General features: G+C 35.3%; 6 protein-coding genes across 6 annotated transcripts; all 6 read right to left on the minus strand.

Annotated features, from left to right (window-relative positions):
* Positions 1 to 3,230: 3,230 nt before the first annotated feature.
* LOC116860408 (olfactory receptor 8K3-like) lies at positions 3,231 to 4,172 on the minus strand. The gene has a single exon (XM_032846463.1). It carries the CDS (start codon positions 4,170 to 4,172, stop codon positions 3,231 to 3,233), a length of 942 nt encoding a protein of 313 aa, XP_032702354.1.
* A 9,687-nt stretch (positions 4,173 to 13,859) lies between these two features.
* LOC116860422 (olfactory receptor 8K3-like) lies at positions 13,860 to 14,801 on the minus strand. The gene is given in 1 exon segment (XM_032846475.1): positions 13,860 to 14,801. A coding segment is annotated over 1 exon segment (942 nt).
* Positions 14,802 to 20,419: 5,618 nt separating this feature from the next.
* LOC116860494 (olfactory receptor 8K3-like) lies at positions 20,420 to 22,713 on the minus strand. Its single transcript, XM_032846548.1, has 2 exons — positions 21,791 to 22,713; positions 20,420 to 20,471 (listed from the first exon to the last, which is right to left on the minus strand). Exons 1-2 carry the CDS (start codon positions 22,711 to 22,713, stop codon positions 20,420 to 20,422), a joined length of 975 nt encoding a protein of 324 aa, XP_032702439.1.
* Positions 22,714 to 30,216: 7,503 nt separating this feature from the next.
* Positions 30,217 to 31,178, minus strand: LOC116860417 (olfactory receptor 8K3-like). The gene has a single exon (XM_032846470.1). The coding sequence runs from the start codon at positions 31,156 to 31,158 to the stop codon at positions 30,217 to 30,219; it is 942 nt and encodes a 313-aa protein (XP_032702361.1). The 5' UTR covers positions 31,159 to 31,178.
* Positions 31,179 to 39,557: 8,379 nt separating this feature from the next.
* Positions 39,558 to 40,505, minus strand: LOC116860412 (olfactory receptor 8J2). The gene has a single exon (XM_032846467.1). The coding sequence runs from the start codon at positions 40,503 to 40,505 to the stop codon at positions 39,558 to 39,560; it is 948 nt and encodes a 315-aa protein (XP_032702358.1).
* A 17,964-nt stretch (positions 40,506 to 58,469) lies between these two features.
* LOC116860421 (olfactory receptor 8K3-like) lies at positions 58,470 to 59,411 on the minus strand. The gene has a single exon (XM_032846474.1). It carries the CDS (start codon positions 59,409 to 59,411, stop codon positions 58,470 to 58,472), a length of 942 nt encoding a protein of 313 aa, XP_032702365.1.
* Positions 59,412 to 67,294: the final 7,883 nt, after the last annotated feature.

The raw sequence follows: 67,294 nt of genomic DNA on the forward strand, positions 1-67,294 counted from the left end.
GATTCCTTTTGCTAAAACTCTTTTTACAATTGTTGAGTAAGTGATCATGACTAATACTGCTCTGTTCTTTTCTTGTCTTAGGATGCTTTTGCTTTTGATATCAGGGGAAAGTGCTCCTCAAAGAAAATTGAGCTTCATTTCAATTTTATAGAAGAAAATATATAATTGGTTACTTCATTTTCCCTAAGCACTTAGAATTCCCCAATTAAGACTCCCAGGCATGATTTTAGATTAGTGAGTGTTATTTTTCATATGTATTTCCATATTGAGATCCATTTCATCTTGGATTTTTTTAATACAGTATTTCTTAGTGTCCATATACATAAAAATGTACTATGTACCCTTCTTAGTTTCCTAAACTAAAGCATAGGGTTTTTTTTTAAAGATTTTATATATTTATTTGACAGAGAGCCAGACAGCAAGAGAGGGAACACAAGCAGGGGCAGTGGGAGAGGAAGAAGTAGGCTTCGCGCTGGGCAGGGAGTCTGACACGGGGCTAGATCCCAGGACCCTGAAATCATGACCTGAGCCAAAGGTAGACACTTAATTACTGAACCACCCAGGAACCGCAAAACTTGGGCTTTTTTTAATAGACACCCTTGGTATCTTCAATTTTTTTGTACTTTCTGTATTTTAAATTTTGTTAATCTTTCTGAGTCATCATGGCATAATATATAAAATTCTAATATTCTTCGTAATTTCACACAAAAATTTCAGTTATGTGCTAATTCTTTATTTTTTGAATTTTTCCATTTTATGGAAAAATATTAAACCTTCTGAAATAACTTAATATTGAAATAGAGGCTAACTTTTAAAATAAAATCTATTATCAAAATTTGCAAATTTCAGTATATATTGTTTTCTTTCTGGTTTACCATTTGAGGGATGCTGAAAGGTTCAACAAGATTTATTTTAGAAGTGGGATAGTGGGTTTTGTTGAGTTATTTTATGTTTTCAAATCCAGATTTTGGAGACTTTTATTTTCTTTTATTACAAAAGTCATAGTTATTCACTGAAGATAATTTGGGGAAATATATAACTAAAATATTAGTTTAGACCTTTTCAAATATCTTAGCAGCCACCAAAAACTTGTGTTTGCTCCTAGAAAGCAAAATATTTTCTTACATTGATACTCACAAACTTCATACTCAGTATATATTTCTCTCAATAATGAAAAAAATTATATAAATGCGTTAGTAAGAGTTATCTTCACATAAAAATATACATATAGTGGGTTTTCATTCTAATGAATAAGTTTTATTCAAATTTTACTGATTACACGGAAAATTATATTCCATAATGGAGGACAGATGAAATAGCCTAGTATCTCTGTGATGTAATGATGACAAAATGTGCTAAAAATAAGAAATAAAGTAAAAATTTTGAAGGGTTAGGAGGACGTTTTCCAGAAGCTATAACATATACTTATGGAAATTGTTTCATATCTTACTAAACTTTCACTAGAAATATAGTATAGATCAAATTGTGGGATTATCTCCTTTTGCTTCCTAACAAGGGATTATCAAATCAATGCAGTAAAACAATGGACCCTAATAAAAATATTTTACACATTTATATGAACCAATTTTGAGGAAAATCATCCCCTGAAAAAAGCAACAAACTTAATTCAACGTAGAGTAGACCTCTTATGAAAACTAATTTTAAATATGTATTCTTATTTTTCAGAGAGAAGAACGTGTAACAATCCCATTAGACAAAAATAAATAGTTAGAAATCAAGATCCCAATACAAAGTAAAATCAAACATCGAAAATTGGAAGCTTCTATGGGATACCTCAAGAAATTTATCTTTTATTTCTCCAACTTTATTGAGGTATAAATGACATATAGCAACTGTAAGGTATATGATGTGTTGATTTGATACACTTATGTACTACAATATGATTACAATTTAGCATTAGCTAATGTCTCCATCATGTTACATAAGTGCCATCTTTTTTTTTTTTTTTTTTTTTTTTTTTTTGTGGTGAGGACATTTAAGATTTACTGTCTTAGGAACTTTAAAGTATATAATGGAGTACTATTAACTCTAATCAAGAAAATTTATGTTTTTAAAGGTTTTATTTATTTATTTGACAGAGAGATCACAAATAGGCAGAGAGGCAGGCAGAGACAGAAAGGGGGGAAGCAGGGTCCTCTCTGAACAGAGAGCACCATGCAAGGCTCGATCCCAGGACCCTGAGATCATGACTTGAGCCGAAGGCAGAGGCTTTAACCCTCTGAGCCACCCAGGCGCCCTAAGAAAATTTTTCTTAATTTGTATATCCACTGGTATAAAGAAATGGGCTGATTAAGACAAATGACATGTCACACTGATATTGTGAGTAACTGAGTTGCTAATTATGTTGAGTTAATAGATTTCCTAGGGCTCCTAAGCAAATGCATTGATGAGGAGAGCAGAACCCTGAGATCCCCCACATGGTACTGGAGGCTTTGAGCAAATTCACATGACTGAAGACTTCCAATCATCCTGCTACACTGAATCACCTTGAAACCACAATAAGTGTGATTTCAACACATGCCATAAAAAGAGTATAAAGACAGGTGGTTGGGTGGCTCAGTCACTAAATATCTGCCTTCAGCTCAGGTCATGATCCCATGGTCCTGGGATCAAGTCCCCCATGGGGCCCCTTGCTCAACACGGAGTCTGCTTCTTCTTCTCCTTTTCTCTTACCCTCCCCCCAATTCGTGAGCACATTCTCTCTATCTCTCTCTCTTAAATAAATAAATAAATAAATACATTTAAAAAAAAAAAAGATTGTAAAGGCTAAAAGAGAATGAACTTACACAAACACACATGCCTATGCATAGTCACTCACACAGACACTAGGAGATTTAGTCTATTAATTGAGAATAACACCAGAATCATCTGATCTCCCTTTTAGTGCCTTCCATTCTTCCTCACCTGCCATGGCATGCCCACTCTTTTACCTGCTCTTATGGTCTATGATGTCTTGACCAATTCAACTGTACTATAAATTGTACCTAATTATTATATTTATAATTTATCTCTTCCCCTCAAGTAAAGCAAGTATTTTTCCTGTTCTGTTTACTAATATATTTGTAGCACATAGAATTGTGACTGGCACTTAGAAGAGAACCTCTTCATGTTTGTTGAACTCATTTCTGTTTATTATTACTTATAGAGACATATAGAACAAATTTTGAACCTCATAATCTAATTTAAGGAGACTGTATCATATATATACTTTAAGAAAAAAGATTGCAGAGTTTTTTCCACATTGTTTGTCTTGCATATTTTACATCCTTGTTCCTCAAGCTATAGATCAAAGGATTCAGCATGGGGATAATGAGAGTGTAAAATATTGATGCCACTTTATCAGTGTCAAAGGAATGACTGGACTCAGGTTGCACATACATAAATATCAAAGTCCCATAGAACACTGTGGCCACTGTAAGGTGGGACCCACAGGTGGAAAACGCCTTGTGCCTACCCTCAGCTGAGTTCATCCTGATGATGGCTACCAGGATCAGCAGGTAAGACACAAGAACTATCAGAAGGGAGAAAATCAAATTAAAGCCTGCTAAGATCAGAATAATCAATTCAATTTCATGTGTATTTGAGCAGAGCAAAGATAACAAGGGGAGACTGTCACAGTAGAAATGACTGATGACATTGTAGCCACAGAAGAATGAACTAAAAATCTTGATGGTGACTAGAAGAGACACAAATGTGCTGTAGAGGTAGGGGACTGCCACCAGTATGTTACATACCCTTTGGGACATGATGACAGGGTAGAGCAGAGGGTTACAGATGGCCACGTAGCGGTCATAGGACATTGCTGACAGAATGAACAGCTCACTAATGATGAATACAAGAAAGAAAGCTAGTTGTACAGCACAAAAACAGTAAGAGATTGTATTTTGATCCACAACAAAATTTACTAACATTTTTGGACCCACAGCTGTTGAATAACCAAGATCTGTAAAAGCCAGGTGTTTGAGGAAGAAGTACATGGGTGTTTGGAGCCTGGAGTCCACCTGGGTGAGGATGATCATGCCCAGGTTGCCCACCACTGAGATCAAATAGATGATGAGGAACAGCCCAAATAATGGAAACTGCAGGTCAGGACGGTGTGTGATTCCCATGAGAATAAATTCATTCAGCACTGTCCTATTGTGTTTTTCCATCCAGGTTTATTGGAACATCTTTTCTGGATAAAGAAATTATCATAGTCAATAGATTTCATGCATTAACTCCTGGGGGATGTTTTAGTATGGCAAAGTAGAACAAAAAATATCCATCCAAACTTTCCAATTTAAGATATTGGAAAACAAACCCATTCCCCCACAAAGACTACTATCTTATGTGGAGAAAGAAAGAGAAATGGAAATAATGGGCAGTTCTCAACCGGACCCATTTTACTCCACGAAGAATATTTTCCAATGTCTAGAGATGTTTTGGCTGTCACAACTGGGAGCTGGGATACTCCTGACTTCTAATGGTTAAATACCTGTTAAGCGAGCACAAGCTGCTATATATCTTATTATATCCAATATTTAGGCCGTAACAATATCCAGCCAGGAATAAACAGTAAGAGAGTTAAGACACTCTGATGATATAGTTAGATAATTGATAGAGAGATGATACATGATAGTTAAATAGATAGCTGATAGATTGATCAATATGGATATTAAAACAAAAATAATAAAGTTAAAACTTTAAGGATTAGAAACATCGGTTATCATTTTTCTATTCTTTAAATATTCTATCATTTATATGGCACAACCGCAAAATAGCATTTATAAAATACATCATTCATATGACCTTATACATATGTCAATTATGGAATAAAAGTTTAAAGCCACAAACTACCCAGATGCATAAAACTCACTTCTCAAAACGTAGTCTTAGGAAAGATATGCCAACAGGTGAAACTGGTTAGAAAGTTGGCATACTTGACAGGTATTTGACAGATGTATGAATAAAAAAAGCATAAAAGACCACAGTGGGAATTATTTTTATGGTGAAGCATACCAGGATATACAGTTTCTGCTGTATTTAATTTATAATATATACAAAGGGTTAACTTGAGCAAAACGTGTAGTTTATGTGAAACTCTTTATTCTCATATATAAAACTGACATTTCCTTCAAGAGTTTTTGGGTAGGATAAACGAAGTTTTAATAATTCAATGCATCGATGTTACCTGGAAATAGTTCTCAAAAATCAAGTACCTTGTGGACTTTTGTTTGTTTGTTTGCTTGCTTGTTTGTTTTTTAATCGTGACGGTAACTTAATAGAAATGCTTCTGTTCTCTTTACTTACATACCTGTACTTCCTCTGGACTGTGACTTAAGTTCTTTGTCAGGGCTCTAGTGTGAGTAAGTGAGGAACTGTTTAAGCAGAATGTAACATAAACAGCTCGTCCCAGTCCCTACCTCACTCCATATCACATGACTAAATTTGAACAATCATGTTGTTATACTTTGGAGTACTTATCGTCCACATTTCTTATCTATTTTAATAATGTTTTAATGTAAGTTATTTTGATATAAATTTGCTTAAAATATTATTCTTGCTCTTGTGGTATTTTCATTAAAATAGAGATACACTCACTTGTACGTAACAGTTCAGATGCACGTTATTGAGCAAGAAACTAAGGAACATGGTGGTTTTGGGAGGGAAAAAAAGGCTACTGGCAGAGGTTTCACATAATGAAGGTTCATCAAAATTCCCTTTGAATTAAAAGATATCATACTTTAAAGAAAGAAAAAATTGAAAGTCACTGTGATACACAATATGATAGGAAGAAAATAAAATACACTGAAGATGAGGTATGTGTGGACCCCTGGATGTGATTGAAATCCTTCTGTACATTAAGTCTGCAGGAACCCGTCCAAGCTATGAAATAGTACGTAATGGAGATAAACAAGCATATAATCATATTGAATGTATCTAAATATACTAAAAACCCACAGTTAAGAAATTATGCCAGAGTGAGAGATGGATGGCATGTTAAGTTAAGAGAATTACTTTTGGTTTGAAAAATTGTGAGGGTGGGGTCAACTGGTTGGCTTAGTCAGTTAAGCATCTGTTTTTGGCTCAGGTCATGATCTCAGGGTCCTGGGATGGAGCTCCACATCATGCTCCCTGCTCAGCAGGGAGTCTGCTTCTCCTTCTCCCTCTTCCTCCGCCTCTCCCATGGCTTGTGCTCTCTCTTTCTCTTGCTCACTCTCTTTCTCAAATAAATAAATAAAATCTTTAAAGAAAGAATATCTCAGAGATATTTAAAAAATAAATAAAAAATTGTGGGAATCAATTTTTTTTAACAAAAAACGAAATGGTACTGCCTGCAATTAAATTCCAATCAGAAGTCTCTGAGTGAGCTATATATAAGCAGACAGAAGCATACAATTCCACAACATTAAATGTGAAGCTAAGTACATGTAATTTCCACTTAAACTCAGTTGTAAACTTGCTTATAAGTTTGTGACCCCTTGATATTCTATACTGCTCTGATGCACACACCCTTCTTACACTAGAATATGATAATGTGTTCCAGTACATAATAATGTTGGAGAAATATTTAGTAAATGCAATCAAAAAGCAATATAAATCTTGGGTTTTGCTTGTTTCTTTCTGCTTTATTTTGTTTTCCTTTGCAATCATGGGAGACCAAGGGGAAAAAAAAAAGTTTTGAAATAAGGATTACTAGTAATCCTTTTATTTTTAAAATTAAATTTTTACATTTTTAAATGCTCCAGAGAAAGAGAGTGAGAGTCGGGGAGGGTCAGAGAGAGAGGAAGAGAGACACTTTGTAAACTGGGAGTGGAGCCCTATGTGGGGCTTGATCCCACTACTCTGAAATAATGACCTGAGCTAAAATCAGAGTCAGAATCTTAGACTGAGCCATCCTGTGCCACTAAATAGCATTTTAAGTACCAATTTTTCTATGAGGCGAAGATAAAAGCATTTCCTCTCACCAGCTTTGGAACACTATGAAAAGAATCACATTGCTTTTCTGTAGTTTACTATCTCTGTTGAATATTTGATATTTATTTTTCTAAGGATATATTCTCTGAGATAATTATGCCTGCTTTCTCTTAGAGCCCACTGGAAAATAAGGAAAATTGTGAATATTGTTCCATTACCACAGAACTTGATACTTAAGTGCCTTCTAATATTCAAATAATGCTTGCACACCTCAGTGTGAGGCAGAAACCCATTTTGTCCTTATCAAGATATCAGGTGATAGTTATATTTATACATTTATTTAAATAGTCATCAAATATGAAATTCTTTTGAGAGAATCATAAAAAGTGTCTGGAGATAGTAAATAAGAATTTGGAATGACATAAAAATGAGAGAAAATACCTGTCATTTTTTAATTTTGTCAATTAAAAAAATTTCACTTTCTTCAGCTGTGCAAACTTTGCTCTCAGTTTTGGCTTCCATTTGAGATAAAACTATTCATATTTAAATAAGTATTTTATAACAGTATGAAAATGGAGTTTCATTTAGCCTCTCATCCCATGTGAAAACATTAAAAAAATTAAATGAAGGAAAAAGGAAGTAAGTTCTATACCCTCTCAGGCACTATGGCTACTGGAAAGGTAAGCAAACTAAATCAGAAATGGTCACATTTTGCTAGGGCTTTGCCATGGAGTTCAAGTGGAACTTTATCAGCATCACTGAAACATTGTGGTACTTGATAACATCAGGTACCACTCAAATAGTCTGTCGTTTTTACCTGTAATGAAGCTGCTGTCCTGACTCCCATATGTGTTTCTTAACATGGCATATAGAGATCAATTTATGTATTTTCTTCACCTTTTGAGACTCTCCCTCAGGAGATGAGAACAATTTGTTTATTATTGTTAAAGCATATGAGAGCATTAAAAAAATTGCCTGGAGGTTGTCCATGCATAAGCAGGGCCAATTTGTACTCACCAGTGAATAAATTATCTATCAATCTACTTACCTGTCATCTATCACCTATTTATCTATCCATCTATCAATGGTTTAAGTATTTATTTATTATTTATTTCTCTCCTATTTTTCACTCTAACTTAATTTTTCCTTTGCACCTCACAGGACTCTGTATTCAAACGTCCTATATTTAGACCAGGCTAATTGAGAGTCCCCATTTCCACACTGGTCTCCTCAAATGGGTGACACAGTGAAGAAACGATAAATTCTGTTCCATAACATTATTTTAAAATTGTAAATGGAACAAAAATTATACATTATGCAAATGTGATGTGCTGTTTCTTCGATTTTCATTTTTGTTTGCAGTGTTCTTCCCCCTCCCCAAACGGAAATTAGCTAGGCATCCTTCTCATTGCAGAGTGAGTTGTCATCACTGACTCGTTACTACTGCTGCTTTGATTTTACCTTTTCTCCTTAATTTCACATTGCAGCAATTTATTTATTTCCTTCTGTCCAACCCCACTCCAGGTTTTCTTTTCCATCATGAAACATGCTCTGTCGTACTTCATATATGCCTAGATTATCAATTTGTCCATCCAAAAAGTATAATATGTTCCCTATATGTGTAACTATGTGCATATGTTATTTTTCTATAAATTTCATTGCTGCATTTAAGTCACTTTTACTACTTGCTGTGTATAGATGAGAAGATACATTTTGCTTCTTTATGTATTATAATCCATGATATGTATCTAATGAATTTCACTTAACTTTTTATCCATAGTTTGTTTCCAAATCTCACCTATCATCAGCTTTACAGTGTAGTGCCTCAATGAACACCCTTGAGTTTGTTCCCTTAAAATTTTTATGAAAAAATAAATAAATTAAAATTGTATATGTGCATTCTTAATAAGAGAGAGGAGATATATTCATAATTTTCCAAAATATTTCAGATGTATTATCCCAATACCATCTCGTATTAATAACTTCAAGAGGTATGTCTGGGTAGTTTAGTCAGTTAAGCATCCAACTTTGGATCTCAGCTCAGGTCTTGATCTCAGGGTTGTGAGTTCAAGCCCTGTGTTGGGCTTCATGCTGGGCATGGAGTTAAATAAACAAACAAACAAGCAAATAAATAAACAAAAACAAGACTTATCCTGAATCTTCCTCTTCAAGTTAGGTGCATAAATTACACCTTCTTGTTAACTGTGCATGTATAATGTTATAAGTATCTTTCATACAATTTATTATACTTCTTTCCTTTTCTTTCCAAGTTACCTAACAGACATCTCATTTAAGTCTTACTGTTCTGTTTTTACTGTCACTTTTCCTTTGTTTTTGGATATTGAGATATTATATGGCACAAAAATGAGATTTTTAAAAAATTTTTAAGATTTTTATTTATTTATTTGACAGATCACAAGTAAGCAGAGAGGTAGGCAGAGAGAGGGGGTAATGGGGAAGCAGGCTCCCTGCTGAGCAGAGAGCCCTATATGGAGCTTGATCCCAGAACCCTGCAATCATGACCTGAGCCAAAGGCAGAGGTTTAACCTACTGAGCCACCCAGGTGCCCCAGATGTGATGTCTTGACATATGTGTATACCTATGCAACTTTAAAAGCTGTCAAGATAACAAACATATCCATCACTCCAAAAGTTTCTTAGTGTTCATATATGTTAACTCCATTCTACCTTTCCTGCCTCTTACCTGACTGAGACAACTTGAATCCGTCATTTCCAAAATATTTTTATATTCAAATAATTATAAAGTAATAGACTCAATGAAAACAGTATAAAGTAATCTTACCCAATAATAACATCTTGCACCACTTGGAGTATGAGTATGAGTATGAGTATGAGTGTGAGTATGAGTGTGAGTATGAGTACACAACCAGGAAACTGACAATGCTATCACACACATACTTTGTTCAGATTTCACCAGTTTGGGGTTATTCTTTCACGTATTCGTGTACATTCACTGCTCTGCACTTTATCACAGGTTTACATTGTAACAACCACTGTAGTCAAATTGCAGAGCTATTCCATCTCCACGAAGGTCCCTTTTGTTACCCCGTTAAAGCCACACCATCTCCCCACCTCTTGGGCTACTGTTCCTAACCATTGGCAGCTGCTAAAATTTTGTCACTTGAGCAATGTTTTATGACTAATACACAAGTTATAATCTTTTGGGATAGTCTTTTTTTACTTAACTTCATTCTTTTGAGTTCCATCCCTGCTTTTTGTGTGTATATACCATTTGTTCTTTAAGGTTGCTGAAAAGTATTTAATGGTATTGACAGTACTATATGTTAAACCATTTAGTCATTGAAAGACATTTGGGTTCCTTCCAGTTTTCAACTATTATGAAAAAGGATTTTATAAACATACTCTTAAGATGATTGTGTGAACATGCATTTTGATTCCTTCGGAATCATTTCCAAGAATGGTTGTTTTAATTTTGACGAAGTGTAATTTATCATATGTAGTTGTGTACACTCTGCTTTTGATGTGTTGTCTACAAACTCTTGGCCAGTCCCCAGGTCCTTTAGAGATTTATCCCTGTACTTTTGTCTAAGCATTTCATAGTTTTGCATTAAAGTTATTATCTGTTTTGTGGTATGACTTGTATAAGATTTAGGTCAACACTATTTGCTTTTGTCTGAGGACATGCAAAGATTCCAGAATGATTTTTTAAATGATTTTTTTTAACTTTTTAAAAAGTTACTATTTCTTCTACTGAATTAGCTTTGTACCTTCATGAAAAATTAGTTGTACTTTGTGTAAAAATCTATCTCTGGGTTCTCTATTCTGTTCCTTTGCTTTATATGTCCTTTTTTCCACCAGTGCCACACAGTTTTGATTATTACTGCTACATGGCAAGTCTTAACATGGGATAGAGCATTTCCCTCCATGATACTCTACATTTTTACACATATTTTAACTACGCTAAGTCCCTGGTCTTTTATAACCATTTTAGCATAAAGTCATCTGTAGCTATAAAATATCTTGCTGGGATTTTGTTTCAGTTTATATTATATATAAATCAGTTTGGGAAGAATTGGTATCTTTAGTACGTTGAGCTTCTAGTTTATGAACTCAGTATGTCCTGCAATTTATTCAGATCTTTGATTTCTTTAATCAGCATACTTCTCAGCATACAGACCCTGCACATGTTTTCTGAGTTGTAAGTATTTCATTATACTGGGGTGATTATAAGTGGTTTTGTTAAATTTTGGTTTCTAGAAAATATTTGTGCATTGCTCTTGTATCCCATCATCTTGCTGAACTCACATTTATAGGGGGATTCCTGGAGGCTCTGTATTAGCCAACATGTCATTTGCTCTAAGGACGGTCTTAATTCTTCCTTTCCAAGCTGTGTGCCTTTTAAGCCATTTCCTTGTACTCTCTGGGATTTCGCTTTTGATCAGTTCTGTATAACTACAGATGAGTTTGGATTTTAGATTTCTTTTCTGTTTTTCTTTTTGTAAATTATGTAAGATTCTTTACTCTTGTAAGTCCAGTGTCCTTTACTCTGCATAATAATTTTGAGAGTCATCCATATTTTTGTGCATATGAATAATTTATTACTTTTTATAGCAGAGCGGTACTCATTTGTTTGGATATTCCATAATATATTTATTCAATTTTCAAGTGGAGGAACATTTGAATTATTTCCAGTGTCTGACTATTATAGATAGATAAGGCTTCTGTGGACATTCATATACACATACCTGCAATGCAATGTGCTGTCTTTTCTCTTGGGTAAATACATGACAGTGGAATGCTTAAATATTTAGATGCTTGTTTAATTTTTAAGACGGTGAACCTTAAACCAGATGGTTTTTAAATCTTTATACCATTTTAAGTTTCCACCAACAATATATGAAAGTTTTAGTTCCTCCACTTACTCACCAACTAGATATTATACTTGGTATATAGTGTTATCTCACTGACGTTTAAATTGAAATTCATTAATGATGGTAATGTTGAACAACTTTTTATGTTAGTAGCAGCTCCTAATTTCAAATTATTATATTCTATGAAAAATGCAATATTTTATGATGTGGACTGTGTATCTACTTAATAATGAAATAGAGACCAATTTTAACTGAATGAAGTATATTATCAAAATTTATAAATCTTAATACACTTTTTTTCTCTTTTTTGGCTTACATCTGAGAGCTAATCAAAGACACTTCAATATATATTTTAAGAGTGCGATATTGTGATCCTTTAATTTATGGTTTGTTTTTTCAAATTTATATATTATTAATATTTCTCTGTAACTCTGTCCAACATATATAATCTAAGTAATACATATTTCCTTATATTTATGTATGCATATCTCATACTTAGGTATATAATTCTTCTTAAAAATTAAAAAATAAACCATAAAAACACTCTTAATATTTATCCTTACATCCACATGTCCTGTGTGTATATATATATGTTCTTATGAATTATTTTTATTTGAATTTTGTTGACTTCACAGATAATTTTTTTCCATGATGATGGACTCAGAAAACAATCCAGTCTCTCCATGATGTAAATATGTCTATTCAATGTTAAAAACATGATAAAAATAAACAAATATAAAGGGATTTGGGGAGGATTATGTAGGAAGTGTGTCCAAAATCCACATTAAGTATATAAATTGCTATGTATCATATCATATGTTCACTGTCCAAATTATATCCTCTTCTCCTTTTGTTTTTTTCAGGCAGGATCATCAAATCAATGTAGTCAAACAATACATCCTAATAAAAATATAGCACACACTCATTTGAACCAAAATGCAGAAAATTGACTATTTCAAAGATGCAACACCCTTATTTATGACAGAGTAGACCTTATGTGAGCATACAAAAACAAATAGAGTACGACTTTTTAAAAAAGATATTTATTTATTTATTTATTTGAGAGAGATCCTGCAGGTGGCAGGGGAAGGGGGGAGGGCAGGGGAACAGGGGAGCTGCTGAGGGTTAGGGAGCAGAATGGGAGCCACAGACTCTCTACTGAGCAGGGAGCAAGACAGGGGGAGATCCTAGCACGGTGGGCTCATGACCATAACCTGAGCCAAAGGCAGACACTTAACCAACTGAGCCACCCAGGCGCCCCTAGAACATGACTTTTACAGAAAAGTTATCCTTGTTTTTCAGAGAGATAAGAAAGAGTAATTCCATTGGACAAAGTAAGTGTTTAAGAATCAAGATCAAGTTGGTAGGAAAATAGAAAAATCTTGGTAGTATATATGGCAGACTGCATGAAATTTAATTCAATTGCTGTATCAAAATGGACAGATTTGGACAAAATTAGATGCTGTGCTGATCTTTTAGATTGTTGAAGTGCCAAGTCTGTGTAGTTGAGAGGCTCTCTAGGGCTCCTATGTGAGAATAATGGCACTCATGAGGAAAGACCAGGTCATAAAGACCCCCTGGGGAATGGAGATAACTTGAGTAAATTCAGACGGCTGATGACTTCAAGCGAGTGTAATACACTGAACCTCCTTAAAATAATAGTCAAGTGTATTTTAGACACCCTACAGAAGTCTACATAGGCTAAACTCAAAGAATGTACTTAGAGAAAAACACTACATACATATCATACGTAGACACTGGAAAGTTTATTTGATAGTTGTTAACAACATGAGTCATTTTAACTCTTTTCCTGTACTAGGTATCCTTCTTTACTCCCACACAGCATACCCACATTCCTTGCTTGGTGTTATAGACTATAGACTCCTTATGCATCCTACTTTCCCATCCCTGAGAAAGGGAAAATATATATTTATATTTTTATTCAAAATGTGAATAAAGAATTAGAGTACATGGAAGTCAATCTTTAGATATATTTTGAAGTCATTTATCCTTACATTTCCCTCTGAACATATAGAAATGCTTAATGCAGATAGTCTATTTCATAGGAACCATATGGTGTACAATAAACTTAAGAAAAGGTATTGCATAACTTTTTCCATATCCTATGTAAAGCACACTTTACATCTTTGTTCCTCAAGCTATAGATCAAAGGATTCAGCATAGGGATAATGAGGGTATAAAATACGGATGCCACGTTATCAGTGTCAAAGGAATGACTGGACTCGGGTTACACATACATAAATAACAAAGTCCCATAGAACACTGTGGCCACTGTCAGGTGGGACCCACAGGTGGAAAATGCCTTGTGCCTACCCTCAGCTGAGTTCATCCTGATGATGGCTACCAGGATCAGCAGATAAGACACAAGAACTATTAAAAGAGATGAAATCAAATCCAAAACTGAGAAAATCAAAATCATCAATTCAATTTCATGTGTATTCGAGCAAAGCAAAGTTAACAAGGGGAGACTGTCACAGTAGAAATGATTGACAATATTGTAACCACAGAATAATGAACTAAAATTCTTGCCAGTGATTAGAAGAGACACAAATGTGCTGTAGAGGTAGGGGACTGCCACCAGCACGTAACACACCCTTTGGGATATGACGACAGGGTAGAGCAGAGGGTTACAGATAGCCACGTAGCGGTCATAGGACATTGCTGACAGAATGAACAGCTCACTGATGATGAATATAATGTAGAAAGCTCCTTGTGTGGCACAAAAATAATAAGAAATTGTGTTTTCTTCCACAATAAAACTTACTAATATTTTAGGTCCTACAGTTGATGAATAACCAAGATCAGTAAAAGCCAGGTGTTTGAGAAAGAAGTACATGGGTGTTTGGAGCCTGGAGTCCACCTTGATGAGGATAATCATGCCCAGGTTGCCCACCACTGAGATCAAATAAATGATGAAGAACAGCCCAAATAATGGAAACTGCAGGTCAGGACGTTGTGTGATTCCCAGGAGAATAAATTCATTCAGCACTGTCCGATTGTGTTTTTCCATCCAGGTTTATTGGAAAACCTATTCTGAATAGATAATCAGCATAGTAAATAGCTTTTATGTTATATCATCTGGTAGTGGTTTTTTTGTTGTTGTTTTTCTTTGTTGTTTTGTTTTGTTTTGATTTGTTTTGTTTTTATCTGGTAGTGTTTTATCCTGAATACAAGTGAAATAGCAGTATCAGAAGTCTATGAGTGAGCTGTAAGTAAGCAACAGAAAAATACAGCCTTGTGTAACATTAAATTATAAACACGTTTCTAGAAAATCCACATTTACCTCACATAAAACATTGCTGATAAGATTGTGAGCTTCTGAGAAACTATCCTATAACCCAGTACACATGCTCTTTTGTCAGAAATCCTGAACTACTGTTAGGAAAAACTGTTTTAAATGAACAGAAAAAGAAATGATGTAAATGTTGAGATACAATGATGACAAGTGAAAGAACAAAGTAACATTGTTGGTGAAAGAAAAAAAAAGTAACATCGTTAGTGCTGATTTTGTGTGAGATGAGGAAAGAGAAAAGGACTTTCTCTCACTAGTTTGAGACAACTAGGGAAAGCAGCAAATTGCTTTTTTGGTAGTTTATTTTCTATTTCAATGATCAGACCATTGTTTTTTTTTAAGTTACACTCTTTGAGAAAATTATCTGTGCTTTCTGTCAGATTCCACTGGAAATTGAACACACTGTACCTTGTACCATCACCATAAAACAAGGCACTTAAAAGTCTAATGACCTTCAAATATTGCTCTTCATATCTCAGTGTGAGGCAGAATTTCTCTTTTTTGCTTATTATGAATTATGAAGAAAATCACCTTTATAAATAAGTTGATTTTAATAACACAATATTTTTGAGAATAAAATTTTTTGAGAATAAGAATATAGTCATTAAATGACAGGATTTAGGCATCAAATGACCACTTGAATAGCTACAGTTTCATAATTTTGCCATAGTTTTTCTTTTTTTTTTTCTTTTTTTAAATTGCTAATTCTTTAGTTAGGTTTTATGGTCACTCAGTTTGACCTGTATTACTTATATGATCTAGTATTTATAGGACACATACATTTACATAAGCAATATGTCCCTGACATTTCAAAAATGGCTATTAGCACTTGTGAAAATACTTGAACAAGTGAGGTGAAGAGACAGGAATGCACTCTTGCTCTGTCAAGCAGTATCAATAATAGGATGCAGAAGTGAATCAGAAATCCTATATTTTGACATGGATTAAAAGTGTCATGGATTAAAAGCTCACCGAAACTATTTGGATATTGGTATAACACAGCACCACCTGAAATACTCTGTTTACCTGTGATGGAACCTCTGTCTTGGCTTCCCCATGTGCTTCATAATATGGTGATGTGAGATCAATTTATGGATTCTTTGTTGCCCTCTGAGACTCTCCCTGAAGATATGCCAAGCAATTTCTTGATATCCCTAAAGCATTTGAAAGCTTAACAGCATTCAAGGAGGGTATTTGTTAATTGTCTAGAACAATTTGTATTCACCAATGAATTAGAATTTTTTGTTAGTTTGTGTACTACATTCATACATCTTATTCTTAACTCTTTCTCTCCCCACCCCCGCTTTGATGGATATTTTTATGTGTGCACTTGGCTAGGCTAGGGTGGCCAGTTGTTTAGTTAAAAAATTCATCCAGACGTTGTTATAAAGATATTTTTTACTTGTAATTAAAATTCAAATTAATAGACTTTGAGTATAGCCTTGTACCTTCCGAAATGTAGGTGGACCACATCCAATCAGTTGAAAGTCTTACAGAGGAAAAGTTGGGGTCCTCCAAAGACAAATTATGCTCCTGACTGATATATAGAAAATCTACCTTAGTTTTCCCTCTTTGTACTCAAGACTGCAGTGTCAACTCTTGCAATGCTAGGCTACTCCACAGATTTTGCCTTGCCATTCCCAACAAGCATATTTGTTAATTTCTCAAAATCTCTCCCCCCCCAAACCTATATTACCATATATTTTATATAATTATATATGTATTAACACATTATGTAAAACATTTTACATATATAAAATATCATATATATATTATATATCATATATACATATAATATATATGATATATGATATGATATATCATATATACATATAATATATAATATATATTTTCTCCTCCCTTTGGTTTTATTCCTCTGAAGTATTTTTACCAAAACAAACAACAAACATATAGGGAAATGCATTAATCTGTGTTATTCATACACCACGCTTGCCAGTATTCCTTCAGTTCTACAATGGTCTCTTTAGATGGATGACACGATGGACTCCTCAGATAACACAGGGAGTCATTTTTAAACACTATCTTACCACATTATTTGAATGATTAAATGAGGGGTACCTGGTGTTTCAGTGAGTTAAGCATCCAACTCATGGTCTTGGATCAGATCATGATTTCAGTGTCTTGAGATTGAGTCACCCATGGCCTGGTGCCCAGTGCATGTTCTGCTTGTCCCTCTCCCTCTGCTCCTCCCACCCACCACCCTCTTAAATAAATAAATAAAATCTTAAAAAAGTAAAGAATTAAGTGAACTAAAAGTAATAAGATATTGTGTATATAAGTAATAAGATATTGTGTTGTGTCCTTTACTTTTGTCTGTCTTTCTTTCTCTCTCTCTCTCTATTTCTTTCTTTCTTTGACTAAAGAGAGTGAAATTAGTTACTCTTACTTCTCATTCTTTTTTCACAGTAAATTCTCCTCATCTGTTTAGGTCTTGTCTTTCATTTTATTTGTCTGTATTAGAGTTTAGTATTTCTTGTTTTTCCATCATGCCTAATACCCATTCCAATTATTTTTTCTCTCCCTTGTCACCTGCTCTACTGTACTTAACATATATCTTATAAGATCAATATATTCTGGAAAAATATGATGTTTTATATGCATATGTTTTGCTATGTTATTTTGCTATCAATTGTGTTGTTGCATTTTAAGCCACATTACCTATTTGTGATGTTTTCATGTTGTAATTCTTTTTCCTCCTTTCTTCATTACATTGGATGATATATTACAAATTTTATGGATCTACTCTTGGTATTTGCTTGTCTCCAACCTCAGTTATCAGCAATACTATTCCAACACGGAGTTCTGTGAAAAACCTTGACTTGCCATGTCAATGTGTTCCAGACAAAATCATCTGTTGTATACATTTCACATATCTGTCTCTGGCTGTGTGTGTATGTGTGCATGTGTGTGTTGATATTCATGTAGATCCACCTACATGTATGCATATGACTGCACATAAACACCCACAACACAGGAAGATCGCTAGGGAAGAGAAAACAATTCATTTAATTTTGTTAACTATTCCAGATTGGTTGTACCAGTACTGATATCCTCTTGCACCAGCATATAGATGAGGTTCTTGGGTCGTCACATCTATGACAGGTTCCTGAATTATGTTCTCTGCTGTTAATGGGACAATATTTTATTAAAAAGATTTAATCAATTAATTAATTAATTTAGGGGGGATGAGGGAACAGGGAAAGGGGCAGAGGAGAGGAAGAGAGAATCTCAATTAGATGTCATGCTTAGTGTAGAACCTGAATCAGGGATTGATTCCATGGCCCTGAGATCATGATCTCAACCAAAATCAAGAGCTGGTCACTTAACCAAGAGCCACCCCAGCACCCTCTTAATTGTATAATAGTTAAAATATGTTTATGTTACTGACTTTGCCCTTGGTTTTTGTTTGATCTCCTGGCATGGTTAGAAATGAAGTAAAACAACTTACATAGGTATCATTGAAAATAGGAAACTGCACATATATGAAGTATAATATTTGGTAAGTTTTGACATATGTATGTATATATGTATCTCTCTATGTAATATTTCCATTCCATCTCATCTACCCTGTAATGTCTCAGACAGGCTTGGGCTTAATTTAGCTTTCTACTATTTTGAAATAGTTATAGATTATAAAAAGATGGAGCAAAGGAGCCCAGAGTTCCTGCATCTCACTTAGTTTCTACTAGGAGTAACAACTTGCATCAGTATTGTACAATACAGATTCTACCACAGAAATTATGAAATTAATATTGGCACAATACTCTATTTTGGGTCACCATCTCATTTTTGTGTTTGCAAAGAATTATATATACATATATATGCATATATGCAATTTTAATCAGATGTAGAGGGTTATAATCAGCATAACCATCAACATACAGGCTTATTCCATCACTATATGGGTCACCTATGATTCCTTTATACCTAATTGCTCTTCCCTTCCCTCATTCCCTTCTCCTTAACCCCTGTTAACCACTAATCCGGTTTTCATCACTATACATTTCTGGGTGCAAAATTCTCAGCTGACAATTATTTGTTTCAATATTTTAATGATGTTGCTCCACTGTCTTCTCACCTGCAGTGCTTCTGACGATAAATCTGTTATTCTTTGTTCTTCTTTCTATAAAGTGTCTAGTGTCTTTGCTTTTTGATGGCTTAATATTTTATTTATCATTGGCTTTGAGATATTTAATGATGAGTTGCCTTCAGGTCTGTATGTTCCTTTTATCTGGGGTTTCTTAATCTTCTTGAATCTGAGGTCTTTTAACTTTCATCATGTTTGATTACTTTACACCTGTATTTTCTTCAAATAATTCTAATGACATTCTTCTTTGGGAAACCTGTCGTATGCATACTTGGTTAGTTGAAACTGTCTCACAAATTGTTATTATTCTTTTTATGTTTTCGGTTCTTTTCACTCCCTTTGTCTCACTTTGATATTTTATTGCTATATCTATAGACTGACTAATCTTTACTTCTGTAATGTCCAATCTACTGTACCTACAATCCCTTTTATCTTTTACCTTGAACATGGTATTTTTTTCTCTCTAATATTTGAAATCCTTTTTTTAAATACCTTCCATGTCTTTAGTTATCTTTTTGAAAATATGATATACAATTATAATAACCATTTTTGTCCTTGTTTGATATTTTGAACATGTGCAAATTCTTGAACAGTTTCCATTGATTGGTTATTCTATTCATTATAGATCATGTCTTCCTGCTTCCTTGTATGCCTGATAATTATAGAATGTATTTCACACATTGTGAATTTTTCTTGATGGATACTGGATACATTTGTATTTTAGTAATAATCCCTCAGTTTTGTTCTAGGCTACAGTTATTTTGAAATAGTTTAATCCTTTTGGATATTGCTTTTATAATTTCTTAGGTGGGACCAGAGCAGTGTAGAAATGTAGGGCTAATTATTCCTCTTACTGAAGGAAGACCTTCTTGAGTACTTTACCTAAAGCCCCACAAACTATGAGGTTTTCTACTACTTGTATACAATACATTCTCACAATTTCTACCTCTGTTTGAGTTTCAGATACTGTTGCCTTTCATCATCTTAGATGATTATTTCTTTCACCTGGATGGTTTCCTCTTGCATGTGCTGATCACTAATCTGTCCAATAATCCAGGAGGATTCTCTGCAGAGATCCAGTGTTTTTTCTTTGCACAGGTTTTCTAGTGCTGGCACTCTATCTTACAAAATTCAACTGCCATTGACTTCTTGGACTCTCAACTTTGTTTCTTCAGCTCATCAGGAAGGTGGCGCAATCATGGGATTCATCTCATTTGTTCCTTATCTGTCAGGGAAACTGGCATTTGTTGCTTGATGTCAATGTTGTGACCACTCGTTTCATATTTCTTGTCTCTGTTTTTGTTTGGTTTGGTGCTTTTTTTTTTTCCCTTATCTTAATGGGAAGTTAAGTCCATCTTAATTGAAAGCAGAAAACAGTATTCAGCATATCTTAAGATGAGTCTTGGAACTAGTCTTTCCATTCTTTTCAAATCATTAATTTCTCTTTTTATGCTTCTTATACCCTACATAAATGTGAAGAAATATTGAGATTTCCTTAAAAATGTGTTAAGAATGTAATCACTTCTATCCTCCAACTCTACTTATCCTGGATTAAACCTCTATTCTCTCTCAGATGTAACATGATCAATCCCCTCAGTGTCTTCAATTTCCTATCTCAGAGTTTTCCATCCATTATTTGCACAGCAGTGATAGCTGTCCCCTTATCAAAGATAGACCAAACCACTCCTTAGCTCAAAATCCTCCAAAGGCTTTTTTATCATTTGGAATAAAAGGCAAGTTTTACAATGGCCTATATAAGTCCTACAAGATCACATTCTATAAGTTCATCATATCTCTTTTATTTCTAGTCACATTTATGTTCCCACCACCTTTGACTCTGGTGTTCCTCAGCACATTAGTCATTGGAACTGCTGCAATGTTTGGTCCCCATGGAACAAGCTTCTGATAGGTAGTCAGAGTCTATCCACTTAGCTCCTCAAGTGTTTGTTTCAATGCTATCTTTGCAGAATGCTCCCTGATAACCTTAATTAAAGGGTGACCCCCATCCTGGCTACTGGCTCTATCCCATTTTCATATAGCTCAATCCAATCCATCCCACTGTACAGACCACTTCTCATGCTGCCTATTTTCTGTAAGCCCCATAAAGAGAGGGATTTTTGTTATTAAACTTCACAGTATATGTTTATTTCCTTGATTAATTAATTTATATAGTATCTATCAGGTATCTTCTTTGTGTGTGACTTTTACTATGCTAGACTATTATAGATAAGGTTGTAAAAAGAATATATGGAGTCTCTGGTTTTATAAAAATAAGTGTTTAGTGGAAGAGACAGACAAATAGGGTAGTGCCAGAACGCGTAGGAATAGTACTTGACCTGGAACTGAAACTAAATTAGTTTACTATCTGAAGGATGAGAAAGAAGATGCAATATGTTGGTGATTATCCTCATTTGAATTTTGAAAATAATATATATTTTTCTTTATTTCTATGCTTATCACACATTGATTCTTGCTCACCCCCCAGAAACAACAGAGTAAGACTACAGCAAGGTTAACTACACTATACATTGACTAATACATAATTTACTGTTAGTGTGCCCTACATTGAATTTTAAGTAGAACATTTGCAAACATTCTGCAGGTCCTATATAGGGCATTTTTCACCTCTTTGTTCCTCAAGCTGTAGATCATGGGATTCAGCATGGGTATAACCAAAGTATAAAACAAAGAGGCTATTTTATCAGTATCAAATGAATTACTGGATTTGGGCTGCACATACATAAAAAACAGAGTACCATAAAATATGACTATCACTGTCAGATGGGATCCACAGGTGGAGAAAGCCTTGTGCCTGCCCTCTGCAGAGTTCATCCTGAGCATGGCAACAAGGATCAGCATGTAGGACACAAGGACTATCAGAAGAGATGACACCAAATTAAAAGCCGAAAAGATCAAAATTATCAGTCTAATTTCATGTGTGTCTGAGCAGAGCAAATCTATCAATGGTAGACTATCACAGTAGAAATGCCTGATGATATTATAGCCACCAAATGATGAAAGGAAAATTTTTATAATGGTCAGCAAAGACAGAAGAATGCTGTATAGATAGGGGATTGTCACCAGCAACTGACATAATCTATGTGACATGATGACTGTGTAGAGCAGAGGGTTGCAGATGGCCACATAACGGTCATAGGCCATTGCTGACAAAATGAAAATTTCACTAGTAATAAATATACTAAAGAAGGTGAGTTGGGTAGCACACCAGGTATAAAAGATGGTAGGCTGATCTACAGCAAAGTTTGCTAGCAGTTTGGGTCCCACAGCTGTTGAATAACTCAGATCAGTGAAAGCCAGGTGTCGGAGGAAGAAGTACATGGGTGTTTGTAACCTGGAGGCTATCTTGGTGAGTATGATCAAGCTCAGGTTACCCACCACTGAGACGAGGTAAAATGTGAGGGACAGTCCAAGCAGTGGAGCCTGCAGCTCAGGGGGTCCTGTGATTCCCATTAGAATGAATTCTTTCCATATTGTTAGATTGTGCTTCTCTGTACAGGCCATTTGGGAAACCTGTACTGGGAAGAAATATACAAATAATTGCTAACTTTCAGGACATATGATTGAGATGACCATTGTAGTAAGTGATTAAAGGCTGAAATCTTGCAATGATGGCCTGTTGCTTTATATTGGCTGTCTAACACCTGGCAGCTCAAGTCTCTCTCTACCAGCTCAGCTAATATCTTTACAGCTTTCTTAGACACCAAAAGCACAAACAACAAAAGCAAAAATAGATAAATGGACATAATCAAAATTTTAAGAAAACAAACTTTTGTGCATCAGAGAACACTATCAAAGGATGAAAAGATGACCCACACAGTGGAGGAGGTTGCCAATCATTTATCCAATAGAGCTCTGTTATATAGAATATATAAAGATTCTCCAATTCAACAGAAAAAACAAACAAACAAACAGTGCAAATTAGAGAACAGGCTAAAGATTTGAACAGACATTTCTCACAGAAGATAAACAAATGGTCAATAAACTCATGAAGAAAGATTTAACACCCTTAGTCATTAGAAAAATGTAATTCAAAACCACAATGAATGAGATACCACCATACACCCCATAGGATTTTTTTTAAAGGATTTTATTTATTTATTTGAGCGAGAGAGTGAATAAGAGAGAGAGAACACTACTCCACGGGGAAAGCCAGAGGGAGAAGCAGACTCCTCGCTGAGCAGAAAGCCTGATGCTGGACTCCACCCCAGGTCCCTAGTATCATGAACTGAGGTGAAGGCAGATGCTTAACCAACTGGGCCACCAGGCACCCCTAGGATGGATATTTAAAAAAAAAAAAAAAAAAAAAAAAGGAAAATTATAAATGCTGACAAGGTGTGGAGAGATTAGAACCTCTATGTATCTTGTTGGCAATATGAAATGGTACAACCACTATGAAAATGATTTCATGGTGACTCTAAGTTAACCATAGAATTGCCATTATAACCTGTAAAATCCACTTTTAGATCTAAAGAGTACAAACTTGCTGCCTCACAGTAAATGTCTAGGTTTCACCAAAAATTATAATAAAGATGTTTACAATCTTGTATTCACCCAGAAACTTCAGTTACCAGAGCAGATTATCAAAGAGATTACTAAAACATTGAGGGGGTATTAGACATTAAAGAGGTACTGGAGTCACTGGTCTGAGTTAGTTACAGAGACAAGTGCATTCCATTCACCTCTGAGGAGGAATCTCTTTGTTTTCCCATGTATTTCTAACACAACCCCGGGAGAAGGATTTATGTGTATCTTTCCTCCTTTGAGGCTCTCCCTGAGGAGAAAGAATATGAGTTAATTAAGCCTGAAGGTTAATGAAGCTGTGATATATCTGCTAATTATACAGGACATCTTTATATCTCCCTACAAATAAAGTTCTCTTAGATACCTTTCCACATGGTGTCTCCTGATTAAGTCTTTCTACTCTAACGGAGAGATCTGGAATCCAAACATTGTATCTATAGGAAAGATATTTTCATTTTTCTCCCAACCCGTAATTGTCTCTTGTTAATACAATGGCTTTTTAGGATTTCATGGATGAGAACATAATGGAGGAATGTTTGAATCATGCTTATTGCATCCTTCTAAAAATTCACAAGGTAAAATAATATATGTATGTGTAGCCATTTTCCCCTTATTTGTGGTGTTTTAAATTTATTATTGAGTATATTTGCATATTGACAAATGTATTTATCATAAATAAATTTTACAAAGGTAATGTAAGGACCTTTTTAGAAACTGTCCCTGCTCCCCTTGCCCCAGGGGATTTACTTGGAGACAAGTCCCAGAAACCAGCTTCAGGTAACAAAACCCAGATACAAAGGTGGGTCAGGCCAGGTGGAGACATCAGTGGGGGGATGCATACCGTCTCCCTGGTTACCAAGGAGTATGGGCCCCGCCCTTTGGGCGCCAATCTCAATCAAGGTGTAATAGGCTGGTTCAAATGTCTACTAGGGTAAATTGTAACTCAATTGGTCACCTATCATCACTGTGGAGTTTCCTGTGTGTGTTACAATCTCATTGGCCACCTGTGCGTGGCCAGGCCCGACCGCATAGCCTTTGCCGTTAAAAGCTAGAGTGTGAAACAGAGAAGGGTCGCCCTCTTGTAAGAGATGCAGCCCCAAACATTAGGTTAGATTCTTGATGCTTGGTGTGAAATAAAGCTTTGCTTGACCTTCGCTTTGTATCAGTCTCGCTCCTTTAATCACGGACCCATTAACAGGTAACACTTTGTGTAATTAGAATCTAGATTATACAGTAATGACAATAACAAAAATGGAATAAAACATTATCAGGACCCCAGAAGACCTTTCATTCTCCTTTCTACAATCAACTGTTCCCCTTATACACACACACACACACACACACACACACACACACGGATAATCATTATTCTGTTTTTTAACAATATAAATTATATTCACTTATTTTTGTTACTTCATATAAAAGAAATCTTACACTTACTATTTTTTTGTGACTTTTTTTCAATTAATATGCTGTTATGGTCATTGCAGAATGCTCATTTTCATGTGTGTATACAACTCTTTTTTATGAATATATCACAAATTAGTTGTCCATTATCTTATTATTCAATATTAGAACTGGTTTCAACTTTTAGGCTTTACAACTAATGATATTATAAACATTCTACTTCAACTGATGTTTTGATGAACATAAAGCCTTCTTTTTTCACATCTTGGATCCTTATGAAATAATATAAAATGGATTTTATCATGTATTTAGAGAATGATTAGAGAATAATTTATAGATTATAAAAAATATCCCAATAAACATACAAGTTTCCTAACAATGGTAATTAAAAATGGCTACTCCCACACCCTTTGTGTCTACAGCAAGATTGACTTAATCTTGAACATAATTCTATTTCTGTGTATCTCTTACCCTGAAAACCTGAGCCATAGGCTATGATGAGGGAGCAGGAGGCTGGCTGAAGACAAAGCAAAAGCTGGCACCTTGCACCCCCTCTCCACCCACTCCCCTCGGTAATGTGTGTGACATTCCTCAGGCACCCGTGACTGCCATAAACAAGAAACAAATAGTTAACTTGCAGAGATCACAATCCTGCAAGACAGGAGTCTCCCTTGGTTTACAAATGTCCTAGAGATCTACAAACAAAGAAGTTGACTTATCAATAGCACAATTTCCAGAGGCAAATAACTCAGTTCCTCAAGCCCTAAATAAAGTTAAATTTCTTCTAAACCCAAATCTCACTAACAAAGACACTTGATAGCAGAAATGTGAATGACTTGCCAAAAGACAACATTGATCAAGCCTGAAGGCCTCCAGTATCTTGGCACCTTGTAGGCCCTCTTTAGCATATGAAAGTTCCATTGAAACCTTCCTTCCCCCTCCCCTTCCCCCATCCACAAGGTACGTAACTTGCCGTTCCCTCACAACCCGGGGCAGCAGCTCTTCCTGCCCACGGGTCCTGTCCCCGTTCTTTAGTAAACCACCATTTTGCACCAAAGATGTCTCAATAATTCCTTCTTGGTCATCGGCTCTGGACCTCAGCCCACTGAACCTCACCTAGGTTCTAGAACTTCATCAGGCTATGCATTTTTAACATTAGTAAGTACTACCAAATGAGTTTCTGGAGTGGTTATAACAGTATGCATTCTTAGTAGCTGTGCAAATTATTATAATTGTTAAATATTTTATTAAGATTTGGTATGTTCCATCATTTTCTTTCTAGCCTTATAGATGATGTGTATGGGTAACTATGTGGTTTAATTTGCATTATCCTTGTACTGAATGAAATAAAAAACCTTTCATTTGTTTCAGAAGTATTTATATATTTACTTGGAAAAGTACTTGTTCATGTCTTTTGTCATCATTGTACTGTATATCATGTCAACTATTCATTGATTTGTAAGTTATTTTTCAATAAGAAAAAGTGAATCTGGACACCTACCCAGACCTTATCAGAATCATTTCTATTTGATTTAAAGTCCTAAAGATCTACAAAGAAGTTACCTTATCAATAGCACAATTTCCAGAGGCAAATAACTCAGTTCCTCAAGCCCCAATGTCACCCTCCCCTCCATAAACAAAACTGAAAGAGCCTGTGGTAGAAGGAAATATAAATAAAATTAAATCTCTTCTGAACCTAAATCTCATTAACAAAGATGCTTGATAGCAGGATTGTGACATCCCACCAGGAATCTCCCAACTATCTTGATGTTAATGGCTTGCCAAAAGACAACATTGATCAAGCCACAAGACCTCCGGTATCCCTGTACCTTGTTAGCCCTCTTTAGCATATGAAAACTCTATGGAAACCCCCCTCTTCCCTCACCATCCCCCAACCGCAGGATCCATAACCTGCCATCCCTCACAACCCGTGGCAGCTCTTCCTGCCCACGGGTCCTGTCCCCATGCTTTAATAAATCACCATTTTGCACCAAAAAAAAAAAAAAAAAAAATCTAAATGTGAAATGCAAATTAACAGTTTAGGCGAAAACATAATGGGACATCTTTGTGGTAGTAGAATATGTATACATTTTTAACAAAACACATAAAACAATAATTGTATAACATTAAAATGATTCAATGAACTATTTTAAGAATTCTGTTCATCAAAATTAATAATATGAAAGGGAAACTTTCATAGTAGGAGAGAATACTTTATCAGTCCTATATGATCAGATATGCATAAATGAAAAAGAACTCAAGAAAAATATAAAAATAACTCTTCCTCCAGAGCAGGAGGGGGGAGGCAAAGAAGATGAATGAATATAATATTCAGTGAAAGACACCATAGTCTCCAAAAATTACACCAGCCCATACAAATAACAATGAAACTAAGCTGAGTTATTATGGGCACTTTACATAAGTTACACATTTTGTTTCAGAATATATAATACCATTAAGGTGTCCTGCTTATAAGCAAGAATGCAGGTCTGATTTCACAACTGAAAACCTATAACATAAATGGGGAGACTGTGTCTCCTAGTCTCGGGGACAATTTCAGAGGTAAAATTTCAAATATTTCAGTATACATTAAAAGTTTTATGTAGATTTTTAAGTGTAGTAATATGTGTCCAATATTATAACATCATACGGAATATTGTCACTGCCCTAAAAAATTTGTCCTCAACTTATTTGTCCTTTCCCTGCCCTGGTATACAGGATTTTTATAGATATCATTTATATTACTGTTTTCTTTTATTCTGGTCACTGAGGTAGTTTATTGGAAGTAGGTGTTGAATTTTAATATAAATCTATTTTATGTTTTCTTTTAACTAGTAAGGATGTTAATTTATGTTAGAGGTTTTCATTTTTTCTGTTGGCATTTGTATGTCTCCTCTTCTGGTCCTCCTTCTCTTCTTTCTAGCTCTTCTTCTTGCTCTGCTGTGGAGAATATATTTTTTGAAGATGTCATCACGCATTCACCCATTCCACCCTTGATAAGCACTTAACACATATGATGACTACATCTGCCACAAACATTCTATTACTTATTTTCCAGTGGACGAAATTACACAGGAAGGGAATTGCTGCATCATAGAGCATACACACACCAAACTTCAGTAATTATCCCCTTATTTTTCTAAAGTATTTATAGTAACGTACTCTCCCTGAAACAAGTACAAGAATTATAGTTTTCCACACCCTTATCAACACTTTGAATTATTATCCAAATTTTGAATTTTAGCTACCCTGCTGAATGTGTAATGATATCACAGTATATACATTTACTTCACTTACATTTAATGAATAATTTTTTTGAACACATTTATACATTTTTGGCAGATTTGATACCCTCTTTTGTGAAGTGTTCCTTCAGGTGTCCTGCCCCTCCGCCTAACTTATTCATTCCCTCCCAATAGGTTGACTGTGTTGATCATCTTCATTCTAGAAGTCAGACAATTTGTTGTTTTATTTTGTTTTGTTTTACAGATTACTTTGGAAGGGTGTGTGTACTTCACATGTGGTCCCTCTGGATTTTTTCTCTTTCTTACAATATTTTTTTATTAATACAAATTTTCATTGTAGAGGGTACTATTTCTTTATTAGTATTATTATTTTTTGTACCCTGTCTAAGGAATCTTTGTTGATCCCAAGTCATGAAAATGTTATTTTACTTTGCTTTACCAAAAGTTTGTTTTCAGCTTTCACATTTCCATTCATAGCACATCTCAATTATGGTTTGCATGTAGTGGATAAAAGACCAAGATTCATGTTCTACATAGGAACCTAATTGAATGCAGTCAATTTATTGAGAAGCCTGATTTTCCCCACTACATTGTAGTAGGGCTTTTATTTTAAAACAAGTGGAATTACACACATGAGTCTATTTTGGACTTTATTATTATATTCTTGATCTCTCTGTAAATATGTGCACCAATGGCATTTTTTAAAAATAGTCGCACTTCATTAAAGGAATTGTTATCTGTTATTGGAAGTCATCTGAAATCTTTCTTCTTCTGAGATATTACCCTGGATATTCTAGATTCTTTGCATTTCCACATAACTTTTGATATCAGCTTAACACTGAAAAATACTATTGGAATTTTGATTGTTACTGCATTAAATCTACAGGAAAATTTATGGAGAACTGGCCTCATCACAACATTTATATCTTCTAACCAATGACATGGTATATATATAAACATTTATCTCTCCTTCAGTAACTCAGTAATGTTTGTTATAGTGTCTAGCAATGAAATCATGCAAGTTGTTCATTAGATTGTTCCCTAAGTATTCTATAGATTTTATCTAGCATAAATGATAGTTTAAAATTTCAACTTTACCTATTTTTGCTGGTGGATAGCAAAATAATTCATCTTTAATATGTTGATATTATATCCACTAATCTTGCAAAATCCACTTATTATTTCTAATGTTTCAGTGAGAAGTCATTTGAACTTTTAATGTACATATTTATGACACATGAAAATAATCAATCTTTATTCTGCTTTCCCATGCTTACACATGTTTACATATCATAATGTAACAAATCTAAAATGCCACCCATCAAAGTAGATACAGTTAAAGTGTCAACAGGGATACAGCTAAGGACAGACAGTGTTGACTACAAATTGATGTATATATGCCCAGCACACGCACACAGAAAAAAAAAAAAAACAATAAGTGCCATCTTATGTCAGTATGCCAGTGTGGTGGGCACTGGTCTTAAAGTGGTGTTTAGTCCACAAAATATATTTTAAAAAGACACCAGAAAGGCTTAAAAAATTATTTAATGGCAGATGTGTTAAAAGAGACTTCCCTTAAACCCTTAAATTGTAACATAAGTATTGGCAATTTGAGAATAGAAGTCTGGACTCCAGTTGCTCATGGTAATACTTAAGGACAAATAAAAATTGATACCAGAAGGATGAACACTACTGGAATAACTGTAAATTGAAAAATGAAAAACATTCTGATTTCCATTATTTTTATACATTACACTTCTTAAAGGCCTATGTCATATAATAAACAGCAGTCTGTAACATGATTTATTGTATACAGAGTCTATATTGAGTCCTACATAGGCAGTCTATGCAGACTTTTCCATATTCTACGCAGGGCACCTTTCACCTCTTTGTTCCTCAGGCTGTAGATCATGGGATTCAGCATAGGTATAATCAAAGTGTAGAATGCAGAAGCAATTTTATCAGTATCGAAGGAATGACTGGATTTGGGCTGCACGTACATGAAGAAGAGTGTCGCATATAATACAATGACCACTGTCAGGTGGGATCCACAGGTGGAGAAGGCCTTGTGCCTGCCCTCTGCAGAGTACATCCTGAGGATGGCCATTAGGATCAGGATGTAGGACACAAGCACTATCACAAGGGAGGAAACCAAATTGAATGCTGAAAAGATCAGTATTATCAACTCAATATCACGTGAGCTTGAGCACAACAAAGTTAACAAGGGAAGACAATCACAGTAAAAATGTCTAATGACATTATGGCCACAGAAGGATGATGTGAAAATCTTTTCGGTGACTATCACAGAAAGAAAAGCACTGTAGACATAAGGGATGATTACCAGCACCCAGCACACCCTTTGTGACACAGCAATTGTGTAGAGCAGAGGGTTACAGATGGCCACATAGCGGTCATAGGCCATTGCGGACAGAATGAAAAGCTCACTGATGATGAACAAGATGAAGACAGACAGCTGTGTAGCACACCAATTGTAGGGGATTGTATTTTGGTTAGTTACAAAATTTACCAGCATTTTGGGTCCCACAGCTGTTGAATAACCAAGATCAATGAAAGCCAGGTGTCTGAGGAAGAAGTACATGGGTGTTTGGAGCCTGGAGTCCACGTTGGTGAGGATGATCATGCCCAGGTTGCCCACCACTGAGACTGTGTAGATGATGAGGAAGAGCCCAAAGAAGGGAGCCTGCAGCTCCGGACGGTCCATGATTCCCATTAGGATGAATTCTGTTAGCACTGTTAGATTTTGTTTGTTCATCCAGGCTGTTAAGGAAAATTGCTGTGGGAACAACCATCACAAGAGTCATTGGGTTTCAGGAGACAACATCTGTTGACATTTTAGGAGGCAAAGCCATTGTGGGTAAGATAAATCCAGTTTTTTAGATGGGTTAATTTAAAATAAGAGTCACCTCCATCATTGAACCTGGAACCAAATTTAAAAAGTGTTACAACCTAAGATATAGGGCAATCTTTTTGTTTTTTGTTTTTTTGTTTTTCTTTGGTGCCACATGTTAGGTGGGATTCTTGATTTAAAAAAAATGTTTTGCATTTAAAATACCTGTAATTGGCTAAATATACAATACTTTAGAAGGAATTATAATAAAAGTAACAACACTCTGCCTCTTGCCCTTGCAAACTTTAGTTCCAACCTCCATGTAAACCATGATTAACCCATTTAATAGACTTTGATTTGCATTTCTCATTAGAACTCTGCATATCTAATGGTATTCCCATTCCATTATCCATTTGATTTATTAAACTGTGTTCTCATTTCACTATTCTTTTATGAGTTTTAAATGTAGTTTAATGATATTTTATGATGATAGGTAATAATTAAGCGACTTTGCAGATGTCCCCAACAAGCACACTGTAATGCACATAACTACATTTTATTTTCTCTAGAATAATGTATCTGAATATTTAGCGCTTGCATGTAGATTTTTCCAGTTTCTGATCTCTGATATGTTGCACACCAAGTAAAGCCTGCATCTACAAGTTATTCAATATAAAAAGGAACAATTGGGTACATTCTCACATTTGCTTTGACCTTAGAACTGATTCTCTGAAATGATGTGTTTAATGGTATAGTTGTACTTTCTACCACATTTAAAGACAAGTAATAGTTAGACTGTATTTTTTAATGTATTACTTAAAATCATCCAATATACTGCTATAAGTGCAACAGATAGAAATATCACTCTAAAGTAGGAGATACTATCTCAAATATCTTAGAGGTTGGCAAATAATATTGCATAAGGTACATGAATGAAAGATTAATTTGAATACTGTTCTTACACCTTTATTTCATCTTTCATCATGTGTACATGAAATGTTTTCTGCTAACACATTTTCTTTAAAGATTGCACTTTATCAGGGTGCCTGGGTGGCTCAGTCGTTAGGTGTCTGCCTTCCGCTCAGGTCTGGCTCCTTGCTCAGTGAGAAGCCTACTACTCTCTACTCTCCTACTCCCCCTGCTTGTGGTCCCTATCTCCCTCTCTCTGTCAAGTAAAAAATTAAATAAAATTAAAAAGATTGCCCTTTATCGACCTTCACTTTTCCAACTCCTTTCTCCTTCAGATTGTTTTTAAAGACAGGTGTCCCAAAATTTCATGGAAAAAGAGATCATCCATATTTTTTATTAACTCTTCCAGAGTGAAAAAGTAAGAGCTCCATAATAATTCATTCTGGGAGACAAAATCATGATTTAAAAAAGAAAAATATGATAATAAAAGAAACCTACAATATATTCAGCATATATGCATCCCACAAACCCACATATATTCATGTTATATGTGTGTGTATACACATATGAGTAAATATATCTCCTCTAAACAATATTAATATGTCACTTATATCAGTTTTTAAAAATGTGTAACAATTATAGGACATCCAAGCTGCATTGATCCCATGTTTGGCTGGCTGATTGAATTTCGGAAATTCTATAATTAGAATTCATCACATTATCCAACTGAATTAGAAAGAAAATGGAGCATTTTAACGGATGAAGAATTAATGCCATTTAGAATGGACAAAAGCTAAAAAATTAAGAATAAAAGAGAAATACCATAATGGTAGAATATCTAATATAAACTGCCATGTACCTACTCTTAAAAGGTGAAAAGTTAAGATATTTTGGGGGAAAAAAATACAGAAACCTAAACAAATTAGTAAAATATGTTCCTGGATTATGCAATTTAGTGTTAAAAAAGTTTCAGTTGTGCTCAAGTAGAACCTCTGGCTGCCCTTAAATGAACAGAAATTTCCAAAAGAATAGAATAAAAGTTCAATATTAATTTGACAGATAAATTACTTCATAAAATTTTCTCTATCTAAAAATATATTTAAAATATTTATGGCAAAGCAATAACGAACATTCATTAGCAACAATCCAACAAGTGACAAAGCCTAATGTCTTAAGCTGTAAATATACCTAAAGAAAGGACTACCCCACAGCAGTTTTCATAGTTTGGCAAACCTCTTCATCTCAACATTCATTTTATTGTGATATTACAAAATTCTGTGGAGTTCTTCTAAAATTCAATTGAGTGAATATTTGTGTGGCCTCCTCCCACCAGTTCGACCAAGCACTGCCTGGAAAGAAACAAGGAAAGTGAGCATCAAACCTGACTCTTAGCAGGTTTGGAAGCAGAAACTCCAGAGCTGTGCCAGGACCTGGGAGATGGGCATGGAGTCCAAGGATGTCCTCTTATGCAAATGAGAACACTCAACCTCAACTCAATATTCTATAACATTTTGTAAATAATCTCAACTGAGATAAACGGGTTGGTCATACTGAGAACACTGCACACTTACTAAAAGATGGGAGGGAAAGAGGAGAGAAGAGGATTGTAAGTAGAGCTTACGAAAATACTAACTCCCCCCCTTCACAATTTTTTATTGTCTGCAATCTCAATATAAATGTAGAAATAATAACAAATAGAAATGAGGTCCCTTACCACCTTCAAAGAACACACTCATAGTGGTAAACATATATCATTACTCCAGAAAACCTAGTTATGAAGAAAGATGATTTACATGCATGATGTAATGCACTGTGTCTGGCTTTGGTGACTATACGCATATCGGTCATTTAAATGGAAGACAGGGATCCAAAATCATCACTGCAGCTAATCTAGTAATCAATATAATCAATGCCATCTATTCACCTTAAGTGAAGACTGTCTTCTTGTTCTTTTGTGTGATTACTAGACCTGAATGCTGTCAGAATAATTTATGAACATCTTCTCCCTTTGAGACACTCCCCTGAGAGCGTGAAGGTAATTCTTGGTTATTCCCAAAGCATCTGAGAGCAAGAAATGATCCCACTGGTCTTTGCTAATTATTTGGAGTAACTTTGATTTCCCTATTGAGGAGATTTAAAAAAAAAATATTTTATTTATTTGAGAGAGACAAAGAGAGAGAAGAAGTAGGGGTAGGGGCAGAGGAAGAGGGAGAAGCAGACTTCCCACTGAGAAGGGAGTCCCATGCAGGTTCCATCTCAGGACCCTGAGATTATGACCTGTGAGCTGAAGGCAGACACTTAGCCAACTGGGTCCCCAAGCACCCTGTTTTTATATATACAATTCACTTGCTTTCCTTAGATATTATTTTTATTGTATTCACATAAATGTCTGGATGTAAGTAGAGTATTTCTCAGATACATGCTTTCATCATCTATCAATTACATAAACTTTTAGCATTTTCCACAATGGATTCTTCCATGTTTTATATCTGAGGATAAAGACAAAACTATTTACACATGACCTATAGTGTGTTAAAAGCTCAGAAGGAATAAAAAATTAGGAATATGTATGTAAAGTAATTTATAGGACACCTGGGTGGCTCAGTGGGTAAAGCCTCTGCCTTCGGCTCAGGTCATGATCTCAGGGTCCTGGGAACGAGCCCCACATGGGGCTCTCTGCTCAGTGGGGGGCCTACTTCCCTCTCTCTCTCTGCCTGCCTCTCTGCCTACTTGTGATCTCTGTCTGTCAAATAAATAAGTAAAATCTTAAAAAGGGGGGGGGAGGGGCACCTGGGTGGCTCAGTTGGTTAAGCCTCTGCCTTCAGCTCAGGTCATGATCTCAGGGTCCTGGGATGGAGCCCCGCATTGGGCTCTCTGCCCAGCGGGGGGCCTGCTTCCCCTTCTCTCTCTGCCTGCCTTTCTGCCTACTTGTGATCGATTTCTCTCTCTCTCTCTCTCTCTTTTTCTCTGTCAAATAAATAAATAAATAATCTTTTTAAAAAATAAAGTAATTTATATTTAGTTTTTTAACCTAAGGGATTGAATTAATGATACATAATTCCACAACCTGTGTTCATCCTCATCCTAATTCCCACTCCTACATCAGTTTCCTTTCCCTACACAAGTATCTCCTCCACAAAAGTTGATATATGTTCTTAATAAGAAGTTTAGCTTTATGGGGTGCCTGTGTAGCTCAGTCAGTTAAGTGTCTAACTCTTAGTTTCAGTTCAGGTCGTGATCACAGGGTGGAGAGATTGAGCCCTGCATTGGGCTCCACACTCAGTGGGGAGTCTGCTTGAGATTTTCTCCCTCTCCTTCTGCCCCTCCCCCCACTCATACTCTCCCTCTTAAACTCTAAATTAAATAAATAAATATTTTTAAAAAAAGAAACACAGCTTTATAAAGTGAATATAATTTATGTTTTGAAGTGCGCACATAGGTTGTTACATGACTTATTTCGATTCCTCAAGGTTCTCAATCAACTATATGTTTTTGAATTTTATTCATTTTCTGTATACACAATATTTTGCTGGCTTCTGTTTAATAAAATTGCTATAATCTGTCTCTACCCCCATTTACTATAGGTTTGCTGCCATAGTAAGAAGCATTTAGCTAGTTCCCAACTTGTGACTCTACATGCATCACCACAATTAACTTTGTGTGTGTGGTCCCCACTGACCCATGAATGAACATGTCTGTGATGTATCTCCTGAGGCCCTGTTTTTGGATAAATAGAGCACATTTCATTTATTTACATAAGGATGGATCTATTCCAAGATTTCTTCAAACTGCATACATCCCACCATCAGTACACATCTTTTCATATTGTGAACGTCCAACTCATGAATATGTACTGCTTGAACAAATGGTAAAGGCTGCAGCAAATAATTAAATCAGATAAACTTTATAGAGCTAATATAGTTTTCCTTGATTTAATACTTTATTTTTTAAAAGAATCCAAATACTTGTCAAGATTTGAAAAAAAAAAAGTGTACTATGATCCATGTAAACAAAGAAGTTCAGACATTATAACGAAGACTGATGCACATTAATTTGGAAAGCAGAGGTGATGAGACCCATGGCATGTAGACATCTGGTGAAGACTTATGGACTTGCAAGGAGATGGCATTAGCAGCTCAATCTAAACTTACCTAGACCTTAAGGGATAAGAAAATCTTCATTAGAACACTTACAATTACTCAGTTTAACTTTTTTAAAGAACTTATTTATTTATTTATCTGGGAGAAAGAGACTTCATGGGTGAACGAGGGGAGGGACAGAAGGAGAGGGAGAGAATCTCAGGCAGACTCCGTGCTAGGTGCTGCGTCTGATGCACGCTTGAACACATTACCCTGAGATCAAGATTTTGATGCATAACCCACTGAGTAACCAAGATGGTCTCTTAATTTAACTTTTAATTAAATTCATGAAATGGCATTTACTATGCTGAATTTGGGGAAGTTTGGTGGTTTTTCTTATTTTCATGGTCTTGAAAGAATTCAGTGTCTGTCACACAAGATTTATGCACTTGTAATGCTTTCTGCCTCGAGCATCCCTATATATGGAATCAGGTCAAAGCTACTGCTTCTGTGGCAGCTGCAGAAGGAGGGGTCCTGTGGCTGTTTGAAGTGTGTCCTAGCATTCAGGTGTTGTCAGACTTTGCTTTAGGGCTGTGTCTTGCATCTTCTCTTGCCCCTCACCACTAGAGGGATTTTGTTGTCACTGGACACAAATGTCATGGAACTTTAGCAGCAGTTAGGGATAAGCTGGAAGTACAGGTGACTTAGCATCTCATAGGGCGTGAGCTTTGATCAGTTGGAGATTAAAGCTGTCATATGAATTATTTTCCATACCTTACTTCATGGGAAACTGGTACTGGGCTGATACAGTTTCCTGACTGGTTGATTGGTTTTTTTTTATTGTTTTTTGATAAATGTGTGCAAGTGATATGTGAGTGCATGTGTATGTGTGCATATACTTAGGAAACTTTGAACTAAATACATTCTGCTTATCCTTCATTAGAAGAGGGCTTTGTGTATAGTTTACTTAGGACAAACTTTGTAGCTAAGTAATTTAGGAGGGGCAATTAGTGGAAGGTTTATGAGACCATCCCATTGAGTACTAGTGAATGAAACATGCAAGATTTTAGATTGCCTGGTTTCACAAAGCACACCATATATATAAATAATTGAGGCAGAAATCTGTCTCCCACCCTGTCAAAGATGCCCAGAACTGTGGACGTGGTGCCTTCCATACAAAGAGATTTGCTGACGTGATTAAGTTAAGGACCTCCAGATGGGAAGGCTGTTCTGAACTCTCTGGGTCGGACCAAAGTAATCCCAAGAAGGAGAGGGATGCAAGAGAGTCTCAGTCAGAAGGAGATGTGGCAGTGCAAGTAGAGGTCAGAGTTATAGGATCACTGTTTGGAAGGGTGTGCCAAGCAAGGGATGAAGGTTGTCTCTAGAAGCTGGAAGAGGAAAAGAAACAGATTCTTCCGTGGCCATCCAGGAAGGAACAAAATCTGCTGACATCTTGGTTGTAGCCCAGTGAGACTCCTTTTGAAATTTTGACCTTCAGAACTGTGGGATAATAAGTTTCTGTTGTTTCAAGCCACTGAATCAGTGGTGATTTGTTGTAGTATCAGTAGGAAACTAATACAAGTGACAACATAATTATGTTTAGAAAACATATATGTAACAAAGTTAAAAAGTAGACAAAGTTAAACAAAGTTTACAGTAAACAAAGTTAAAAAGTAGAAAGCACTACAGTTTTCATTCTTGACTTTAATTCATTGAATAAAATACATAGGATTAGTAGACATGCAAGGGTGAGTTTAGACATGTTGCTCCAATTCCATTCACAACTAGACTCAAAGACAATGGTTTTGTGCTGAGGAATATACTTCCCCAATTGTATGGATGTAGGCTGGTACAGCCAAATACAGCAATAGGTAAACCAGACAAACAGAAAATAAATTATCTATACTATATACTTTTATATATTTATAAAAAAAGAAAACTTAAAAATTTTTAAGGGTAATGCTATCAAGTTATTGCCACTTCTGCCTGTGGTGAAGAGTAATGTCTGTGACACAGTGTGACTTTTCTGTTTTCAGCTAGATATTTTGCTTATTTAAAACTAAAGTTAAGCGTTAGCTTATGAAACTAAGTGTCACATTTCATCTGTTTGGCTTGTTTCTGACTTCCTGTGAATGTCATAATCTACTTTATTTCCAGGTATTGCCTTACCTCTCATGCCACGCCCTGTCTCCCTCATTACGTTGTATGTTAGTAGCATTTTGCATGCACAGATAGAAAGAGGGCATAGAATAAAAATGAATATTTATTTATTTATTTATTGGTGGTGGTGCCCTTGAGAATTGTTGTCACCTTAATGGCAATGACTTTTTTTTTCCTTTTAGTCTACTAACATTTGACTGCAAAACACTAAACAAAAATGCTAAAAGAAGTAGCGTTTGCTTTATATTTTTATGCCACATATGATTAGCTCTACACAATATTAGGGAGAAAAAGAGGATTGGAGAAAACTAATTTTATATCATGTCAGGATAAATATCAACATTTTGTTTTATGTACATGTACCACACAAGAGGAATGAAAAAGTGGAATCTCCCTTCATGAATTTTCTTCTGTTTTGCTACATGGCCTATTCCCGTATATTTAAGCATTTTTTTGTTCAGTTTTTATTTTATCCTAAAGGTTTCTTTTTCTGTGATATAAATTTATGTGAAGTACAAGATAAAAGTGGATTTTAAAAGGTAAACAAATTGAGGGATGCCTGGGTGGCTCAGTGGGTTGAGCCACTGCCTTCGGCTCAGGTCATAATCTCAGGGTCCTGGGATCGAGTCCCGCATCAGGCTCTCTGCTCAGCAGGGAGCCTGCTTCCCTCTCTCTCTCTCTGCCTACTTGTGATCTCTCTCTGTCAAATAAATGAATAAAATCTTTACAAAAAAAAAAGGTAAACAAATTGAAAGATAAAATAAACAAAAAGTAAAATAAAACCTTTTGTAGTTGAACAAAACTGATCTATGGCAAGAAAGATGACCTGACTCTTGACCAACATCCAAGGACTGGTTTTCACATAATTTCCCCAATTTCAGACTTCCTGTTCCTTGATTAGAAATTATAAAAGCCCAGTAGCAAGTTGTGTTTGATTGTAAAATGTGCTTTTTCTGAAATTATTGTTTACTACTTATATAAGTATACTTTCTTTGGTCAGCTAACACATCTTTGTATTAGCAAAAGTTGGGTATTTGAGGTTGGAAAATAAAGGGTTAAGATTTTCCCATTGAAATCCACGGAATTTTGAAATATTTATTACCTCTGCATTTAACAGAGATTAGCTTTATAGGAGCAAATGAAAACACTTTTATGAAGACAACTGAAGCTTTAAATTTACATTAATCTGAAAGACTGACAAGGGTTATTTAGGAATCTCTTGAATGCATCCTTCACATCTTTGTTCCTTAGGCTGTATATAAGGGGATTCAGCATTGGTATCACCAGGGTGTAGAAGACAGAGGCCATTTTATCAGTATCTAAGGAGTGGTTGGTCCTTGGTTGCAAATACATGAAAAGAATTGTCCCATAGAACACAGTGACAGCCATGATATGAGAGGCACAGGTGGAAAAGGCTTTTCGTCGGCCCTCTGAGGAACGGATCCTCAAAATGGCAAGGACAATGTTGAAGTACGATGTTAGAACAATAATCATAGAGAATATCAAATTGGTCCCTGCAGAGATAAATATTGTTGTTTCTGGAAGGTAGGTATCAGAACAGGACAACGCCAGCAAAGGAACAGTATCACAGTAAAAATGGTTGATTACATTGGAAGAGCAGTATGACACAGAGAATACACAGGAGGAGACAGTCAGTGCTGTGGTCAGACTGTAGAGGTAAGTGAGGGACACCAGCAGTATGCAGATCTGTGGGGAGACCACCACCATGTAGAGCAGGGGGTTGCAAATAGCCACGTAACGATCATATGCCATTGCAGCCAGCATGAAAATCTCCCCAACTATGAAAACCAGGAACCCACCCAACTGGGCTGCACATCCATAGTAGGATATGGTTTTCTTTGTAACCAAGAAGTTTACCAGCATTTTGGGGGCAATGACAGTAGAATCGCCAAGATTGATGATAGCCAAGTGCCTGAGGAAGAAGTACATGGGCGTTTGGAGCTGAGAGTCAACACTGGTGAGGGTGATGATGCCCAGGTTCCCTGCCATGGTCAGTCCATAGATCAGCAGGAAAACAAAGAAGAGTGGAATCTGGAGGTCTGGGTGATCTGAGACTCCCATGAGAATGAACTCAGTCACCTGGGTGAGATTTTCTGAGGCCATTTATTTTGTTGTTCTCATCTTTTAATGGGGAAAATGGAAGGAGATTAATAGATGGTCAAATTGATTTTTCTGGTAGATGCTAGGTTGTAGACTGTCTCATATAAATTGGATAATTTCTGGTCACAGGTAAAAGTGTCATATTTTAATTATATTTCTCATAATCTTAAATTCAGAAATACACACTTTCTAGAGACTAATTTCATGTTAAAAGTGTTGTACAAAGCTGTTTTCAATTGTGTTAGATATAATTTGTATTAGTTGAGTATACAAAATCTATTATATGTATTGATATATATTTGTGTATTTTAATATACTATTTCATGAATATGTATTTACATATACACATGTATCTGTGTATGCTTCCAGTGATAAAAGATAGCTCTGTATAAGAAGTTAATGAGCCAGAGTGACCTCCAGGGACTTTCAGTTATTTTCTCCTTAGCTGTCACTGGTTTTCTCTTTAGTCTATACCTTGTCATCATCTTTGGGAATTCTATATTCCTGTCAAAAATGCTTTGACTCTGCTGTTTTGTTTTGTTTTTCTTTTTCCTTATCAGTTTCTACCATACCACGCTGATTCAGCTGTTCACTGACAGACTGTACCTCAGTAGTCTTCCTTCTTAGTGTTATTCAGAAGCTGATTTTTTAAAGTAATCACATTTCTTTGGCCAAATAAACTAGTCTTTTCTATCGCTCTGATCTTTACCTGTTCAGAAACATCTCTATTATTATGTTCTGGCAGCCATTTCTTTTTTTCCATCAAATGCTTCTTTCCTTTAAATTGTTTAATGCCTGTTTGGATGTTTAAAAGAAATATTACTTTAGTTTTGATTTGCTCAAATTTGATTACTTTGTTTTTCTTTTATAGAGAAATGATTGGAGAGAAGTGCTAATTTATTCATTATTTACTATACTCTAGACCCAGAACAATGCTAGCCATTTCAAAATAATGATCTCATTATTCTGCAGGAGTGTCCAAGAACACATGTAATTATTTCTATGTCTGATAAGACAGTTGTGGCTCAATGAGATTGTCATGCAAAGAGTCTGTAGAATATTGATTGTTGCTGTAGTTTTATGGTTTTACTTTATGTGTTTTGTTTACTTGTTTCTTTGGTCACTTGGTTGGCTGGAAGTTAGGTCACCAGTTATTAGCTGTGGGATTTTTATCAAGTATTTATATTCTTGTGTGAATATAATGAGATACTACACAAACATGGGTTAGTACAGAGCCTGATAACAGTAAGATATTTGGTGCCAGCAGTTCTTGTTATTAGCATGTTTTGAACAATTTTCTAATGTGGTTTCCTATTTGTATCCCACTAACTCATTTTACCTCACTGAAGAGTTTCATAGTTAAAATGGAAATAACAGGTGAACTAAAATTTTGCATATCCAAGCAACTGGGACACATGATATCTAGGTATATATTTAACAAAAGAATCAGGCTGGGAGCTTTCTTAAATCTGTGGTGTTTGTTGAATCAATGATACTTTATTTCATACATCAAATATATGTCTGATGAGGTTATATGACTGTGTGGCACTAGATATTTCATATCTCTTTTCTCCTGCCACCATATCTGTAAGAAATACACAGATGAGTTTAAGGTGGAAAATACAGAGGTGACACTCACTTTAAATAAAACATTTCCTGTTTGTGTGCTTCTAAAAGAGTTCAGTACATGGTTCACCATGAGATATAATTCACTCAATAATTGTATCTTTAATTTATCAAAGCAAAAAAAAAAAAACAAAAATGTCATTGTTGATTGTGTACTATGAATTTCTGCAATTAGCTTTTAGAAAGAAATATTTGCATAGATCATCACCACTTATTAATTCCTTTTTTTAAAGAAAATATTACGAATGACAAAGTTAGGATTGTGTTTTATTTTGGTAAGCATATATCACTGAAATGAAGTATTTTTCTTTTATTTCTTCAGAAAGGTTTCTGATTTAATTATTTTTGATAAGGCTATGTTAGTTTTTGACACAACTTATTTTAAGTTTGTTGCTAAAAAGAAATATTTTATAAGTCTGCCAAAATACTAGCATGTCAGGAAAAGAACTTTAAAAATGTACCTAATGTTCATCATTTATATTACAATTAGGTGGAGAAATCATACTGCAATTTTTTTAAATAGTTACTGAAATGATTTCAAGAAATCTTCTATTGGTCTCTAACTGTACGTTTTGTCTTAAACTTATTTAAACCTGAGTTGTTTTGAGGACAAACGACACCTTGACAGGAGCTGTCAGTGTCCACCAGCATCTGAAAGCCTACCAGCTGACATCAGGGAACCTTTCTTTCCATCATAGGGTTTGTCACTCTGGGCAATGTGAACATCCAGAAGGGGAGAAACTTATTTTTCTTGATGTTTAACAATTTATTAGATCCATCTTGGAGAAGAAATCAGATATTTCAAATTACTTAAGAAGCTTCCTGTCTGGTATAGAGGGCCTTCTAAAACATCAGTCTGCCAGCTCTAAGGCAGAAAAATTCCTCTTTATCCTAAGGTGAGATAGAATCCTCATAAGGACTCTTCATTTCTCTGTAGAAATGCTCAAACTGTCTAATTTACCAGCAGGGGTGCTGGGGACCATGCTTTGAGTCATTTCTCTGTCCCTGCCACTTCGCCTTCAGAGAACAGGGAGTTAAGACCCCAGTCAGTCCTGAGTCTGATTTGAATCCATAAATTTCCCAAGATACATGGTCTTCACATCCAGGATGAGTACTAAGTAAATGGTTGGGGTGAACCTACCTGCCCAGAGATCTGCTGAGACCCACTGTGAAAGTTCTGCAGGAGGCATGCTGAAGAAATTTACCTGTGTCTGATGTCCCTGAAGACCTGCACACTGGAATAAGCCTGTTTATGGATCCAGGCCCCACGCATGAAAACAGGAATTCCCAGATAAAGTTCTGGTTCCTCAGGGAAAGAAAGACCAATTATGCAAGTCTCCACATAAGAATTGCACCCAGAGAGTGAAAATGTGGGGCCAGCCTAGGGATTTGCTTAGATGATCCTATTGAGGAACAATCTCATGCAAGGAGTCCACCCTTTGGGTGTTTGTTTCTTTTGAATTGTTCCCTGTGGTGGTTGAGAAGTGTGGCTGCTGGCCCTGGGGTGGAGAAAATCCAACAATTAGAAGCCCAGGATTCTGGCTCCAGTGTTCCATTTTACTGTGAATGTTGGGAATAGAACTGAAGGCAAAGGCTCCATTCTAGTCAAGAACAAGCCTTGGTGTATCTGTCATGATATTCAGATGACATAGAGCATAAATTCAAAATGTGCATGTTTGCAAGAAGACTAAACGTCAGTTATGTTAGAGGCTTTCAGAAGGCACCCATCATATGCCTGATCTTGTTGCTGTTTTTTTAATTAAAATTATTTAATGGAGAATATATTCTTCATATAATCTTGTGATCTTTCCTCAAGCATGTATAATATAATGATTTAGTATTCACAATATTTTTATATTACTCTTGTGCTAGATTTTCTAGTCTGTAAGCTTTATAAGTAAAAAGGGCATGTCTAAATAGTTTGTATTAATGCCGTCTAAAATAATACCCAAGAAAGAGTAGGTGTTCAAAAGATATTTGCTGATTTACTGACTGATGCAATGAATGATGAATAAGTGAATGAGTGAATATAATATCCATCTTAAAATTCTGAGATAAAGTATGAGGTTTTATTTTCAGCTCTGCCATCTATCATTAATGCGATTTTAACTTTGATACAGAAACAATGACAGAGGCGCCTGAGTGGTTGAGTGGGTTAAAGCCTCTGCATTTGGCTCATGATCCCAGGGTCCTGGAATCGAGCCCCGAATCAGGCTCTCCGCTCAGCAGGGAGTCTGCTTTCCCCTCTCTATCTGCTTGCCTCTCTGCCTACTTGTGATCTGTCTGCCAAATAAAGAAATAATCTTAAAAAACAACAACAACAACGAAAAAACCCTGACAACTTGCATATCATTCTAGAATATTTGCTGCTTTATGGCAGGACACACTGTTCCTTCTTCATTTTGGTGTTCCTAATATCTAACATAGGTGTAGCACATTCTAGGCTCTACCATTTTTGAAGTAACAGTCAAATTCTGGACCAGAAAGAGGAAATAACAAAGATATTGACACATCTTAAGTTACTCATGAGAATGAATTGAAATCCTTGAGGTCCTTTCCAAAGTCCAAGTATCCACAGGAAGGTTGTGTTGTTACCTCCTCTGAAAGGTCATTTGTAGGTTGTCTGTCATGTTACTGAAGTTAGTCTGTACCCTGGTCAGTCAAAAGGAGTTCAACCCCTCATCAGCTCTTCTAACTTCTCTATTTAATGTTCTCACAATGTCATATAATTTAAAAAAAAAATATTACCTTTACATTTTCCATCATTATTGATGATTTATATTATAATTTGGTCTCTCATTTGAAACTTATTTATTGTACAAGATATATTTTTCCTTCCTAACTTCTGAGTATGCTATATAATAAACTTACTTTGGTTAAGCAGATAAATTTGAAGAAAAGATATGACCATCCAAGATCAAAAATATCATCTTTCAAAGCATTTGTAAGAAACACATACATGTCTACATACATATATATACACACACGTATAAATGTGTAGAAAATAATATTACAGGCACCGTATTTTCATCCCCACCTTAAGAATAGTTTTGTCACATAACATTCATTATTTTAAGGTAATATATTTATTACATATAAATTGAATATGCACTAATTCTTTTTCCCCATTCCCATTCCCTCCACCCTGTCTAGAGGCATTCACTACAAATTATATACAAACTTTTTCCGGTTTTCTGTATCTTTTCATTTATTTTTTATTTTGTAAAGAAAAAAAATGTGATCTACACTTTGAACACTATTTCACCAATATTAAGGCATAAAATACAGTAATAGTGATTATAAGCACAATGTTTTATAAAAAATCTCTACAACTCAATCATCTTGCATAACTAAAACTTTATATCTACTGCTTATCAACTATTTCCCTTTTCCCCAGCCTCTGACAACCACCATTCTACCCTTGGATTCTATTTTTATAGAATAGAATAGAACATATTTTATGTTTATTTTTTATATCTCATACAGACAGCATTATGCTGTATTTGTCCCTCTGTGACTAGCTTATTTCATTTAGTATAATGTCAAGTTCATCCATACTGTCTTCTTTTTTTTTTTTTCTAAGATTTTGTTTATCTATTTGACAGAGAGAGAGAGCATGAGCAGGAGGGATGAGCAGAGGGAGAAGCAGGCTTCCAGCTGAACAAGGAGCCTGAAGTGGGGCTTAATCCCAGGACCCTGGAATCATGACCTGAGCCAAAGGCAGATGCTTAACCAACTGAGCCACTCAGGCATCCCTATATTATCTTCTTTAAAAAATTAAATGCATTTACTGTTATATTTTGGATACATAAATTATACATATTGTTACGAGTTATGTGGATTTAAAATTTATATGAGGATTCATGTTATCTTATTTTGTAATTATAAATAAAAATTTGTAAATATATGTATAATTTGATTTATATGTATTCATGATTATAAATTTTGTCTACTATATGTAAGAATTGCCTTTTAATTTTGCTTTGACATCATTTATTTTATAATGTTTTATATTTGGTGTACTCACATTAGTTTGTATTTGCAAACAACTGAACTTTAAAAAAAATTAATCAATGAGAATTCTCATTTTTAAATGTTCTGAAAATATTAATGATGTAACTATGTGTTTTCCTAAGTTAAAACATATTTGTTTTTCATAATAAATATTACATAGGAATACAATTGACTTTACATAGTCACATTAGCCAGGTTTTGATTTGTTTTTACCATAAAAATGCTTTTATTTTTTAATAAAGTTGAACCTCTTTTTACACTCTTTCATCTTTCTATTAATCCCGGCCCTGATTCTAACTCCTAGAGATAAATGAGTGTTTCAGTGGTATTCAACTGGGGAAGTTCTGTTTTCCAAAGAACATTTGGCACTGTTTTAGGTATTTTGATTGTTATAACTTGAGGAAGTGTGCTACTGGCATATCATGGTTAGAGTCCAGTGATCCTATTAATTATCCTAATGCTTTAGGTCTGCTCCCCACCCAACAAAGAATTGTCTACCCCAAAATATTAATAGGGCCAAAGCTGGAAAACTAGATAGGTGATAGATAGATGATAGATAAGGAGATACCTGAGCTAGTAGATAGATACATAGTTATGGGGATACATAAAGAAGCAAAAACTTTAAAAAATGGTAAAACCTTTAGATGGAAAGGTAATTAAAACTTTTTTGTTTGTTGTTATATACTGACAGTTACATAATTATATTTACCAAATTTAAATCACATAATATAATATGTGTTAATTATGTCCAAAAAATTTAAAAACTGGAATGCCAATAATCAATGGAAATATCTATTTATTTATTTATATTTATTCCTTTACTTATTTAAGAGTTTGTTTATTTATTTATCAGAGAGTGAGAGAGAGAGGGCACAAATGGGCAGAACAGGAGGCAGAGGGAGAGGGAGAAGCAGGCTTCCCTCTGAGCAGGGAGCCCAATGTGGGACTGGATCCTGGGATCCTGGGATCATGAGCAGAGCTGAAGGCAGATGCTTAACAGACTGGGCCACCCAGGCATCCCTATGGAAACGCTGAAAACAACTATGGTAAAGCATGGTCCTGTGAGACCCCTTATGCCCTTCTGTGGTAGGATGAAACAGTTAACACACTTGACTGATACACAATAGAGGCATGTAAGTAGGAAACTTTAACAGACTATAGTAGAGATTGTCTTTATATAGAGAACTATCCCACGAAATATACACAGGTAGACAGAGCCACTGCTATGCCAGCAATGGTGGTATATGCAAAGGAATACTTTGAGCACTTGATGTAAATTATCTTTTTCTCTTTTCCCATAGGAGCAAAATCAAGTTTTTTTTTTGTTTTGTTTTTTGTTTTTTTCCAGCATTGCTGGGAAAGATAAATGAGAATTAAGTGTTTCAGTGTGTTTATGATACCTGGACATAGCTCTCAAATATAATGCATAACAGTGTTTATTTGTGGGTGTTTGTTTTTGTTTTTTTAAGTGGTGAAAGTATGTTGTCTGAAACAAATTATCTTCACACATGTACACATGTAGATTCTTTTTGTTCAATTTAACTTCTTTTCAGGGTTCTGATGATAAAAATAGATCAAGTAGTGTGTTACCCAGGTAATTGTCCCCAATCCCTTCACCCCGCCATGTTCCAACTCCATGACTAAAACTGGGCCATCAAGGTGTTGTTCTTTTGGAGAATTTACTTCTACCTTCCTTAAAATATTTAATAAAAATTTACCTAAAACCAAACTATTTCTTCCTCCCCAGGTGCATTTTCCTTAGAACTGACATACACCAAGTTGCTTGTAACACATCAGGTATATATTGTATGACTGGAATCTAGGATAATACAAGGAAATTGAGGAAATTGGAAGAATCTGAGGTCATTGGAATTGGTTTTATGACAAAACTTCATAAAAATTCCCTTTGGATAAAGAGATCCTCTACTTTATAGAAAAATAATGTGTTTTAAAGTTGCTATATTATGTAACAGATTACTGGCAAAGTGAAACACACAGACAATTTTAAGAGAGATAGATATATAGATATAGGTTTATAGATCCTGGGGTGTTATAACTCCTTCTGCACACTATGGCCACAAGGATCTCCTATATACTACGAGAATAACCTATAACATGCACAAACATGAATATAGTGAAATAAAAAATATACATAAATATCCCTAATAAACTACCACTTAAAAATATCAGAATAGAATGAGGATGACAGGCTAAAGTAAAAGAATTAATGGATCAAAAAAGTTTATCAGTGCTTCTCTAGAAGGAGAAGGAAGGTAGGAAAAAAATAGGAAGGGAAGGAGAGAGGGAGAAAAATATAATGTTGAGATTATATTGAAACTACAGATCAATCTAAAGGTATTTGACATTGTCACAATTTCTATTCCATGGACATATTTGGTTTCAATTTTCCTTGATTTGTTTCTTTGAAATGCCTTTTTAAATTATATATATCTTACTGAAGACTTAGATATTTTTATTAGATTTATTCATAAAATAGGGTTTTTTATTGGTTTTATAGATGTTATCCTCCTTCAATTTTATTTTTTAATTGTTGTGTGTGTGATGTGGAAATAAGGTTGATTTTTCTAAATTAATTTTGTATCCAGCAAATTTTCTAAATTAGCTTATTATTTTTAATAAATTATTAGTAGATGTTTCCTATGTAGTTAATCATAAAATTTACTTAAAAGTTTTTTTTTAATGGCAGTATGTGGTTTCTTATTTTTATACTTTTTATTCTTATTTTTATTTATACTTTTTATTCTTATTTTTATACTTCTTATTCTCTATCACATCAAACCAGCTACAATGTCTAATACACACTGAATATAACTGGTGAAACTAGGTCTCCTAGTCCCAGGGCTAATTTCAGAAGGAAAGTGTTCAGTGTTTTATTTTACATCACACGTTATCTATAGGTTCTTAAATGTAGTAATATGTATTCCTTATTATAAAATCATAGAAGTATTTTCACTGCCTTAAACATCTCTGTATCCATTTTTTTTTATTGTTCCTCTCTGAAGAATTTTTATAGATATTGTTTACAAACCCTAGTTTCTTCTGTTCTGCTCAGCTGGGCAGTTTATTACAAATAGGTGTTGAATTTTATCATAAACGTATTTGCTTTCTTTTTTTTTCATATTTGCTTTCTTTTAAACTATAAGGATGTTACTTTCTGTGATTTATGTAATGGGTTTTCAAATGAGAACTCAACCTTGCATTCTTGCCTTTGAACAGTTCTCCTCTACTGTATCACAAATTCTAAACAAAATGGGTAACTTACATGAAGTACCGAATGAGCACAGCTCAACCTCATATACTGGTGTTGATGAAGTTCTAGACTATAAGTGAGGTTCAGCTGGGTGAGGTCCAGAGCCAATGACCAAAAAAGGATTCTTGAGACATCTTTGATGCAAAATGGTGGTTAATTAAGGCACCAGGGACAGGACCCGTGGGCAGGAAGAGCGCTGCTCTGGGGTTACAAGGGGTTATGTAGGATAGGGTTGGGGAGAGTAAGGAAAAGGGAGGTTTCAATAGACTTTCATTTGCTAAAGGGGACCTACAAGATACTGGATACCAGAGGCCTTGCCATTGCCAAAGTCGTTTTGTCCTCGAGCAAGGTATTAACATTTAAGATGGGTGGGAGATTCCTAAAGAATGTCATATGTCCCACCCAGGAGTGGGGGCGGGGGAAGGTTGGAGGGTGTCACCTTTTGCTTTGTCTTCAGCCAGCCTTCTGTTCCCTCATCAGTGTGATGTCAGGAAAGCCTGGGCCCTTTCCCTTAAGACATGCATTCATTCCCCACTTCCTTGGCCGCCTTTGCTTATTCCAAGTCCTGGACGTATTTTACTTTTCTTCAAGAAATGTTGTGGTTTTTAGTTCACATTTATATTCACAATACATCTCAATTAATGTTTGCATATGATGCAAACAAGGTTTATGTTTTACAGGGGAACTTAATTGAACAAGGTCAGTTTGCTGAGAAGCTCTCCTTTCCCCATGACACTACAGCAGGACTTTTGTTTTAAGTCAGCTTGATGGGGTTTTGGAATATAGGTGAGGTTTGGTGGGGTGAGGTCCAGCGCGGAGGGCCAAGAAATAATTCTGGAGGCACCTTTGGTCCAAAATGATGGTTTATTAAAGCACAGGGACAGAACTGTTGGGCAGAAGGAGCTGCTGCCGGGAGTGGTGAGGAGTGGCCAATTGTGGCCAATTACGTACTACCAGGTTGGGGGAGGTATGGAAAAAGGGAGGTCTCAAAAGAACTTTCATGTTAAAGAAGAGAGTCCTTGCCATTGTCAAGTTAAGCAAGGTTGTTTATCCTTCTAGTAAGATATTAACATCAAGGTAGTTGGGAACTTCTTGGAGGAAAATTACACTCTGCCCCTTCAAGTATCTGTCAATGGGCTGCAGGTTATAAGAGCATTTAGTTGTATCCCTTTCCTTTTGGAAGCTTGTTTATGGATAAAAAATGCTTTGTTCTTGTAGATTGCTAAAATATTTATAAACTGAGGGAGACTCAGGTCTTGCAGAATTGTAATATCTAGGTTAATGATTTGTTTTTCCTTTAGGGCAACCAGGAGTAGTTGAGGAATGTCACATGTATTCTATGGGAAAGGGGTTGTGGGGTGTCAGCTTCACCTTCTCCTCATTTCAGTTTCCCTTGTGTTCCCTCACCAAAGTGAAATTATACATGTGAGTCTATTCGGGGACTTTAGTTTTATATGCCTTATTGTCATCTCTATCCATCTGCACTATTGCTATGTTTAAAAAGAAAACCTAGCTTTATGAAAGGAATTTATGCCCATTATTAAATTCTTATAGGATATTGCCCTGGCTATTTTAGATCTTTTGCATTTCCATATAAATTCAGATATCAACTTAAATATTTAAAAATACTATTGGGATTGATTGTTACTGTGTTCAGTCTATAGGATAATTTAGAGAGAACTGACCTCATCACAGCATTTATTTCTTCCAGCCAATGGACATGATATAATATTATATCTATGTTTTCTTTAATAACTCAGTAATATCTTTGTGGTTTCTAGCAATAAATTCATGCAAATTATTTGTTAAATTTTCCCTAAATTTCCTCCCAGCTATAATATGGATTTTTTTTCTGGTGTTATTCATGTTTAAAATTTTATTTTTACCCATGTTTTGCTAGTATCTGGCAAAGTAATTGATCTTTTATATGGAAACCCCATTTGTACTAACCTTAGAAACTTCATTATTATTAATATTTCAGCCTTAAGATTCTTTTGAATTTTTAAGGTACCCAATTATGCCATTTAAAATTATAATACTTTTATTTATGCTTTCCTAAGCATGCACATTTTCACATATGATAAATTCACAGAATACTGCCCATCCCATGCAAGCAACAGTACAAGGCTAAAACAGTGTTAGTATGCTTTGCATAATACATAATTTATTGAATTTTATTTATTTTTTTAAAGTTTTTTATTTATTCATTTGAGAGAGAGAGCAAAAGAGAGCAAGAGCAAGTGAGAGCAGGAGGGAGGGTCACAGGAAGAAGAAGTGGACTCCCTGCTGAGCAGGGTGCTGGGGGCATGGGGCTCCATCCCAGGACTCCAGGCTAGATCCCAGGATCTTGAGATCATGCCAGAGCCAAAGGCAAATACTTAAGCAACTGAGCCACCCAGGTGCCCCTGTATTTGTAAACATTCTCCACTACCTATGAATGGTGTTTTTCACCTCTTTGATCCTCAAGCTATAGATAAAGAGATTCAGCATGGGTATGACTAAAATGCAAAATAAAGAGACTATTTTACCAGTATCTGACATTGACAGGTGGAGAAAGGCTTGTGTCTGACCTCTGCAGAGTTCATCATGAGGAAGGCAACGGGGATCTGCATGTAAGACACAAGGACTATCAGAAGAAATGACACCAAGTTTAAAGCTAAAAAGATCAGAATTGTCAATTTAATTTCATGTGTGCTTAGTAGAGCAAAATGATCAATGGTAGACCACCACAGCTGAAAACGCTCTAATGATATTTTCGCTCCCAAATAATGAAAGTAAATTTTTATGATGGACAGCAAAGCTCTGCCTCCCTCTTGCTACCTGATGCAGCTTTCTACACTGAATTAAATGACAATGAGTATATTCTGCAATGAAAAATCAATAAAACGCACATTTAAATACATGTACTTAAATATCCATGTAATTTTCAAGGAGGAATAAAGAGAGTTTCAGAAAAAGCTGTTAAAGAAGTGGAGAAGACACCTTAATTTTAGGCAAAATATGTGTTACTGCTTTATAATTTTGCAAGAATTCTTCTTTGACTAAGTTTGTATTTGTAGATCTTTTAAGCTTAGTTCCAATCTCCGTTAGATGTGCATTTAGTCATTCAAGGGACAATCTGATGGCATTCCAGAAACTTCCAAGGCTTGTAGGTAAGGAAGCAGGGCAGTCCTCTTATTAATCAGGCTTTAGGGTGTGGTGGAGACATTAGGTAGTGATACCAATGTTGTAATCATTTGTTTCCACGTCACCTCCAATTAAAGTGGTGATTTGCAAAGGACATTGATGCATTTGGGAAACACAAAGCACATTTGAAACAGAGAAATTGTGTTGTACCCGAGTTTTCGTGTCCGAGAGATCACCAAGGAGCCAACACCAATGCAATCACACAAGGGTTCATTTAACAAGCTTAAGCTTGGGCCCAAGTATACCCAACACAGTGGAGTAGGGACTTGGACCGCGAACCAGATTACAGTCAGAGTTTTTAAAGGCAGAGTAGGGGTGGACTCGGAGGTAGGTGAGGACAAAGGGGATTAGGGATGATGTAAATCTCTAAGGAATTTTGGAAGCAAGGTCTCCAGGACCTTGAGGGGCTAGCTATTGTTGGGAGAAAGGTTATTTATTACCAGTAATAAAAATCTCGTGAGACCCTTTAGATGTATATCAGTGGGTCATATGCTTGGGAATGATTGCTGACACTATCTTGGAGGTTTAGAGATAAAGTTTCCTAAAGGAATTATTAAAGTAGACTTACAGGATCCTGGTTGGACCTGTTGGAGTAGGGGGTTGGTCAGGCTAGGATTGTCCTTAGCAAAACCTCAAGGTGAGGGCAGTTGAGTCCCCAGGGGAGATCCACTCTGTCTGTTTTAAGGGCTTGTTAGTAGGTGAATAATTTTTAATGATTTTCTTCTGCCTTTGTTTCCCACATCATTCCTCCTGAACAATTTTGACCCTTAAATCTTTAAGGTTGTTGAAGGTGGAAGGTCTCATCTTCTGTATCTTCTTCGTGCTGAATAGGGGCGTAGAGTTGTTCCTACCCACTCGGGTCAACACTGGTCAGTTGGGGAATGTGTAGGGGAGTTACAAAAGACAGAGACAGCTGAGTCCAGGGGACACTGCTCAGGTGATCTTCTCAAGTGGAAAGGATCATCTGTGGAAATTATGACAGCGAAGGAGTTGAAGTCAGATGAGGAGACATGGGAGAAAATAGGAAAACATGATTAGTGTTACAAAAAGAAAATGAAGCTCAAATAAGTTTTTTTGCTATTTGACCAAAAACTCTTTTCCAGTCCAGGGGTTTAAATCAATCATTAAAGGAGAGAGGGACTGTTTAAAGTGCTAACCTGAGTAGGTCAGAACCCGAATAATATTTTGTGATAATCTGGAACATCAAGATGGCTGCACTTATGTCAGGGCTAGACTTGAGGTGGGTACAGCCTTGTTTTTCTTGGCCTCCACATTATAAATATACTGAGATGATCCTTTTACTTGAGAAGTAGTTGGAAAACATTATGGAAATCTGTTATTCTTGAGGTTAAAAATTCTGAAAAACATCCAATTAACTATATATATAACAATATCATATTTGACATTCTGTAAGGTCCAAATGAAAGAAAATAATCAGAAACACTTAACGTCTTGGGTGAGAATTTTCTTAATAAAACTCCCTTTTCAGGGATTGCCTTATTATTATTATTATTATTCAGAATATAAGCTTGCTGCATCATGGTAAATAAATTTTAATAAAGATCTTTCAACCTATATTCACCCAGAAACTTCAGTTATCAAAACAGATAATTAAATAGATGGCTAAATCACCATGGGGTGATGCTATCTCTGGAGAGTCACAGAGACAGGTGCAGTCCACTCCCTGCTGAGGGGGTATCTCTCAGTGCTCCCATGTGTTCCTGACACAAACCAGTGAAAAGGATTTACTGGCATCTTTCTTCCTTTGAGGTTTTCTCTGAGAAAAAAGAATACAAGTTAATTAAGCCTAAAGTTTTCAAGCGATGCTGTGGTATATCTGGTAATTATACAGGATATCGTTCTATTCCCCTAAAAATAAAGTTCTGTTAGATACCTTTCCACACAGTGTCTCCTGCTCAAGTCTTTCTACTCTAACACAGAGATCTGGAATAAAAAACAGTGTAACTGTAGGAAAGGTATTTTCATTATTCTCATAATGCTTGACTATCTCCTTTTATTACAGTGGCTTTTTAGGACTTCATGTCTGGGGACATAATGGTGTTTAAACGATGCATTATTGAAAATTTCCAACTAATAATAAAATATATGTGGAGCTATTTCTCCCCTTTTGTGGTGTTTTAAACTTATTATTGAAGCATAATACACATATTAAAAATGCATACATTATACATTTTTACAACTCGAACACAACTATGAAATTAGAATACAGATTAAACAGCTATGACAATAACAAAAATAAAACATTATCAGGACACCAGAAGAATGCTTCATGCTCCTATCACACACACACACGCACACACACAAACACACACACAGACATGCACATACATGGATAACTCCTACTCTGCTTTCTAACAGCATAAATCGTTTTCACCTATTTTTGTTACTTCATATAAAGAAATACTGTACACATTATTTTTTGTCTGGCTTCTTTCAGTTATTATGTTGTTATAGGTAGCTCTAGATTTCTCATTCTTATGTCTATGTACAATGTCATTTTGTGAATATACAACAAATTAGTTATTCATTGTGCTATCATCAAATGTTAGAATTGGTTTGAATTTGTAGATTTTGTGACTGGTGGTATTATAAACATTCCATTCCATCTGATGTTTGGATGAACATATAACTTTTACACTTTTGGGTTTTTAAAAAATAATAAAACTTGGATTTTTGTCATGTATTTATGAAAGAGAATCATTTATAATTTATTTAAAAATGTCCTAATATATAGAAACGTTTCCTGAAAATGGTAATTAAAGACAGCTCATTCCATATCCTTCACAAACACAGGAATATTTAATCTAGATTGGCTTAATCTTGAATGTATTTCTGTTTGGTATATTCATTGTTGAATGAAATTGAGAACATTTTTGTGTTTTTAATGGCCATTTAGGTATTTTTTTGAAACATGATTGTTAGCATCTTTTGTCATCTTTGCATTGTATTTCATGTCAACTATTAATAGATTTTTAAGAGTTACCTTTATATTTTACACATGAATCCCTTTTAGCTCTCTGTCTGATTCTGTAGGTCTGATAAAGGTATCCTCTCCCAATATGAGAGTTTCCTTTTCACACTATTAATTTTGATAAGCAGAATTTCCATATAAAACTCAATTAATAATTTTAAATCTTAGACAGCTGTTGTTTTGTGTGTTCTGTTTAAAATGTTGTACTATATCACATGTTCTATATCACAAAGTTGTCCCACTATGATCTCCTTTCAAATGCTGGTTGTTTTTCATGTATAGATTGTTAATCCAAGTAGAATTGATTCTGTATAGGTCCTGGGTATGTGTCCAGATTCTTCTTTTTTTTTCCCTCAAAATAGTATATTAATTACCTAATAGCATTTATTGAAAAGATCATTCTTTCTTTTTTCAGGAAATATTGATGACAATATATATGTGGATCTCTTTCTGAAGTCACCATTCTATTCCATTGATCAATTAGTCTGATTTCTGGAAAGTGGTTTCCTTCTTTTTTTTTATTGAAGTGCAGTTGACACATAATGTTACATTAGTTTCAGATGCACAACATAGTGAATCAACATATTTATACTTTATGTTATGCTCAGTGCAAGTGTAGCTGCCACCTGTCACCATACAGTGCTATTAAAATACAATCAGCTATATTTCCTATGCTGTGGCTTTTGTTCCTATAACTTACTCATTCCAAAACTAGAAGTCTGTATCTTCCACTCCTCCTCACCCATTTTTTCTCATCCCTGTACTACCCTCCCCTCTGGCAACCATTAGTTTGTTCTCAGTATTCATGGGTTCGTTTCTGCTTTTTGTTTAGTTGTTTCATTTTCTATATTCCATACATGTGAATTCATACAGTATTTGTATTTCTCTGTCTGATTGTTTCACTTTCCATAATTCGATCTATGTCATCTATGTTGTCACAAATGGCAAGAACTCATTCTTTTATTTAGTCGAATAATACTCCACATATATATATATATATATATATATATGTTCATATATATATATTCTACATTTTAAAAAAGATTATTATTTATTTATTTGACAGAGAGAGAGAGAGACCACAAGTAGGCATAAAAGGCAGACAGAGACAGTAGGAAGAAGGCTCGCTGCTGAGCAGAGAGTCTGATGTGGGGTTTGATCCCAGGACCCTGAGATCATGACCTGAGCCAAAGGCAGAGGCTTAACCCACAGAATCACCCAGGCATCCATATATTCCGCATTTTTATCCATTCTTCTATCAGTGGCTACTTAGGCTGCTTCTCTATCTTGGCTACTGTAAATAATCTTTCAAGAAACATAAAGGTGCATATATCTTTTTGAATTCATATTTTCATGTTCTGTGGGAAAATACCCAGTAGTGAAATTACTGTATCATATGGTATTTCTATCTTTAATTTTTAAAGGAAACTCGATACTGGTTCAACAGTGGTTATGACACTTGCAGCCATGTTTTTTTAAGCACTATAGCTTTGTAATAGGTCATGAAATCTGGTGGTGTAACTTTTGCAACTTTATACTCTTTCTCCAAGACTGTCTTTAACTTTTTGGCATTTTGCCTTTCCTACTAGATTTTACAATCAACTTCCATCATCCTGAAATATAGAAAAACAAAGAAGGAATGAAGAAAGGAAGAATTATTTACAAAAAATTAAGACAATTTTAAAAATAATTTTAAAAACAATCTAGCTTTATTAAAGGACTGGTATCTGTTTTAGAATATGTCTGTGTTCTTTCTTCTAAGATATTCTGGATCCTTTTGTATGGTATGTGCCACAGTATGTCTTCCTTTATATCAGCAATGTTTTGATAGTTTCTAAGAAGAAAATCATGCAAATCCTTCATTACAATTTTCCCCAAGTATTATACAGTTTTTATTTCCAGTATAATAGATAGCTTAATATTAAATTTTTTCCTGGCTTTTGCTAGCATATAGGAAAAATGAAAAACAAACAAACAAACAAACAACACTGATCTTTCATATGCTGAACTTACCTACACCAATCTTACAAAACCACTTACTCTTTCTTTCTTTTTTTTTTAAAGATTTTATTCATTTATTTGACAGACAGAAATCACAAGTAGGCAGAGAGGCAGGCAGAGAGAGAGGAAGGGAAGCAGGCTCCCCGCTGAACAGAGAGCCAGACGCGGGGCTCGATCCCAGGACCCCGGGATCATGACCTGGGCCAAAGGCAGAGGCTTAACCCACCGAGCCACCCAGGCGCCCCCCACTTACTCTTTCTAATGTTTCAGCATGAAAAGTTGTTTTGAATTTTTAATGTACACAATTAGGCCTTCTGAAAATCACCACACTTCTATTTCTGCCTTCCCAAGTATATACAGGTATACAAATTATCCCTTAGAAGAATCTGAGCTGCCAAACCACAAGGGGATAAAATTAAAGTATTATTAAGGCAGATATTCTTGATTATTCATTGATGGGTATATTCCCTCCATAAAAAAAACAGTAAGTGCCATCTTCCCTATGTCATCTGCCAGTGGGATGGGCATATTTATTTAATATTAAATACAAAATGCCTTTTAAAAAAGATTATCTAAGCAGAGATGTATATTAAACAAAATAAAACTTGTCTTTGATTGTCACCCAAGTACTTGGCAATGTAAGAATTAGTCTCTTACTGAAACATTTACTCTTACTCTTTACTCTTACTCTTTACCTCTTACTGAAACCAAAGTTGATGGCAGAAGGATGATCACTATCGAAACACCTATAAGTTGAAAACAAGAAAAAATATTTCTAGTTTTCTCTGACTCTTACACATTACTGCTTCCTAAGCCCTGTGACATATAGACAGTAGTCTATAACTTAATTTATTGTATACATAGTCTATAGTGAATTCTATATAAGTAGTTTGTGCCACTTTTTCCATATCCTATGCAGGGCACATTTTACCTCTTTGTTCCTCAAGCTGTAGATCATGGGATTCAGCATAGGTATAATCAAAGTGTAAAATACAGAGGCAATTTTATCTGTATCAAAGGAATGATTGGTTTGAGGCTGCAAATACGTGAAGAATAGAGTGGTGTATAGTACAAGGACCACTGTCAGGTGAGATCCACAGGTGGAGAAGGTCTTGTGCCTGCCCTCTGCAGAGTTCATCCTGAGGATGGCCATTAGGATCAGGATGTAGGACACAAGCACTATCACAAGGGAGGAAACCAAATTGAATGCTGAAAAGATCAGTATTATCAACTCAATATCATGTGAACTTGAGCAAAGCAAAGTTAACAAGGGAAGACAATCACAGTAAAAATGTCTAATGACATTATGGCCACAGAAGGATGATGTGAAAATCTTTTCGGTGACTATCACAGAAAGAAAAGCACTGTAGACATAAGGGATGATTACCAGCACCCAGCACACCCTTTGTGACACAGCAATTGTGTAGAGCAGAGGGTTACAGATGGCCACATAGCGGTCATAGGCCATTGCGGACAGAATGAAAAGCTCACTGATGATGAACAAGATGAAGACAGACAGCTGTATAGCACACCAATTGTAGGGGATTGTATTTTGGTTAGTTACAAAATTTACCAGCATTTTGGGTCCCACAGCTGTTGAATAACCAAGATCAATGAAAGCCAGGTGTCTGAGGAAGAAGTACATGGGTGTTTGGAGCCTGGAGTCCACGTTGGTGAGGATGATCACGCCCAGGTTGCCCACCACTGAGACTGTGTAGATGATGAAGAAGAGCCCAAAGAAGGGAGCCTGCAGCTCCAGACGGTCCGTGATTCCCATTAGGATGAATTTTGTTAGCACTGTTAGATTTTGTTTGTTCATCCAGGCTGTTAAGGAAAATTGCTGTGGGAACAACCATTTAGAGTCAATGGGTTTCAGGAGACAACGTCTGTTGACATTTTAGGAGGCAAAGCCATTGTGGGTAAGAAAAATCCATTTTTTTAGATGGGTTAATTTAAAATAAGACTCACCTCCATCACTGAACCTGGAACTAATAGTATTCCCATTCCACTACCCGTTTTTAATGCATTCTTGTTCCACTATGCTTTTATGAGTTTAAATATTATTTAATGATTTTTTATGATGATACATAATTTAGCTTCTATGCAGACATTTCCAACATGCCCACTCTAATGTACATAAATGAGTGTTATTTTTTCTATGATAATGTATCTGAGTATTTAGCACTTTGTTGTGGAATTTTTCAGTTTTTGATCTGTGATATGTTGTACACCAGTAAGGCCTGCATCTATAAGTTATTCGTTATGGAAAAGAAGAATTATCTAAAATTCCTACCTTTGCTTTGACCTTAGCACTAATATCTCTGAAATGAAAGGTTTAATTGTGTGGTTGTATTTTCTAGCACATCTTAGACAAGTAAACATTATTAGAATGTATTTGCTAATATACCACCTAAAATCATCCAGTAAACTCTATAAATATACTTACTTAAGCAAGAAAGAGAACTATCACTCTAAATTAGGGGATCCTATTTCAAATATTTTAGATGCTGGCAAATAACACCGCATGAAGTACATGAATGAAAGAGTAACAGGGAGTAAAGAGAAGGAGATATGGCATGATTCATTGTAAGTACTTACATTTTATTCATTTAAATGACATGGAGCAAGGCAAATGATTATTTGATCTAAATAAAGCCAACTGGATATAGCACGAAGACAAATGGAGTACATTTACTATATTTTACTTTGATTATTATTCTTAACACTTTGTATCATCTTCAATCAAGTCTACATAAATGTTCTGTGTCAGTACATTTTATTTAAGGTTTGCACCTTATTGATCTCTACTTTTCTAACTCCTTTCTCCTTCAGATTGTTTTTAAAGACAGGTGCTTCCAAACTTTCATAGAAAATAAAAATCAGGGATGCCTGTGTGGCTCAGTTGGTTAAACAGCTGCTTTCACTCAGGTCATGATCCTAGGGTCCTAGGATCAAATCCCACATCAGGGTCCTTGCTCAACAGGAAGCTTGCTTCTCCCTCTGCCTGCTGCTTCCCCTGCTTGTGCTCTCTCTCTTTCTGACAAATAAATAAATAAAATATTAAAAAAAGCACCCATATTATTTTACTAACTACTCCAGATTGAAAAAATGTGAACCCCACTGCAACTCATCCTTAGAAGATAAAATCATGATTTAAAAAAGAAAGATACAATAATAAAAAAGACACAGAACATATTCAGGCTTATAAGTTCATATATATATATATATATATATGTGTGTGTGTGTATATATATATATAAGTCTTAATATATATATATTAAGATTAATATTGTTTATGGGATATATATGAGAAAAAGTATATATATAGAGACTTTTTCTCATAATATATATCCCATATGTATATATACTTTTTCTCATATATATCCCATAAGCAATATTATCAATATCAATATCAATATATCAATATTATCAATATCAATTGATAATGATTTTATGATCAAAATCTCACTAAGGGAATGTGTAGAAGTTGACAGTGATTAAAAATGTATCTTAAAAAATGCAAATTACAGGGTGCCTGGGCGGCGTTCTTCTGAAACTCAATTGAGTAAATATTTATGTGGTCCTCCTCCAACCAGTCCTACCCAAGCACTGCCTGGAAAGAAACAAGGAAAGTGAGCATCAAACCTGACTCCTATCAGATGGAAGCAGAAACTCCAGAGCTGTACTAGGACCTGGGGGATGCGCATGGCGTCCAAGGATGTCCTCTTATGCAAATGAGAACACTCAACCTCAACTCAATATTCGTCTCAACTGAGATAAACAGATTGGTCATATTGAGAACATTGCACACGTATTAAAAGGAGGGAGAAAGAGAGGGAAAGGAAGAGGAAGATTCTAAGTTGAGCTTGCAAAAATGCTTACTCCCACTTCACGATGTTTATTGTCTAAAATCTTAATATAAATGTAGAAATAATAACAAATAGAAATGAGGTCCCTTACCACCTTCAAAGAATATACTCATAGTGGTAAACATATATCATTACTCCAGAAAACCTAGTTATGAAGAGAGATGATTTACATGCATGATGTACTGTACTGAGTCTGGCTTTGGTGACTATACTCATATCGGTCATTTAAATGGAAGACAGGGATCCAAAATCATCATTGCGGCTGATGTAGTAATCAATATAATCAATGTCATCTATTCACCTTAATTGAAGACTGTCTTCTTGCTCCTCTGTGTGATTACTGGACCTGACTGTTGTCAGAAGAATTTATGAACATCTCCCTTTGAGACACTCCCCTGAGAGCGTGAACGTAATTCTTGGTTATTCCCAAAGCATCTGAGAGCAAGAAATGATGCCACTGGTCTTTGCTAATTATTCAGAGTAACTGATTTCCCAACTGAGGAAATATATATATCTGTATATATATTCAACCGTTTTCTTTAGTTATTTTCATTGTATTCACTCAAATATCTGGATCTAAGTAGATCATTTCTTTGATACATAGTATAATCATCTATGAATTACATAAAGTTTCAGTGTTTTCCACAATGACCTCTTCCATATTTTAAATCTGAGGATAAAGACAAAAAACCCATTACACATGACCTATAGTGTGTTAAAAATTCAGGAATATTTTCACTAACTGTCATAAAATATCCTCAAGAAAACCAGTTATTTTCAAATAAATATTTTCATTAACTGCAAAAAAAAAGTTAAGAAGGAATAAAAATTATGAATATGTGTATAATGTTAGTTTCCTTTTTTTTTTTTTTTTTTACTTAAGGGAGTAAACTGAGTAAATGAACCCTAACACAACATCCCATTTGCCTGCTCATCATAATTCCACACATGTAGCTCCTCCACAAAAGTTGATAAAGGTTCTTAAATAAAGAATTACAGCTTTATAAAATGAATATAATGTATGCTTTGAAGTGCACACGCAGGGTGTTATATAACTAATTTTACTTCAAGATTCTCCCTCAACTACATGTTTTTGAATTTTATTTTTTACTTATACGTCAATGTTTTGCTAGTCTCTGTTTAATAAAATTGCCATAATCTGTCTCTGACCCCATTTACTATAGGTTTGCTGCCATAGTAATAGGCATTTAATTAGTTCCCAACTTGTGACTTCTACATGCATCACTACAGTTAACGACTTGTGTGTGCGGTCCCCACTGACCCATGTATGAATATGTCATAATAGCTCCTGGGACCCTGCTTTGGGATAAAATGAGCACATTCCTTTATTTACACAAGGATGGATCTATTCCAAGATCTCTTTTATCCACACACATTCCACCATCAGTACATACCACTTCATACTGTGGACATCCAACTTATGAATATATATTGCTTGAAGGGATTGTAAAATTTGCAGCAAATAATTAGATATACTTTATAGAGCTAATATTGTTTTCTTTGATTTAATACACTATTTTTTAAAGGAACCCAAATATTCATCTCAATTTGAAATGGAAAAATACACTAAGTATAACCCAGGTCAACAAAGGAGTTCAGAAATAATAATAGAGATAGATACACATTAATTTTTTTAAAGATTTTATTTATTTATTTGACAGACAGAGATCACAGAGAAGCAGGCAGAGAGAGAGGAGGAAGCAGGCTCCCCGCTGAGCAGAGATCCCAATGTGGGGCTTGGAATCATGACCTGAGCCAAAGGCAGACGCTTTAACCCACTGAGCCACCCAGGCGCCCCAGATACACATTAATTTTAACATAATATTACTATTTGAATGTCTATGGCAGTGATAATGCAGATGAAGTAGTTGTTGAAGTGTACGAACATTGACACACACCTGGACTTATACCTTATAGCAGAGTGGGTGGGAGGAGACTTCCAGATTCTGTTTTCCTCCTGGGCATGTGCTTAGCTAATTTCTCATCCTCCTGGTGGGTGTGGAGAAGTTGCTGGGCTGTAGCCTCCTTGTGGGCAGCCAATCTCCAGCCCTGCTGTGTGCTAGTCCTGAGTGTCTCCCATAGTGCCTTTATCTTTCAAAGTTTGTAATTCCCTATAGTTTAAGCATGAAATGCAGATAAAATTCTGAAAAATTGTGAGAGAGGAAGCAAACAAAAAGAAAAGTGATTATAATATAAAGGAAGATGTCACAGGTATTAAGGGAATGTTAGCTTGCACCCTATTGACTATCCATTGGTCTCAAGGCAATATTTTGAGCAAACATACATTAATATGGAAGTTTTTTACTTAAGTATTTAATAAGGGTTTTAAATTGATATATAATCTGAGTACATGTCTTAAATTAATCACTTTGTGATTGGGTAAACGTTAATTTTTATCATTCAGTAATCTGTTAGTTCTTTGAAATATGAATTTTAGTGTTGTTTTTTTTTTAATCATTACATTTTCTGACACCTATGGCTCAAATTATGTTTGTGACTTGGAATTAAGAAGTAGATATTTTGATATTTACATTTTAGTTAACCCAAATCATGTACATTTTGTGAGGTGAGGTAAGAGTTTGTATCAAAGATTGATGACAAATTTTTGGTAACAAAATTTTTCCAACCTAGTTGACGGTTGTTGTTTGTATAAGTACTTTTATGTATTGAAAGAGTCAAAACCAATTATGGACAGGTGTGTAGAACAGGGTGTGACAACTGGTGGCATTATTTATTGCATGGTCTTAGGCTTTATAAGTAATAGTTCTGTTTAATAAAAGGAAAAAAATTCTGTAGCTTTTAACTGAGACAGAAAAGTAAGGAGGGACAGAGAGAATGAGTAAGAGAAATGCACCGTATTAGGTTAAGATCCAATATATATGAGGGATAAAAGAAGTACAGTGGAGAATTATTTTGTGGTAGAGTAGTTAAGTTTATCTAAGCAGAAGGAGACCTGACCTAGCATAGAAACCTCTATTTTGTCTCCTGCCACCCATATCTGCAGTGATTTCTACTTCTTTTTTGAATGGTTTTTTTGAAATAATTTTTTTTTTCCTTTCCATGGAGGTAGCTTGTAGAAATAGCCATTTGGAAAACAGAGATGATAGATGTGCCATATGGCATGTAGACATCTGATGAAGTCTTACGGACTTGCGGGAAGATGGCATTTGCAACTGAAACCAAACTTATGTAGACTTTAGGGTATGGGGCATGGCCAGCAATCCCTACACCTATGGATGAAAGATTACTCCAGACTTTCCTGTGAAAGTGAGGAAAAAGCAAGGGACTTAACATTCAGAGATGAAGACCCTTTGCTCTTCTTCGCTGTCACCTTTATTCGTGCTTCAGGATAATCGGGAATTTTTATTACTCTCTTGAGCAGTGATGTGTGACAAGAAGTGTTACAGAAAATAGAAGAGTTTGATTACTGGAAAGTTACAATGTGCTGATCAGCATGTTCTGGGACTTCTGCTAAACATAACTTTAGGGGACAATGCACACATCTCTTAGTCCACAGGACAGCTGTTTGTGCTAATAAAGCTTCGGGGAAGCTTTCACCTGGCAAAGTGGTCACCCAGGCCTCAGCATTCCAAAGGCCAATGCCCTTCTCTGGAACCTTCCATTGCCCCCAGTGGCCTCCATGTTACATTTTAGCAAGCCAGTTATTATGGATGATTTCATGCTCTACATTAATCCCAACATTAAGGGATAAGAAAATCTCCATTGGAAGACTAATTGTGTATAAGTGATATGTGAGCCCATGTATATGTATGCATATCATTTGGAACCTTTAATCAAATACTTTCTACTTACCTTCAAAAGGACTATGTGTATAGATTGTTTAGGACAAATTTTGTAGCTAATGTAGAGAGCATAACTAGTGTAAGCTTTTGTGACACTACTCCATTGAGTACCAGTCAATGAGACATGAAGACTTTGGATTGTCCAGTTTCATAAAATACGCCAATATGGATATAGATATTTGAGGCAGAAATGGGTTCTCTACCCTAACAAAGATTCTCAGAACTGTGAACATGGTGCCTTCCACATGGAGATTTGCTGGTGTGATTAAGTTAAGGACCTCCAGATGGGGATGCTGTCCTGTACTCTTATGGGTGGGACCAATGTAATCCCAAGAAGGAGAGAGAGATAAGACAGTCCAAGTCAGAAGGACCTGTGACAGTGCAAACAGAGGTCAGAGTAGCAGGGTCACTGCTTAGAAGGGGTTGCCAAGCAAAGGATGAGAGTTGCCTCTAGAAGCTGGAAGAGGAAAAGAAACAGATTCTTCCATGGCAGTCCAGAAAAGAACACAGTGGGCTGACATCTTGATTGTAGCCCAGTGAGACTCATTTTGAAATTCACACCTCCAGAACTATGGGATAAGTTCTGCTATATCAAGCCATTGAGTCATTGGTGATTTGTTATAGTGGCCCTGGGAAACTAATACACGTGACAACGTCATTATTTTTAGAAAATGCATATATGTATTTGTGACAATACCATGCTGTCTTGATGATCACAGTAATATAGCCTGAAGTCAGGCATTGTGATGCCCCCAGGCTTGGTTTTCTTTTTCAACATTCCCTTGGCGATTCGGGGTCTTTTCTGGATCCATACAAATTTTAGGATTGTTTGTTCCAGCTCTGTGAACAATGTTGAAGGTGTTTTGATAAGGATTGGTTTGAAAGTGTATCTTGCTCTGGCAGCGTTGACATTTTCACAGTATTCTAATCCATGAGCATGGAATGTTTTTCCATCTCTTTGTGTCTTCCTCAATTTCTTTCATACGTGTTCTGTAGTTTTTAGAGTACAGATCCTTTACCTTTTTGGTTAGGTTTATTCCTAGGAATGCAACTGATTTCTGCCATGTTACTGAATTATTGTAGGAGTTCTGGTAATTTTGGGGTGGAGTCTTTTGGGTTTTCCATATAAAATATCATGTAATCTATGAAGAGAGAGAGTTATACTGAGTAGCATGGGTGCTTGAAAGAGCTGGGAAAACTGCACAGAGAAATCAGAATGTGTTTTAACAATAAAACCACTAATAACATGTTTTGGTTAAGATTGTACATAAAATAGATCAAAGCACATTATGTGATTTTCAACTTTTCAAGATTCATTGCATTTTTCCAAGTAGTGTTGAATTTATTTTGAATACTTTATTTTTATGTATCTAATTGTTGTAAATTTATGTTATATAAATGATGATGATAGACTTATTGATATTTGTATATGCTTATTTTTGCTTATCATTTTAAAAAATTAAACTTTTGTGCTTAAAACAAATAAAAGTTTCACAGGGGTTTATTTTATGGTATGAGTTCTTTTATTTATTTATTTAAATTTCTTTTCAGTGTAACAGAATTCATTGTTTTTGCACCACACCCAGTGCTCCATGTAATACGTGCTCTCCTTAATAACCATCACCTATATGAGTTCTTTTAAATAAAATCCTAGGATGTAAAATAAAAAGAAAATACTTCTATGTAAATCAAGTTAAAAGGTAGAAAACACTTAGGTTTTCATTTTCTTGACTTTAATTCATTGAATAAAACACATAAGATTGGTAGACATGCAAGTGTGACTTTAGCCCTGTTTCTCCAATTCTGTTTGTGGAACTAGACTCAAAGACAATGCCTATCTGCTGAGGAATATACTTCCCCAGTTGTATGTATGTAGGCTGGTACCGCCAAATACAGCCATAGTCAGGTAAACCAAACAAACAGAAAATAAATTATCTATACTATATACTTTTATATATTTATAAATAATAAAATTTAAAAATCCTAAAGGCTAATGCTATTAAGTTATT

This window comes from Lontra canadensis, unplaced genomic scaffold (assembly GCF_010015895.1).
Source record: "Lontra canadensis isolate GAN:19392208 unplaced genomic scaffold, GSC_riverotter_1.0 scaffold176, whole genome shotgun sequence".
Classification (NCBI taxonomy): domain Eukaryota; kingdom Metazoa; phylum Chordata; class Mammalia; order Carnivora; family Mustelidae; genus Lontra; species Lontra canadensis.

Excerpts from the sequence above, each read along its gene's own strand:
- LOC116860408 (XM_032846463.1), bottom strand. The coding sequence starts at position 4,172 with ATGGAAAAACACAATAGGACAGTGCTGAATGAATTTATTCTCATGGGA.
- LOC116860494 (XM_032846548.1), bottom strand. The coding sequence starts at position 22,713 with ATGGCCTGTACAGAGAAGCACAATCTAACAATATGGAAAGAATTCATT. Across the intron at positions 20,472-21,790 it reads AATGCCCTATATAGGACCTG|GAAACGAGTGGTCACAACAT; the intron begins CAGAATGTTTGC and ends GACAAGAAATAT.
- LOC116860417 (XM_032846470.1), bottom strand. The coding sequence starts at position 31,158 with ATGAACAAACAAAATCTAACAGTGCTAACAGAATTCATCCTAATGGGA.
- LOC116860412 (XM_032846467.1), bottom strand. The coding sequence starts at position 40,505 with ATGGCCTCAGAAAATCTCACCCAGGTGACTGAGTTCATTCTCATGGGA.
- LOC116860421 (XM_032846474.1), bottom strand. The coding sequence starts at position 59,411 with ATGAACAAACAAAATCTAACAGTGCTAACAAAATTCATCCTAATGGGA.